General features: G+C 38.5%; 1 protein-coding gene and 1 long non-coding RNA gene across 7 annotated transcripts; one reads left to right on the forward strand and one right to left on the reverse strand.

Moving 5' to 3' along the window:
• Positions 1–16,613: 16,613 nt before the first annotated feature.
• On the reverse strand, positions 16,614–47,605 carry HMGN3 (high mobility group nucleosomal binding domain 3). Of its 5 annotated transcripts, none has more exons than XM_047734607.1 (7): positions 47,335–47,605; positions 28,569–28,619; positions 21,891–21,920; positions 19,150–19,200; positions 17,638–17,751; positions 17,430–17,516; positions 16,614–17,095 (listed from the first exon to the last, which is right to left on the reverse strand). In XM_047734607.1, the coding sequence occupies exons 1-7, from the start codon at positions 47,572–47,574 to the stop codon at positions 17,057–17,059; spliced, it is 612 nt and encodes a 203-aa protein (XP_047590563.1). In that variant the 5' UTR covers positions 47,575–47,605; the 3' UTR covers positions 16,614–17,056. The 5 variants fall into 5 exon arrangements, with proteins under 5 accessions (XP_047590563.1, XP_047590565.1, XP_047590564.1 ...); XM_047734609.1 differs by having other exon boundaries at positions 17,423–17,516; XM_047734608.1 differs by having other exon boundaries at positions 17,417–17,516.
• LOC125102944 (uncharacterized) lies at positions 21,530–40,671 on the forward strand. 2 transcript variants are annotated; one of them, XR_007128237.1, is made up of 3 exons: positions 21,530–21,587; positions 34,711–34,856; positions 39,660–40,671. It is a non-coding gene; the product is annotated as an uncharacterized LOC125102944 (long non-coding RNA). The 2 variants fall into 2 exon arrangements; XR_007128236.1 differs by lacking the exon at positions 21,530–21,587 and adding an exon at positions 34,333–34,576.
• Positions 47,606–72,089: the final 24,484 nt, after the last annotated feature.

A 72,089-nucleotide genomic window follows, 5' to 3' on the forward strand; every position in this document is an offset into this window, starting at 1 on the left:
CCCAGTGCTCCATGCAATACGTGCCCTCCTTAATACCCACCACCTGGCTCCCCCAACCTCCCACCTCCTGCCCCTTCAAAACCCTCAGATTGTTTTTCAGAGTCCATAGTCTCTCATGGTTCACCTCCCCTTCCAAATTCCCTCAACTCCCTTCTCCTCTCCATCTCCCTATGTCCTCCATGTTATTTGTTATGCTCCACAAATAAGTGAAACCATATGATAATTGACTCTCTCTGCTTGACTTATTTCACTCAGCATAATCTCTTCCAGTCCCGTCCATGTTGCTACAAAAGATGGGTATTCATCCTTTCTGATGGAGGCATAATACTCCATAGTGTATATGGACCACATCTTCCTTATCCATTCGTCCATTGAAGGGCATCTTGGTTCTTTCCACAGTTTGGCGACCGTGGCCATTGCTGCTATAAACATTGGGGTACAGATGGCCCTTCTTTTCACTACATCTGTATCTTTGGGGTAAATACTCAATAGTGCAATTGCAGGGTCATGGGGAAGCTCTATTTTTAATTTCTTGAGGAATCTCCACACTGTTCTCCAAAGTGGCTGCACCAACTTGCATTCCCACCAACAGTGTAAGAGGGTTCCCCTTTCTCCACATCCTCTCCAACACATGTTGTTTCCTGTCTTGCTAATTTTGGCCATTCTAACTGGTGTAAGGTGGTATCTCAATGTGGTTTTAATTTGAATTTCCCTAATGGATAGTGATGATGAACATTTTTTCATGTGTCTGTTAGCCATTTGTATGTCTTCATTGGAGAAGTGTCTGTCCATATATTTTGCCCATTTTTTGATATGATTATCTGTTTTGTGTGTGTTGTGTTTGAGAAGTTCTTTATAGATCCTGGATATCAACCTTTTGTCTGTATTGTCATTTGCAAATATCTTCTCCCATTCCATGGGTTGCCTCTTTGTTTTGTTGACTGTTTCCTTTGCTGTGCAGAAGCTTTTGATCTTGATGAAGTCCCAAAAGTTCATTTTCACTTGTTTCCTTTGCCTTTGGAGACATATCTTGAAAGAAGTTGCTGTGGCTGATATCGAAGAGGTTATTGCCTATGTTCTCTTCTAGGATTCTGATGGATTCCTGTCTCACGTTGAGGTCTTTTATCCATTTCGAGTTTATCTTTGTGTATGGTGTAAGAGAATGCTTGAGTTTTTTCTTCTACATATAGCTATCCAATTTTCCCAGCACCATTTATTGAAGAGACTGTCTTTTTTCCACTGTATATTTTTTCTTGCTTTGTCGAAGATTATTTGACCATAGAGCTAAAATATCAATCCTTAGGGAGAGAAAAATACATTATTTAGAATTATGGATGCATATACCAAAGGAAATATCTGAAAGTATATGCCTTTTGGGAAGGGCTTGGTGGAGAAGTGTGTAGCACTAACTGTTAGGTACTACTTGGCTTTTGAAACATTTGATTTAAAAAATAAAGTACACTAAAATTAAAAAGTTGGAATGGAGAAACACAGAGAAAGAAGCTTATTTGTGAACTTGCACCCTCCATGCCCCCAGGCCCCAAACCAGAGCAGAGACCCCACCCCTTAACTCCTAACCTCACACCCAGATTCATTCCCATCCAGACTTTACTGAGAGGTTACTAAGGTTCTAGACTGGTGTTTCTTGATGGAGGCCAACCCATGCCCTCAGAGGGTATTCTGGTCTTTCATGGAGTCATCATTAGTTGTCACAATGACCAGAAGCTGGGAGGTGGGTGAGACGGGTCTAGAGGAATTTACTGGCATTTCCTGGGCAGAGACCCAGGATACTGGACATCCTGCAATATGTGAACAGTCCCATGCAGCGTAGCATCATCCTACATCTCTTACAACCTTCTCATGTCCCCACTGGACATTCATGTCCCCACTGCTCATAAGTGCTCATAAGTTTCTGTGTGTGTGTGTGTGTGTGTGTGTGTGTGTGTGTGTGTGTGTGTGTTTAAGAGAGGGGGGTGGTGGTGGGCAGGGGCAGAGGGAGATCAAGGATCCTAAGCAGGCTCCACACCCAGCACAGAGCCCCATGTGGGGCTCAATCTCACGACCCTAAGATCATGACCTGAGCCTAAATCAAGAGTCGGAGGCTTAACTGATTGAGCCACCCAGACACCCCATGCACTGAATATTCTGAATGCTTTTTGCACAGTTTTAAACATTGTGCTTAGATTGGAGCTTTCACAAGTGTTGTGCACATTTCAGAAAACCACATCACCAACTGCAACGCCACTGGAGTATTTGAGTCTCAGGGCAACTGCAGTTGTTGCTGCCTGGTGATTCTATGCATACTATAAACGTGTTTAAGCCCGGTTGCAAGGTTTCCAGTAAAAGGGAAGTATGTTACTCATTCACTGAATATGTGTTATTTTTCTTATATCTAAACTTATTTTGTGCATCTATCTACTCCAGTATGTCTTCTTATGTCATGATCAAACATTTACATATAGAAATAGTTTATTATAAATTTATTTTAAATTCTTCTGCCCTGTGCAGTGAGAGCAATATATTGAGATTTTTTAAAAAAGATTTTTATTTATTTATATGCCAGAGAGAGCGAGAGAGAATGAACAGGGAGAGCAGCAGGCAGAGGGAGAAGCAGGCTCCCCACTGAGCAAGAAGCCCGAGGTGGGACTCGATCCCAGGACCCTGGGATCATGACCTGAGCTGAAGGCAGACACTTAACCAACTGAGCCACCTAAGCACCCCTGTATATTGAGTTTTTAAAATTATGCCTACAGGTATATTATATTATCTATGAGCATTAGTTCGGTATGATAAAGGGGATGTTAACAAATATTTGTTATACAAAGTAGGTGATCTGATCGGGTCTAGTATAACTGTTCTGAGAAGGCCCGGAAGTTCTTCTTTGCATTTGACATGAGTCCCTTCTGTCACTGCTTAATGACACTTTCCATTGTCAGTCATTTCTCCCTCCCTTTGGGGAGGGAAAAGAGCTACTCAGAACCACCTTAAAACTGTCCTTCTTTTTTTCACGACCAAAGTGGAAATGATGTAATATCTTATGCTCATTGGGTTTGGCATTACAAAACTTTTTCTAGATACAAATTTGCATGGCTCATAGTTCAAAATCCATGTTCCTGTGCAATCAGCCAAAAGATGGCAGCAACTTTTCTTCAGCCTTTTCACGGCAGCCTTTCTTGAGTGGCCCCCACTGGCCATAGGACTGGTCTCACTTCGTGTTCCGCGGGGCCTCCCATGTCTCCACCCCCAGCGCTGGGGCCTGCTGCACTCTGCATTCTGGCCTTCGTACTGCTAATTCACCAAGCTAATTAGGCTAGTTAAGGGTCCATAAAGGCAGAAATCTGTTGGAGTTTAGTCTCATTCATTTCTTTTAGAAAAACTTGCAAGGAAGCTCCTGTCAGCTTTTGGAACGGGAACAGAATCTCAAAGGCTTGGCATGAGAAACAGTTGAAGGTGCCAACCTTCCAGGCCAAAGATTCTAGTCACAAAGAGTCCCAATTCAACTTTTTCCCTTGAGGCAAACTTCAAAGTATGCAGAATCAAAAAACTCATATAATGAAAATAAACCAAGGAATAACACACTTAGCTAAGACTTGCTGGAAACACATTTCTCCCACTGCACCTCAATTCTCTCTGCCACTAGAACAGACTCATGGTACTTAATTACTTATAAGGAGAACAAAGCCAGGTTTCTGATGTTCGCTCACTTTATTCTTCCTGTGCCTGAAAAGTTTCTTTTGCTTTTAAAAAATTGTATTAAACAAAGTTATATAGCTTACTATGTGCCAGGTACTGTCCCAAGCCCTTTAAAAAATATCAATTAGCTTCATCTTCATAATATCCCTACGTTGTAGGCACTTTGATTATTTTCTTTTACGGATCAGTCAATATGTAAACACCATTTCCTCTTTTTACTTTCTTCATTTTGTTTCTCTTTTTCCTACCTAAGGTCTCAGGACCGTGCCTAAGTATGTTTTAGAATAAAATTTTTTTAATGATTGGAAAAATTGGAAAATGATCATAGTAGAGACCAGAGCAAAGCATTATCTCAAGACACATTGTTTGGAGTTGTGGGATTTATGTTTTAGATGAAATATAAGCCACTTAAGAAATGCCATAGAGGGGCCCAAACTAAAACCTCTCAAGAGGTTCGTTTGGCCATTAGGCTCCAGTTAGCAGAATAAAGCAACACCAGAGGCTTAATCTCTCAGATCTCTCTTGTTTTTATGGACTCTTGGCATTGCCTAATTTTCCCCCCACTAGTGAATTGCTTACCTCCAGGCTTTTTGGGGCGTCAAGAGAATAGCATCCTCACAACCTGTGTAAGGGCATTGTTCACACATCAATGCACATATTCAAAGAGCAAATGCCCAACTTTGGTGACTACTATAGAGAGTCATTCACACTTTTTGCTTGCACCTATATAGTACCATTTGTCTGGAAGCTTTTGTAACAATTTGATTAAAATTTAACACATATTCAGCTAGTTGATTTACAAAATTACACAAGTGCTTGCCGAGTCTTGGAATTTGTGGTTTGTTAAAATTAGACCTTTCCTATTGGAGCATTTTGAATTCTGCAAAAGAAGAATATATAGGAGCTTCACTTGTTAGACAGATCTTTCCTCATAAAATTTCTTTAGGGTATTGAAATTTTTGCCATTCCTATTTTTGAGTTCTGAAGCTCATGTCATTTAGATTTGGATTATTGTCAATTATCAATTAGTGGAAAGAGGTGTGGGACTGCTCTCTCTTTTTAAAGCATTTTTTCCATGCCACTGAAATTTTACAGCAGGCTTCCTATTAACTAGAATGGTCAGAGAATGTGGAGGTCTTGCTGATCGGTTAAAGGGAAAGTTTATGAGAGAGCCCATTCTGTTAGAACTCTTGGACTCCTTTATAAAATTAATTAGTCCACTTAATGGTCTTAGAAAACAAAGTGGGTAGTATTACACATCACTGAATCTTTCTTTTGGGGCAGTGTCTTGCTGTGCCTCAGGGTGTTTATTGTGAAGGTCCATTATTATTATTTCACATTTCTGCAGTTAGAGAACGAGGACACAGGACTCAATCTACATTGCTCCCTGGACTTACATACTCTGGAATTCTTTTCACTTGTATTCCTGATGGAGAGTTGTTTCCTTATCAATAAGATGCGGTAGCTCTGGCATGGCCTGCCAGGGTTTAAATTCCAGTTCTGGCATTTCCTCACTGTATGATATTGGGCAAATTAGTTATCTGTTCCTAGGTTTCCTTATCTGTGAAATCAGCCAAATTGTAGGTCCTATTGCCATTCATTCATGCTTAGGTTATGAATATTAAATACTTGCACAAAAGTACTAAGAAGAATGTCTGAGCTTGGTGTTGGCCAAGCTGCAAAGTCTAAGGGTATGATCCCCAAGACTATCCTCACTTCTGAGACCAACTGCAATTTCAAGGAGTTCTCCAAACCACTCCAGGGTTGATAACATGATAAAACTGGACGGATTCAAAGAACTCACTGAAAGTGTGTTACACTCACGGTTATGATTTATTAAGGGAAAGGGTCTAAATTAGAAGAGGCTATAGGAAAAGCCACATAGGGTGGAGGAAAAGGCAAAGCTTCCATTTTCCTCATGATGTGTTACCTTTTCGGTATTGATGTGTAATAATACTCATGGAATACTGCCAAGCTAGAATGTTCACCAGAGCTTTGGTGTCCAGTTTTTATTAGGGCTTTATTACAGAGGGATGATTGATTGATTGATTACCCATCAGTCTCCAGTCTTACACCTCATCTCTCCCACCCCAGTTTGGGCTGATAACCACGGCCCATGGGGCCCATTGGAATATTCACTTGGGATATTCCAAGAGTTTATAGGTTACTTCTCAGGAGCTTTGGGTCTAGCCAAATTTTTTTACCTTACAACGTGTCACAGAGTAAGTACTCTCCTAATGTGTATGAGTATCATTATTTATTATCATTATTAATTGTTCTCTTTCTCCTATAAAAAGATCAAAGAAAAAACACTTCTTTTTCCCACTTTTTCCCACTTCTTTTCTAACTTTTTATTATGAAAATATGCAAGCATACAGAAAAAAATTACAAGGAGTTCCTGTATACCAACCACTAAGTCTGATAGTTAATATTTTGTCATACTTGTATCTATGTAGATGGATATATGTACACATATATGTGTATGCATCTGAATTATTTGAAAATGCCATTATCACAACCCTTTATCCCTAAAACAGTTCAGCATATATTTCCTAAGAATAACTATAGTACCATAATAATTCTGTAAAATTCTGTAACAATAATTCTGTAAAATGCAATATCCAGACTATATTCTAATTCTAACGGGGGTAATTGAGGGACCCAGTTAATTGCCTGACTCCTCTTCCTTAGACACTGTGCTCATCCTGTCTCTTCTCTGTGGAAGAATCCAGAGTGGCTCCATGTTTCTTGCTTAATCAGGTCCAAACACTGATGACTGCCATTAAGTGCTTCCATGACCATGTAGATTTTACATTCCTAGCCTGCACTATCACATTCCCCATACATTTACATCATATTTCCTGAGTTGTTACTATATGCTAGGCACAGTGCTAAGTGATTTATGTTCGTCTCAGTTCTCTCTGCTTCCCACCATCAACCCTCTTCTTCAGTCATCATGTATTCTTGTCTTTTGTGCATGTTGACAGCTGGGAGGAGGAGTCAACCTGTCACCCAGGCCTTCAGAGATCCCCTGGTTCAATAGTCTTCAAATTGTGTTCCAGGGGCTCAGTCAATGAACATTAGGAGCAGCCCCAAGGGATGGGGTGATGGGTCAAGAGGGTGAGTCAGACACCCCCTTCAGTTTCCCCCACCATTATCAAGGGAGAATTATTGGTCTCTTACTGCTTTAAAAGTGGCTTTACAAGCCATTAATCAAATCCAACCCAATCATTTTACAGAGGAAATGGAAGCAGGCAATGGTGAATTAACTTATTCAGGTATCTAAAACATAGTTTTGGGAGATGAACCTCTTCCAGATATATTTGGCGCTAGCCTTCGTAAAGGCTGTTCCCTTGTCTGATGGGTCCTTCTGCTCCTCTCTGACTCATCCAACCCACCTTAAGAAATCAAGGGCCTCTATACTCTCCCCACCATTGAACCTTCCCACAGCCACTCAAAATATTTCCAAACTGTACACATTTAACACTTAATATTGTAGAGTATTTTTCCTCTTTTATGTGCCATAGTTTTGTCTTCCTTTTTGGTCAGTAGCACTTTGAAAGTGGAAAGAACAGTTTGGACTTTTAATTCAGTCCACTGAAACATTTCAGTAAACATTCATTAAGTAATTCCTATGTACCAAACACCAGTTAGGTGCTTTGGAGAATAAGGATGAAAAATTCCCTGCCTCCAGATGCTCAAATTCTACTTGAAGAAACAGACCAGGAAACATCATTTTACAGTACAGACAAATAAAATAAGTACAAAATATAGGTCAGGAAAGGTGCTATGAGAATGCAGAGGAAAAGCAACTCATTGTGACAGAAAAGGTCAGTGAAGTTTCCTTCTGCTGCTATCCACCATGGGGCACATTGTAGACACTCAACAGTTGTTGATTAACGGAGTATTTTATTGAAGGTCAGTTTTGAAGAATCAGCATTCAACTTCTTGTTAAAAAAAAAATCCGGAAATGCATATAGCCAAGGCCTGTTTTATCTCTAAGAGCAAAGCCAAAATTTACATCACTTTTTGAGTTTGTTAGTACTTCTGTAGCAAAGTGGTCAGAACACCGTAGCTGCCTAATAGTCACTAGGTCATTGCAGCTCCTGACACTTTGTACATGCTCAGTAAACCAGTTTTTAAGAGTATGATTCATCGCCGACTTCTTTTAAAAAATTTCTTTAGTTTTTTTAGAGAGGGAGAGACGGGGTATGGGAGAGAATCTTAAGGAGGCTCCATGTTCAGTGCAGAGCTTGACTTGGGGTTCGATCTCATGAACCTGTGATCATGATGTGAGCCGAAATCAAGAGTTGGACACTTAACTGACTGAGCCACCAGGGGACCCACTCATTACCAATTTCTTAAGCTGAATTCTATCACAAAAAGTAAACGTATATTGTTTAAATCCTCTTGTTCTGATTTGGAGCCTACTAGTAAAAGACCTCAAAAACTGTGCAGAAGAAAAAACAAAGCAATCATTTTAGAATTCAAAGGAGACTTGGCTCTAAGAGGAAAGCTACATCAGGTACCCACAAAGGTGAATCCAATTCTGTGATTCCCAACTCTGACACCATTCTCTTTGCATCCTCCATTCTTTCAAAAATCTGTTTCACCTGTCGAGTCCTTCAAAGCCTACCAGTGATTCAAGTGACTAGAGTCTTTTAGTCAAAAAGACATCAGTGGAAGAGCCGTGAGAAGTACTCAGGACCAATTATTTCCTGGAAGAGCAACTAAACATTTATTATACCAAGCCCAAATTGTCATTTCTCACAGGCACTTTATAGCAACCAGGTGAATTAATACTTTAAAAATGCTATTCAGGGGACGCCTGGGTGGCTCAGTTGGTTAAGCAGCTGCCTTCGGCTCAGGTCATGATCCCAGCGTCCTAGGATCGAGTCCCACATCAGGCTCCTTGCTTGGCAGCGAGCCTGCTTCTCCCTCTGCCTCTGCCTGCCACTCTGTCTGCCTGTGCTCACTCTCGCTTCTCTCTCTATGACAAATAAATAAATAAAATCTTTTAAAAAAATAAATAAATAAATAAAAAATAAAAATGCTATTCAGTAAGTTAGCTTAGTTTCTTGTGGGTTCGTTTGTGGCTAACATCTTTCTCAAAATGGAGTCCATTAGAGGGACTACATGAAAGGTTTACCATGAAGAGATTAGAATTCTGTAATGGCTCTTGTAAATACACATTTATTTGTGTTACTAAGTAATTAACATTGGTTTCCTAACTAGAGTCTAAGCTCCTTAAGAGTAGGGACACTGACCTTCTCACCACTGAACCCCTAATGCCTAGCAAAATGCCCATCATTTAGATGTTCAATATATTTTTGATGAATGGATAAATCTGGAAGACAGTACTTGGTGCAGTCCTGAAGTGCTCTTTGCCCTATAAATATACTTATTAGAGATCAGGATGAACTCACTAATCAAGCTTCCAAAAGGGGAGAAAACTGAGGAAATGTATAGGTTGAACCATAAGAAACCACTGTTTTGGAAGGTCTGTAGGAGAAAAGAAGATAGGCATTTCATATAGTTCAACTTCACGTCATCGTTTTGAAATTTTTCTGCTTCTATTTCTCAATCATATGAATTTATGAGACCAATTTAAATGCATTACTTTTTTAAAAAGGTCTATGTCCTATGACCATAATTTAAGAGGGATGTGTGAGAGAGACCAGGTGTTTCTGAGGCAATATAACTGTCATTTTCAGATGTTTGAGGGACTGCTGGGGGAAGAATCAGTTCTTTGAGTGCCCGGGCCCAGTGAAAGTAGATCTTGGCTCAACAATAAGAAGCCTCAGAGCTGTTTGAGGGATAACTCCTTTATGACCAGATATAAGTCTGAGGAACTCTTTGCTTGTCCTGTTATAGAGGGGAATCCAAGCCACATCAGAGGCAACTAGATGACCTCAGGGATTCTTTCCATCTTCAGAGTTGATGATTTAGCTTCAAGGAACTCAACAAGACCCATTAACCTAGGTCCAGGTGTATTTATCTCTAAATAAATATTCCCTGTTTAATTGTTAAGTGCTTTGTGATCTAGAAATAAAGGCATTACATATTGTTGTGTATTTTTCTAGGAAAGTGAAGCTGGGTCTAAAAGTATGTGAGTACACAGCTTAAACAGGTATTGTTATAAGAACACCACAACCAACAGAAAAATGTTCTTAAAGTTATAGCAATAGTGTTTTTAAAGGCTTTAGCTTAAATACCAACTAAATGAAGTAAAGATGGTTTAATTTTTTAAAATTTCATTTAATTTTTTCAGTGTTCCAAGATTCACTGTTTATGCACAACACCCAGGGCTCCATCCAATATGTGCCCTCCTTAATACCAACCACCAGGCTCACCCATCCCCCCACCCCCTCCCCTCCAAAACCCTCAGTTTGTTTCTCAGAGTCCACAGTCTCTCATGCTTCATCTCCCCCTTTGATTTCCCCCAATTCACTTTTCCTTTCCTTCTAATATCCTCCATGTTATTCCTTATGCTCCACATGTAAGTAACCATATGATAACTGACTTTCTCTGCTTATTTCACTCAGCATAATCTCTAGTCTTGTCCACGTTGATACAAAAGTTGGGTATTCATCCTTTCTGATGGAGGCGTAATATTCCTTTGTATATATGGGCCATATCTTCTTTATCCACTCATCTGTTGAAGAGCATCTTGGCTCTTTCCACAGTTTGGTAATTGTGGCCATTGCTGCTATAAACATTGGGGTACAGATGGACCTTCTTTTCACTACATCTGTAACTTTGGGGTAAATCCCCAGTAGTGCAATTGCAAGGTCATAGGGTAGCTCTATTTTTAATTTCTTGAGGAATCTCCACACTGTTTTCCAAAGTGGCTGCACCAACTTGCATTCCCACTAATAGTGTAAGAGGGTTCCCCTTTCTCCACATCCTCTCCAACACTTGCTGTTTACTGTCTTGTTAATTTTGACCATTCTAACTGGTGTAAGGTGGTATCTCAATGTAGTTTTGATTTGAATCTCCCTGATGGCTAATGATGATGAACATTTTCTCATGTGTCTGTTAGCCATTTGTATGTCTTCTTTGGAGAAGTGTCTGTTCATGTCATCCACCCATTTTTTGACGTGATTATGTTTTTTGAGTGTTGAGTTTGAGGAGCTCTTTATAGATCTTGGATATCAGCTCTTTGTCCATAGTGTCATTTGTGAATATCTTCTCCCATTCTGTGGGTTGCCTCTTTGTTTTGTTGACTGTTTCCTTTGCTGTGTAGAAGCTTTTTATCTTGGTGAAGTCCCAAAAGTTCATTCTCACTTTTGTTTCCTTTGTTTTTTGTTTCCTTAATATGGTTTAATTTTTATATTAATTCCAAGGAAGACTGGCCAGAATTGTTTTGCATATTTGAGTTACACCATCCAATTAGCTTAAGTTGGAGATAGATATAGCAATGCTAACAGCCCTGAACTTGGTTCTTCCCTGTCTCTGGAAGACCACATTCATTGGACCTCTACTAGGTGTCACAAAGGAGAATGAGACAATGATTCCTTCCTTCAAGGACTTAACATCTCATCTGCTCCATGTTTTGACCTGGAATATAATACTTCCTGAGCACTTACTTTGTATCATTAACATTTATAACATCCTAGACAGTAGGTACTATTTTTATTTCCATTTATAGATGGGAACTCTAAGATCTACAGAGTATAGAGAGACTATGTAATCTGTCCATGGACACATAGTCAGTAAGTACCAAAGAGGTTTTGAACCCAGCCAGTCTGGTGTCAGAGTTCGTAAGTTTAACCTTTCTACCCTACTGGCTTCTAAGTGGAACACAATTCTTCCTTTTGCACTGTTCAAAAGGGGCTGACTGAAGGCTGACTGCCTAAAATGAACATACATGATATGCACTCATCAAAGCCTACTCAGTTCATGTGTATTCTTCCAATTCCAGTTCAGTTGGCATCTCTGGAAAACCTACTGTATTTTGGGCACTGCACTGAGTGATTTCATAGTGACTATCTCATTTGAGCCTAACAGCTTTGTCAAACAGATATTAATTCTATTTTGAGGATGAGAAATTGAGAGGCAGAAGTTAAATGACCTATTGGGTTTCACACAATTAGCGAGAGATAGTGCTGAGATTTAAAACCAGACCTCCTAATTCTAAGTCCTGTGCTTACAACAGCCTTGCAAACATCATTTTTAAAGTGTACACATCTGTGGTTTTTAGTATATTTATAAGATTGTGCAACCATTACCACTATTCCAGAACAGTCATCCCTCCAAAAAGAGAAACCCTGTACCTAGTAGCAGCCAATCCCCACTCTCCCCTTTCTTCAGTGCCTGGTAACCATGTATCTACTTTCTACCACTACGAATTTGCCCATTTTGGACATTTCATATACATGACATCATATAATCAGTGGTTTTGGGTGACTGCCTTCTTTCACTTGGCGTGGTGTTTACAAGGTTCACCCATGTGGTAGCATATCAGCATTTCAGTCTTTTTCTTCACCAAATAATTTCCCATTGTATGGATATACTTACTATATTTTATTTATGCCCTCATCAGTTAATGGACATCAGGATTGTTTCCAGTTTTGGGCTGTTATAAATAACACTGCTTTACACATTCACATATGAGCTCATTTGTTCTCAGATCTTTAGGGTACATACCTAGGAGTGGAATTGCTGGGTCATACAGTAACTCTCTAACATTTTGAGGAGCTTCCAAACTGTTTTTTGTAGATGTTGCATCATTTTATTTACATTCCCACCAGCAATGAAAAAGGGCTCTAATTTCTTCACTTTCTCTCCAACACTTGCTATTTTTCATTTTTTAAAGTCACACCAATGCATGTAAATTGGTGTCTTGTAATGGTTTGGTTCACATTTTCCTAAGTACTAATTGTTGAGCATTCATTTGCATATTGGCTATTGATGTACGTTTTTGGAAAAACAGCTTTCAAATCCTTTGTCCATCTTTTTTTTTTTTTTAAGATTTTATTTATTTATTTGAGAGAGAGACAGTGAGAGAGAGCATGAGCAAGGAGAAGATGAGAGGGAGAATCAGACTCCCCGTGGAGTTGGGAGCCCGATGCGGGACTCGATCCTGCATGACCTGAGCTAAAGGCAGTCGCTCAACCACTGAGGCACCCAGGTGCCCCTCCTTTGCCCATCTTAACATTATTTTAAAACAGTGTTTAGTTTTGAATCATTAAGAGTTCCTTACATATTCTAGATATGAGATCCTTACCAGATGTAATTTGCAAATATTTTTTCCCATTCTGTTTTTTTTTCTTTCTTGAAATTTTTGTGATGCTTGGTTGCTTGTACTTTTTGGTGTCATACCTAATAAACCATTGCTTCATTCAAAGTCATGAAGTTTATATATAAATATCATTTTAAAACTTGGATTTCAAAGATTTTCTCTTCTCCTATTAAAGGAGAGATAATCACAAAGTTCCCTTTGCAGTTTTAAATAAACCTGAGCTCTATTTGGGATTGGAAAATTGGGTTCATTTTTACTTGTATTATTTTAATACAGAATTCACAAATTTTCTCCCAAATTAATTTATGTAAAGTACTTACCACAGGGCATTAAGTAAATCATAATTATTTATTATCATTAATCATTAATATAATCATTAAAGTTATTCTGGGAGATTTAAATCAATGTTCAGAATAAAATAATAAACAGAAAATAGAAATAAAAACTTGGAACTCATGATTAAATGAAAAGCATTCAGAAGACATGTTAGCCCATGTGATAGCTAAAAGTTGAGATGACTTCCCTATGCCTGCTAGGATTGGCAAAAGGGTAGCACTTGTACCTTGAGCCAAGAGTGAAGTCCTCTAAAATTTGGGGACAGGAAAAAAAGCCTTTGTTTCATAACTTTGTTTCAAATTCCTTAATTATGTAAATGTACATTCAAGATTTTATGGGGCAATTCACCTATTGTTTATTGCCTTTCAGATTATCTTTTCACATAACCTAAAAATGGTAATTTCAGGGCCACTTGTTTCTGAGCTCACTCTTATTCCACCACAATCCATGGGGCCAACTCCAGGGAGAATATTAGGACTAGCACATAACATCGTAGAAGCAGTGCATTGCTTAACTAGAGGGGATGCCAATAACTCAGAGTCACTGTAGATTTCATAGGGTTATGACTTTCCATCAGATTAGCAGACAGTGTTTTGGAAAAGGAGGCCACTATCTAACATGTATAAATTCACTCCTGGGGTAAGCTATGTGGTAGTCATGGGTATCCCCAAAATTTCTATCTGTTTGCCAGCAGTGTATCCATCAGATCAAATTTTGGGGAACCAAACTGGGGCTCTTATGTTATTTTGGTAGTTGTCTGCCCTATAGTATTCCCTCACTTTGTTAATATGGTAACAATAATACCCATAAACTTAATATTTTTTAATAATGCAGGGCTTGAACTCATGACCCTGAGCTCAAGACCTGAGCTAAGAGCTTAACTGATTGAGCCACCAAGGTGCCCCAATACCCATAAGCGTTAATAGACACATACCAATGACCTAAGAATCCCTGATCTTTGCATATTTGAGTAAAAGTAATAGCATCAATGGTCATTGTGAATAATGATATGTTTTCACAATTGATTAAAACTCACTGATCCCTGACAGAAAGACAGAAAAACCTCATAATTCACAAAAGAAATCCAAATGACCATTAAATATATGAAAAGTTCAGTTTTACTAGTAACAAATCTAAAATTAAAGCAGTGAGGCATTATTTTTCATTTACTAGGCTGACAAAAATGAGAGTGCTGGCAAAGGTAAGAAAAGATGGCGTTTATATGCTGTTGATGGAAATGGATGGGTACAATTTTTTGGCAATAGTCAAAATGTCAAATGTACATTCCCTTTGATCCAGACATTCCACTTCCAGGAAATTATTTAGTTGAGTAGAAATATCTAAGTAGGCAAAAGCTTTGTATACAAGAATGTTTACTGTAGTTATCATTGACAGCACTGCAGTATTAGAAATAATCTTTATTTCCAATTCACTGGTTTAATAAGTTGAAAATTGAATGTGCATATGACATGTGCATATGTGTGTGGACAAGTATGTTCATATACATACACACATATATACACAGAGAAAGCAGTATGAGGTGTTACCTCTAGGACACAAGAGTGGGAGAAAGGAAGACTTTGACATCTCTCTTTATGTACTATCATTATGTCTGGTTAAAAAAAAAAAATCACCTGTAGCACTTTTGTCATTGTCTAAAAAGTAGACCTGTGAAGTTTATGCTGCATTTGTGAACTGAAAGCTAGTCAGCAATATAGTTCACCTGCGTATTGACTGCACACTGAAAATATTTTCATAAAGTATTCACAGGATACCAGCTATTTTCCTTTGGGTAAAAGTTGTGTTCACATGTCCAACACAAATTAAGGTACATGTTATAATCAGAAGCCAAAAACAACTATGAACAAGATTATGCTGTATATAATATGGCTGGTAAACGCAGTTGACTCACAACAGACTTGGGGACAGTTACACAAGTTCTGAACCCTCCACTATATGCTAAGGCCCCGAGGAAAAATGGCCTTGTTTCAAGAGTCCTGAGCAGTGCAGGTGCTACTTTCCATCTTAAGAGTCAAGTCTTCATCTAAGAGGAATCCCTAGATGTCAGTGATCCTGGGGTGCTCATGTGGTTTCCAAACTTCTCAGGAATGCAAAGAAATTTTAAAAAATTACATTTACAAATAATTTTTTCTGTTCCTAGCTCTCCTAAATCCCTCCAGAAAGAGGACCCCAGTATGGTTGGAATGTTTGTCTCCCCAAGTTCCTATGTTGAAATCCCACCCCCCAGAGATGATCGTATTAGAAAGTGGGAAAGGTAGAGCCCTAATGAATGGGATTAGTACTCTTAAGAAAGTGGACCCAGAGAGCTCCCTAGCCCCTTCCACTACGGGAGGACATAGCGAGACGTCTACAACCCAGAAGCCAGTCCTCACCTAACCATACCGAGAACTTGAGCTTAGACTCCCAGTGTCCAGAATAGTGAGAAATAAGTTTCTTTTGTTTATAAGACACCCAAAACTGTAGTATTTTATTACAGCAACCTGAACAGACCAAGACAGGCTATGTTTAAAATTCAAAAGACCAGGTCTGAATCCTGGTTTTTCTCATTCCTGAAGGCATATACATCCAAGTCCCTTTTTCTTAGCCTAGAAAGAAGCTCTAATACTACCTATGCCACTTCCTTTCTCCAGCTGATGCAAGGCTAAAATGTGGCCATGATGGGTAAAGAGTTTTCAAAGTGATGAAGTCTTCAACAAATGGGAAAGTATTTTAGTAAAATGTGACTTAGTGTATTTTGAAAGTGACAGATTTTCTTTCTTTTTTTTTTTTAATTTTATTTGAGAGAGAGAGAGAAAGAGAGAGAGAAAGTGCACAAGCAGGGGGAGCTGCACAGGGAGAGGGAGAAGTAGGCTTCCCACTGAGCAGGGAACCTGACGCTGGGCTTGATCCCAGAGCCCTGGGATCATGACCTGAGCCTAAGGCAGATGCTTAACAACTGAGCCACTGGGCACCCCAAAAGTGACAGATCTTCAAGGATCAGCCCTAGTTTGTGGTTTTTCACCAGCTCTGGTTTAAGAGAACTCTATTCTGTTTATAAAGACCTTTTAAAAAGCAGCGTTTTATTAAGCTTATTATATGGTGATCATTGTTGACCACTTCTGGCATCAAGTGTTTTAGATGTAGTCCTTCCAAGCTAGCTCTCATAGATGGTTTTATTAAAATAATAACATTTGTAAAGGCCCAACAATTAAGAAATCATCCTATTTGACTTCTTAGAGATACCATTATGGCACAAACTGTAACTATTCTTCAAGTCTTCTGCAACAGCAAAATGAAACCCTGTCCAAGTTTAGTAAAGACAGTACTAAGAGGCAGGTAATTTGCAGGCAAGAAAACCTTTTATTTTAAACCACAAATAGTCAGCAGGTGGCCACAACTATCCATGTTTCATTAAAATCACATAAAACCTAGGTACAAAAGCACCACTGATTATTGCTCTAGAAAAACTGCATGAAAAATTTAAATACGCACAGTAAAAACACCACAGTTTGCACAGGACTCGATTTTTAAAGCAAACGCATGGAATGCTGAATCAATCTTACACACAGCTTCCAATATCAAACTGATATTTATTTCACTTGAGGATGATGGAAATTTCCAAAAAGCACAACCATGAGAAGATAAAATGTCCGTCCTTATATATTTTTGTATGCCAACTAGCAGAATCCTAAAAAATTAGCATTTACAAAATACTCGGTAAAAATAGCTTTTAAAAGTTGCCCCGAGAGGTACATAAAATCAACCCCAATTTCTCACGACAATTCATTCTCCCTTGTTATCTACAGATTCAGTTTTCTGTGCCTGTGAAAAAGAAAGGGGGAAAAAAAAGAGAGATAGTTACTATTAAAACTACTAGAAGCCAAAGAAAAGTCTACCCAGCCAACACACACGCTTTGAACATCTGTTTTTTAGCAGCTCTATTGCAAAACCTAGTTCAACTCTGGGTGTAAAGCAGACAAGGCAGGAATACAGCACGCAAACACTCTGCCGCATTTATTGCTTTCTGCTTTTCAAACGGCCACAGACGTTTACCTGCAAGCTCCCACTGTCCATGATTAAAAGAAAAACACCACACTACTATCTGCTTCTAGTCACTGCAAACATGCAGAATTTCTACTGTACCCTTAACTCTCACTGTTTCAATCTGCCCCTTTACTGACAGTGTGCTGGGTGGGGTACCTCTGGAGGTTGAGACATTAACAGTTGAGCGAGAGATGTGGATCTGCAATAACATTGCGGGCAATAAAGAAGAGACATTATGAACGTGCTATCACTGGCTGAAGCACTGAGCAATTTCTGTTAAGACACTGAGTCAATCAGCGGGAGGTAGTCATGGCAAGTACCTCTTCAGCTTTAGTTTCACCATTTTCAGATGGTGCAGTACCTTCCTTTCCAGCTTCTTGCTTTTCCTCCTTCTTCCCTTTAGCACCTTTGTTAATCTTTGTTCCCGGTTCTTTCTAACAGAGGATCAGAGCACAGGAAAACAAAGTGTGTTAGACGGGATGTGAGGTCAGGGAAGATCTGTCGGCCTTGCCCAAACACGAGGCAGAGCGCAGCTATGGCCAACATGGTGGCTTGTGGGGGGCAGAGAGGAAGCCAAGTCTGCAGGGCTTCAAGTGAGTCACACTGAGGCCCTGTGAGAATGTTGACGGGCTGCTTGGACGGTCCACTGACTTTCTCTTCTGTGGAAAAGAGGAGGCTTTTCCTTATGCCTTTGTTCAGTGGGCCTCCTCTCTTGCTACAGAGAAGGGGTTCTGCCGGTCAAGAGCAGTGGCTGTGGGAACAGCGGCTGTGGGAAGGATGAGGCAGAAGCTGGGGAAGGAGCCAGCAAGAGAAAAACCCTCATGTGAGGACGAGGGGCTTAAGGGACGAGAAGGCTGAGAAAATGCTTGAAAATGAAGCCCTACATGAAGAAAAGTTCCTCATTTTAAGATGAAGCCACAGAAGTGAGTTCTGCTTCAGAATCACCTACTCAATGCCACAAATACATGTAGTTTCTTTCTTTCTGTTTCTTTTTTTAAAAAGTTTTTATTTATTTATTTGAGAGAGCGCACACGTGAGAGACAGAGCGAGAGAGAGAGAGAGAGAGAGAGAGAGCATGAGAGGGCTGAGGGGCAGAGGGAGAAGGAAGTCCAACGTGGAGCTCCATCCCAAGAAGCGGAAGGCAGAGCTTAACTGACTCAGCCACCCAGGTGCCGCCCCCAAATATGGGTAGTTTCAAACAATTCACAACAGTGCTCTGAAGGGCAGAGCACAGAAAAGCTCTTTGGGATAAGCTTAATAATTCTGGGCTTGTCTCCTCATTTGCAAAACTCGGTGTGTGTACCTACCTCAGTAGGACTGACGTGAAGGCTTCATAAGAAAAGCAATTAGAACAGGGTCTGGCATGGTAGAAGAGCCACATAAATGTTTGCGGATGTTAATTATTTGCTAGCATTAATTATTGTACGATGAGTCATCAGACTAGCCTAAGACCAGTTAGCTAAAGGCAGTCAGGACCCCTCCCCCAGCCCCTGGAGCTGCGGGCACCTGGATGGCCAGGGTCCAGCCTCATGCCTCCCGAGCCACCATGTGAACTGTGTGCTGCTACCACACCCCTCTTGGACATGGGCTTCTCGGAGCAACACGCTCTGACTTCCTTTGCCTTTATTGACCGAATGAGAAACACATTCCTGGTACAGCATAAAACTGTGCTCTATGCCTTTTGAGAAAGACTGTTAACAATGGTGACACTTTTCTAGTTGTACGTTGAGCCTGAATTGGTAAATGTAATCTCTCCTTGGATGATTTTTAGATATGGAATTATAATTTACTCATTGTTTAAAAGGCCAACGTGGGGAGGGAGCACCTCTTACCTTAGCAGGTGTTTTTCTTGGTTTAGGTTCAGGTTTGGGTGGAGCAGGTTTCTGTAAAGATAAGTTAAATCACACAAATACTGAAAAAAGACAACCCTCGGGACCAAAAGGAACGCAGCAAGACTGCAAAAGACAACAGTCCATTTTGACTATGATTCTGTTCACTTAAAAATATTTCGTTCTATTTTCAGCATCAGGTAATAGCATAAAGATCTGTGCATTTCATAACTATTTTCATCCCAGGTTCTCAAGTGAACAGCAGGTGAGATTTAAAAGCCGACTCATTATTCCCCAGTCCAGAGTAGCTCTCCAGGAACAGGTTTAAGCTTCCATCTCTGATGTCTCTGTACTTCCTTTGATCACAGCACATCGGCGAGAGGAATGACTCAGGCCCTCGGCCAAATGACTCAATGAATTCGGTCATACTGGCCTTCCCAACAGTCTAGAAATCACAGCACAATCGCAGGCAAAGCCCATCCGGTAATGAAGACTGCTGCCTGTGAAGCATTTCAAAATCATTTCCACATCCTTCCACTTCTGATGTTGATTTCAAGTTCTGTAGCCAAGCTTCTTCCTATTTTCATCCTCTCCAATGCCAGCTCAAGGTGAGAGAAGAATCTCTCGCCTGCCCAGACACTGGGCTCACTTGCCTCTGGAGCTCTTTATTAAGAACATGATTATAATGATAAAATGTCCTCTGTTAGCATCCAAAGTTTAAGATTTTTCTTAAACGTAGCCGAAGAGTCCACGAAGTGACTATTTTTCTCTTGATTCGGGTGGTTCTCTTCCCCATTGCCATGAGCAGTGCCTGTCCTGTGGCTAAGGTCCCCTCCATAGGGGGCTTCAGCTCTCTCTTGCTTTTCAGGGCTCCTAGACCAGGGTGCATGTGGGGACACTGGGGAAGATAACGGGTTTAAGCCTCTGGTTTTCTATAGCTATTTTAGGGCAAATATTTCTCTCATCAAGCTAGAAAAAAATAAGTGTACTTTAGGAGCACTAAGGAGAAAGGTTTCTAAGCAGAAAACACTGCCCAGGGTCTCCCCCTCTGGAGAAAAATTCCTCCCCAATGTCTCTAGGTGGCTCAGGTTCATTAATTGAATCTGGCCCCGTTCATCAAGGGCATAAAGGAAAATCGTAGACAGTGCAATTCCAGAAGACAGGCTGTTAGACATGAATTTTCAAATTAAAAAAAACCCCAAAACACCAGAAAACTGGGTTTGAGAAGGAAGGGGTGTTTTTGTTACTCTAAATCTATAGTCTGTTCCCCAAATACAGCAACTTGCAGAGTTCTTACATTTTCAGGATTTAAAAAATTGTGTTATTTCAGGTTTTGATTGTTTGAATTAACATGTGTTTTTTTCACAATTTACAGCAAATAATTTTCTTATATATTTTCTGTAAGAGAGACCTCTCCTCAATTCAGCACTCAAGTGCATTCATGGGACAGGAAAGGAGGAGGTTCTACAGTCCATAGTCCCACTGGCCACCGAGGAGGCTCTGGGTCAGCAGCATGGGCAATGATCTCAGTGGAAGGTGCTTATTCTGCGTGTTTATGGTGCTCAGGACAATCCTGGTTTTAAATTTTGGTTTTTATTTGACTTATGAGGTCTTTACTGGGCTACAGGTCCATGGACTACAGTGGCTTGTAGTATAATGTCTAACCCTAACAAAAGTTAAAATAGAACTACTGAACCATGGTGAAAGTTAATATTGGACAGAGCACACCATCTTGAGGGGGCTTCCGTAGAATCCAGTTTCACTGTGTACCCACACATGTCCTGGCTCTTAATCCTTCTGGCGGCTCTGACATCACTTCCTTAGGTTGCTATTCACGTGAAACACTGCCTCACCCAACCCAAACTTGGCCATACTTCTGAACTTGTCAGTGTCCTAATAAACATTTCTGCATTGATTTCCTACTCTGTGCCAGGCACAGGTGTTGGCCAAGGATGAAATCCATGCTTCACTAAAGGCCAAAATAGCTAGCATATCCTGGCAGCCAAGAAGCCAATGCCTTTCTCCCTGTATCTTAGTGTGCAACATGGGCTGCAGCTATTTTAACCAAATTCCTACATCGGAGAGCCAGGCTGACCACCTGTCTCGGCAGAATGAGGATGGGTACATTGGCAGGACAGCAAGGAGGAGCATGAGAGCCAGCAAGGAGCACAGCACAGTGAGAAGGGCTGGAGCACATTCATGGCCAGAGCTTGGTCATACCCAATGATCTTAATTAACCCTTCTCTTTGCCCCAGGCCTCACCCACAGAGGGAGACTCTGAGTGGCAAAGTAGGATCATTACTTTTTCAAAGATTCTCTGGTTCTGAAATGAGGCTCTAGCACATGGATTCCGATAGCTTTCCGCACATTCTGATGGAAGCGTAAGCCATGGAGACTCCAAATTCTTATCCACTTGAGCACATCGTATGTGGAATCAGAAGGTAGGACTTGACCTAACGTGCTTCTTTTGTTGCAGAGATCTAGCAATATCCGACAACTTCCTGGGCTTTATATTCTTGGTAATGGGGCTGGCTGTGTGACTTTTCACTGACCTGTCTGCTCAAGCGAACTGCTTGGCAACACTGGTCATGTTTACTAGAAATTCTGACTAGGTAATTTCCAAAAAGGAAATAAAAAAACTCAAGGGAAATAACACCTTAATCTTCTTTCTGCTGTTTTGTCCTGAATGGAGGGGGAACATGGACTCTTAAGAAGTAACAACAAGGGGGTTCCACAGTACTCACCGCTGACAATCTGGCAGACCGTCTGGTGGGCTACAAAGGAAATGAAAAAAATATGTATTCTTATTATACCCAACCAATTTGGTTTTTAAAAATTCATTCCTGATATCTGACTTTGTTGGAAGAGTGTAATGGTATGACTCCCATTACTGGGCTGCAGTAGAAAAAGCCCAGAAAGATCCATAATGGTATGGCTCCTGGTCAGCACAGTAAGACACATTTTGAGCACCCTGGGTACCATAATACTCAAGAGGAAGTTTTTAAAGATGTGTAGACACACTGTTCAAAGAAATGGCCTCTCCTAATTAAGGGTATTGTGGGTAAGAAGAAGAAAGGAAGATTAATTTAGGTTCCGACTCATAATCTACTTTTGTGATAAAATGAGCAACGGGAGCATTGAGGAGCTATTTAAGAACTAGTTCCAGTCTGACTCTTGTTCCTTACAAACAGAACTAAAACTTATACATTAATACAAAAAAAGACATATACAATTGTGTAGAAACAGAAATAGGAGTTCCCTGACTTGTTACTATGCTTGAAAGGAGAATGAGGATAAATCTTAGGCAGTTAACAAGAAAGACTTTCTTTTACCTGTAACAGGTATTTATATTTATTTATTTGCTAAATGTGTATGTTTAATTAAAGATTTAGACAGAGTAAAAAGCCCACTAATCTTTTTTTAATAAAGATTTTTAAAAATTTATTCATTTGGGGGAGAGAGAGAGAGAGTGAGAGCATGAGCAGAGGGGAGGGTCAGGGGGAGAAGGAGAAGCAGACTCCTGGCTGAGCAGATGTGGGGTTCCATCCCAGGACCCCGAGATCATGACCTGAGCCGAAAGCACATGCTTAACTGACTGAGCCACCCAGATGCCCCCCCAAATTCATTAATCTTTTCTTTTAATTTGGAAGTTTAGAAAATTTAGAAAAACTGGGTTGAGATTGGCATTTTTCAGGAAATCTTTTTCTCTTCAAGGACGGTACAAATTAAGCAAATGAGACTGCAAAGAAAATTTAAAATAGCCAAACTGTTGTAGGCATTTCAGAAAGAAGCACACAGAACTGATATTCTCCTTACCATCAGCAAAAGATGGCTCCCCACGGGATTTCACATGCTGAAAGTACAACTGCCTTTCTTTAAAAGTGTTCCAGAAATAAATACTCCATACTTTTTGTCTGTTGTACTCACTGTTCTGTCTCTGGCAGAACACAGTGTACGTACCACCAAACGTATAGTAGATTCTCAAAAGGCTGTGCTGAAAAAATGAACTTGATCTTTTCCCTAATTCTTGCTGCCTTATGCAGACTTTGCCTCATTACAATAGCTTATGTGCTTCAAATAATTGTTTTAAGGGGGTCAGCAAAAATGGTCAGTAGGAACCCAGGCCGCAATGGCAAGGAATTATGGAATTCTTGAAGCCGTGCTTAGGTCAGTGCAGGTCAGCTGGTCAGGCCAAACTGGAAGAAATATTTCTTGCCATCTTCACGTCTAAGAACTTTCTTCCTGAAAATAGCCGGAGGAGGCTAAACTCATCTTTCTTTAAACTACAGAAGGAAATGAAGGGCCAGAGCCTCCATGAATAATTTTAACCCTGGGGTCTCAAGGGAAAAATCAGAGTTGGACTTAAGAGCAGAAGGTGCAGAGACTAGGAGACGGCACCAGTGAAGGCAGCCATGATATACTCTCTGCATGGGGTAAGGGAATGTACAACTCAACGCTTAGCAGGGGAGGAGCGCCTGTGTCACATGCTCCGGAGGAAACAGCACGATGTCTGCTGGGTTACCACGGGTGCATTCATGACAACGCACCCACGAGTCACAGGGAACCAGGACCCAAATCCCATGATGCCTTTCTCAGGAGGGTTAACTGCAATGAACTGAGTATCACCAAAGGAAAGACAACAGTCGCAGTTAAGCTAGCCAGCAAGTAACTCGTGCTTCTTCAAAATGCTCTCCGAGCATCCACTAATTACCAAACAGAACTCAGCACAGATGCTTCTGCATGACCTCAAGAGCTGGCCCCTCTCTCCCCAGTGACGCACACCTGGCAGAAGAGGGCTCAGAAGGAGACACTCTGAGAGGAAAAAATGGCAGCCTTTATGCTCAAGAGGGATGAAGGGACTTTATCTGACTCCCTCTCTAGCTGTGTCAACGTATGTGTACCTCCTCAGCCTTACCTCACTGTTCGCCTCATCTGTCTCATGTCTGTACCCCTCCTGCATTTCTGTAGCTCCAGTGCTTAGCGGGGGCCCTCAATAATGCTGAGGTGAACAGAATGCATAAGCACCAGAAACATGTAGTAGTGGGAACTTGAGCGGAGCCGGGCTGAGGCCACTGCTCACTTACTGTCCAGGTTGGGATCTGAAAAGAGGCCAAATATACTAACTACTACTTATTATTGCCTTCCTATCCTCCAAGTAGTGGTTCTGAGTAAAATCTCACAGAAGTGAGGCCAAATCATGTGAAAAATTGCCCCACTCTGGTGCTGTAGCTCCTTTCCTCTCCATGTGAACCCCTGAGCATACTGAAGAGGCAGCCGTCAGAGAGCCCTTTGGGATTTCCAGAGATAGTCCAACCCCAAGCAAGCACTATTCTACAGGGCCCAAAAGCTGTTCTGATCCAAAGGACTCCCTATCTTTTTATAATTCAGGCCCAGTATAAGAGTTTCAAAATAAAAAGCCCAGGAAATTAATGCAAAAACAAGATCTGCCTCTCCAGGCTGTCTAAACCACCGTCTCTAAAAAGCACATCTTTAACTGTAAAATCATTTTATGACTTTCTGTCTAAAATTTACCAGCTCTTCTTTCTATGCTATAAAAAAAGGACTTTTCTTGAATTTTCCTTTCCAGTAACCATCATAAGAGATTTTCTTTTTCACAGCAAACAGTGGAGACTGAGACGAACCTTTCACTCAGGCAGCGGCATGGTTATGCATGCAAGTGTGTTCACCTTCCTAGAAAGTTCCACCAGCTTGCACAGCCTCAAAATCTATAAACGAATGGGCTGTATTTATTGGCTATAAAAGGGATGAGACTGCTATTCTTTCCTCCTTAAAGAACTAGAATTTTAAGTATTCATTTGAGACTCGGACCGTTGAGCAGGACAGGAAAAAAAAAAAAAAAGACAGGAATAATTTTTCTCAATTTGTTGACTGTGAATCCTTGGGAAAAGTGGCCAAAGGGTGGTTCTTAGAGGAGGAAAGACTTTCAGAATGACATGTCCCCAAGAATTACAGAAACAAGAAATGAGAGGGTTTGTCACTATGGTGTATAGGTGCTGAGCACAATGAAAGTCTTCAATAAGCATTTGATTAAGTGATCATTCCCTGGGTTGGAGCAAATCCTGGTGAAGGCTACTCCAAAAGAGACAGAGTCTTTTACTTTAGCATCTTGGTTGCAAAAGAACATGGAAGTCTAATTTCACTATGACAAAGTTCACTGCGGTAGCTGGATTCAAGTAGAACCACTGGACTTTGCTGAATACTGCTTGAAACGTATGGGCCATTCCGATGGGACTTGGAAGTCTGTTTTTTTTTTTTTTATATAAGATTTCTTAATGCTCCTTAGCTTGACCATGTACAGATTCTTCAACTTCCAATGGAGTTATATCCTCATAAACCCATCATAAGTTGAAAATATCATAAGCTGAGAATGCATTTTTTATACCCAACCTACCAAACATCATAGCTTAGCCTAGCTTCCCTTAAATGTGCCCAGAACATGTATACTACCCCACAGTTGGGCAAAGTTATCTAACACAAAGCCTGTTTTATAATAAAGTGTTGAATACCCCAAGTAATTTATTGAATACTACACTGAAAGTGAAAACCAGAATGGTTGTCTGGGTATAGAAGGGTTGTACATGATCATGGGGCTGACTGGGAGGTCATGGCCACTGCCCAGCATCACAGGGGAGTATCATATCACACATAGCTAGCTTGGGAAAAAGCGTAGTTTCTACCGACTGAGTATTGCTTTTGCACCACAGTAAAGCCAAAAAATTATAAGTCAAACCATCACAAGTCAGGGACCATGTGTACTCGAAGACAAAAGCCAGAAGTCAAGTTGCTTTGAATTTCCAAAGAAAAATGAGCAGCCAAGTAGAAATGAGGTTTTTGCAAAACTGGGAAGCAGAGAAAGATGGCTATCGGAGCCTTGACTGGGGAATGAAGAAGACAGAAAAATGGCACTGGATAACCAGATTTATGATTACCACAAAAGTGGCATTAGGACAAGGGATTCTGAATCAGGAGACTCAAATATCTTTCCTGTTTCTGCAATACACAAGTTGTGACCTCTGTGGAAAATAATGTATTTCTCTCAGGACCTTGTTTCCTCCGGTAAAGCTGGAAATAATAATATATGCCTATTCTCCAACACAGCATTTCTCTGATATTCATTATTCCTCTTCCTGGCTTTATTTTTCTCTTAGCAAATATCCAGTGACATTATTTCTTTCCACTAAAATGGAAGCTCCATGAAGGAAGAGATTTTGGCCTCTTCTGTTCACTGTGAAATCTCCAAAGCCTAGAACAGTGCTTGGCACATGATAGGTGCATGATACATTTCTGTTGAGGAATGAATGTGCTCTGCCCTCATTTCAGGGTTATTGTAATTGATCAGATAAAATAATGAACATGAAAGGGCTTTGTGAACTGCCAAGTGTAATGCTTTTAACAAATTGTTGTGGTCGCTTATTGTCCAAAAACTATACTCTGCTCCACGCCTTTGAAATATCATGGCAGTGGAAGAGGATTTTCAAAAGAGGATCCCTCTTTATAACTGATATCTATAGTCTGATTCCCTATAGTCAAGCCTTTGCATATTCAATGACATAACTAGAAAATTCAGTCAATTAATTCACTGGGGGGGAAAAAAACCAATCAATATACTGTCTGAAAGTTCTTACCCTAACCTATCAGCTAACTGACTGACCTTTTCACTTTTCAAACAATTGTGTTGATGTCCTGAAGACAATTCCTGAGTTTTAAGCTGGTTTCAGCTTAAATGACAGGGAAGAGTTTTTTTCTAGGAACAATTTTTGCTAGCAGTAACAATACATATAATAATACAAAGTAAAATATTAAAAATAATAATATAAAATATATAAATAACACAAATAATTACAATACTGAGGCTAAAATAATATGTATAAGACAGCTACCTGGATAAGCAAAAATCTCTTACATATATTCTAACCAGCTTGATTGCTGTGTAGAAGGATCGGAAAGACTGTTTACACTATCCAAGATCTATTGTGTGTAATGGTTTCTAGGTTTTCTGACTGACAGATCAATTTAAATAGCAGTTCCTCAGGAAAAATCCAAATGCATTTTGTGTCCAAATCTAAAAATTACATTAAGATTTGTTACACTTAGCCAACTGTCCTACAAATTACATTTTGCCATTTTCAAGGAAATCCATGCGTTTATCATTTTTCGGTTGATTCTAGTGTTTGTTCAGTAACTCGACATGGGACCACAAACTTCACCTCCCAAACTATTAGACACTGAATGCTGGGTAAATGGATGGTGGGGCCTTGGCCACAGGCAGATTTGTTTGTTTTGTTTCAATTTTTTTAAAAAGATTTTATTGATTTATTTGACAGAGAGAGACAGCAAGAGGGGGAACACAAGCAGAGGGAGTGGGAGAGGGAGAAGCAGGCTTCCTGCCCAGTAGGGAGCCTGATGTGGGGCTTGATCCCAGGACCCTGGGATCATGACCTGAGCCAAAAGCAGATGCTTAAGGACTGAGCCATCCAAGTGCCCCATTTTGCTTTTAAATTAATTATAGATTCTGTTCAAGATTTTCCATTTGGCAGAACACATTTCCTTGAACAAATTTTGTGGAGGGGTTCGGCTATCATGACAAACTCCTCTGAATTATTAAACCACAGTATGAATCACCCAATCAAAGAATCTAACCAGATATGGTTTGTCTCTCACATGACTCCTTTTAGTTTATAAGCTCAAGGGTAAGAGCTGCAGTTTTTCTACACTCTGTGCAAAAGTGAATGGCTGTCATCAGAGTCAGCATCTAATCTGCCACTTTTTCATCCGTCTCCTTTTAGAAGTTCATGATAATATCATGGATGCAACCATCTCTCTCCATTTCTTAGCTTTAGGAGGTTTCTGTACTTTAATACAGAGCTTCTTTGAATTGTTACCTAATTAATTATCCTTAGCTCTAAGAATTTTCTTGATTAAAAAAGAACTTTAATATTTTGACATTTTGTGCGTCCTTCACAGTTTTTTACTTTAGAGATAATTCCTTTTAGGCCAATATTCAGAAACAAAAAAAGAAATTTATAGTTCACTCACTGGAGAAGACAATTTATTAAATCAACAGTCTCATTTCCTTGGTGTGAAAGGCAGACTTTGTTCTCCTTGATGAATTTACCTATTATCTCGCTCTTTGCCCAGAAGGAATTCTCAGTATCCACTCTAACAGATAGCACGACCAACAGGTAGAAACATAAACAACACAGTAAGTGGAAAAATGCCTCATCAGTGTATTCAACTGAAATTTACCTAGGCCAAGAGACACTCCACAGTGACCCTTTTATCTCTGGCTTATGTAGTCTCAACAACCTTACTCAGAATTGTATGCATTCAGATATAGACAATCCTAACAATATTAAAAAATTCCAGTTAAAATAAATACAGGATGCCAAGGATACACTTACCTCCTGTTTAGTTACTTTGGATCCATCCTTGCCCTCTGTATTCTCTGGAGACTAGAAAGAAAATATTTCAGTCAATTGTATTTAAAAGGGAAAGCACACATTTGAGGCAGATTTGGAAAAAAAAAAAAATAGCTATTTCAATTCACAGGACCACATAAGTCAACAGATATTTTGTGGAGAAAAAGTAAGTTTGTAAGAGGAGACATTTTATACACACACACACACACACACACACACAGCATTTATCTGCATAACTGCTCTAATTTTAACCCCGGAGTGGCACAAGAACTGATAGGAACCCCTGTTTTTAATGTGCACTCACCCTAAGCCATTTGCATTGATTTTTGATGATTCCATCACTAAAGAATAGGGACCCAGCGGCCAGAGGCGGTGGTGCCAGGAATCCACCACACGTTCCAGTCGCTTTGTTTCTCTAAGATGAGGCTGCTAAGAAAGCTCGGCCTGAGCACAAAAGCATATTTTTGTTCCATATTCGCCTCGCTTTGATTTCTAGCCCACTTCTTGAAAGGACTTGACACAGGTGTCTTGATTATTATTCTTCCATCATCAACTCCAGCATCTCTACCGAACTCCCAGCCTTGGCAGGACAGCCCAACGCCCTGCCACCCCAGCTGACTTGTTTCCTGATTTTGAGCCCCTGGGGCAGCACCTGCCCACACTGGTGACAGCTCACACCTGACTCCTTTATGTGCGTACAACTGTGGATACAACTGTGGGGAAAATATTCTTGGATTTAAGCGACATGCTGCAGATCCCAATATATTTTTATTGGCTAAAGGCAGTAGGTAAGATGAAAATGATGAAACTAATTAGAAAATTGAACTATTTCACATACTTTAAAACATACAAAGGTGGAAGGTGAATATTCAATCTCTATGACACAGGTGGGCAGAAAATATGAATAGAGTTTCCAAGAGAAAACATACAAAGAGCAAACTGACATTTAGCATAATGTTTGGCTTGAGCAAAATGAAACAGCTATGCGGTAATGCCTCATCTATTAAAATGAGGAAAAAATTTTAAAGATCATAAAACCCACTGTCTGGTGGGCCGTGGTGACACTGTAAATTAATATGATATTTTCAAAGAACAAACTGGCAATCTGAGAAAGACACACAGGACTAATCTTACATAATGATCCAGTAATCCCAGTTTTGGAACCAGGACTCAAAGAAAGGCTGTAAAATTACAGTCTTAGTTATGCTGTTTCTAATATGGAGTAACTGGAAACAACTCACATGATCAGTAAATAAAGAGAAATATTTAAGTAAGCTATGTAATTATTAATTCAATGGGATTAAAAATAGTTAGGCTGTGTGAATACATACAAAGTCCACATAAAATAATGCTAAATTAAAAAAACTGAGATTATAAAATAACATGTAAAACATAGATCAGAAGTAGATAAAGTCGTTTAGAAAGTCAAAAGCTTTTTTTCAAGGCAGACAACCTAGTAAACCTTTAATTTTCCCTGAGGGCTGCCTGGTACCCACAGTCGTCAGTTCACCTCTCTCTGGAACCTCGCATGCATGTGCATAGAGTGAGCTCTTTCTTCCTTGGAGTCCTCCCTCCCTCCTAGGAGTCTTCCCTCCCTCCTGCCTTGCCTCCCTCCCTCCCTTCCTTCCTTTCTTTTTCTCTCTCTCTCTTTCTTTCAAGATTTATTTGAGAGACAGAGAGAGAGCTATGGAGCATAAGCGGGGGAACGGACAGAGGGAGAGGGAGAAGCAGACCCCCCACTGAGTGGGAAGCCCGTTGCCTTTGCCAGACTCAATCTCAGGACCCCAAGATCATGACCTGAGCCAAAACCAAGAGTCAGACGCTTAACCGACTGCAACACCCAGGCGCTTCTCATGGAGTTTTTATTTCCCAAATGAACCAACATTTTCCCCTCTTCCCTGAAACCTTCTTTATCATGAAGGGAAACAGAGCTTCTCTTTTCTGTTCCCCACTCTCTTGCACAGGAATTTCTAATTCACAGATCTTGCTATATCAGCTGGCCAAGTTGGAGACAGTAAAATCTTACAAAGTGCGAGCATATGAAGACAGTCTGTACGTGGACCATTTATTTGGCTTTGCTCTATTCCATGCTACAAACTCGACCCTTCTGGCCACAAATGAGACCCTCTGTTGATTGGAGGGGGAGATGAACCACGAGAGACTGTGGACTCTGAAAAACAATCTGAAGGTTCTGAAGGGGCAAAGGGGTGGGAGGTTGGGTGAGCCTGGTGGTGGGTATTATGGAAGGCACGTATTGCATGAAGCACTGGGTGTGTTGCATAAACACTGTATTCTGGAACACTGAAAAGAAATTTAAAAAATAAATAAAAATAAAAAAAAAATAAAAAGACGTGGTGGGCTCGCTTTCACACCTGTTAGGCCACCTGTAACTGGTAGGCATTTAAAGAAGTAGCACACAGTTATTCTGATGTTAACTGATGTTAAAAAAGTTAAAAATGGATGTTAATGACATAATTTTCAGTATTTTTCTCTGAAGTGCATTAGTGAGAGCAATATGACTGGGAGATTACTTTCTAAACACTGACCTAAGTCAGATGCAAATAACTGGGAAAAAAAAGAGAGAGAAACCTGGAAAGACACCACACACACACAAAAAACCAGGTTTAAGTGAAAATGTTAATGGCTTCTGATCAATGAATATAAGACTGGAAATGTGAAGAACTACAACTCAAGGCAAAGCTGGTTTCTTTGGCAATCTCTCCTCAGGGGCCTTCTGTTAACAAGCACATAACAATTTAGTCAGAAACAAGCCAGATGATCTTTACCCTGGGATCAGTGTGGTACTTTAGCATGAATGCCCGTCAGGACATGGGCTTGAATGCTGGCTCTCTACCTAGGAGTTGTGATCTGGGCCAGTGACTTACCAGTGGTTCAGTTTCTTTGTCCGTGAATGACAGATGATAATGAATTAAACTCCCAAGCATTATCCTAGAGACTAAGAGATGGTAGAGCATTTCGTAGATGCTGAATTGTTATACAGATGTTATGCAATGAAATAAGTATCTTAGTGAGTCCTTAAACTATCAAATGTCAAATTATATTCAACAGAACCTTAAAGGTCAACACATCCAGATTCCCTGTAACCTTGTCATCTGTTTTTGTTGAACAGGGTTACACAGAGTAATTTCAGATGGAATTACCATTTCAGACTGTCTTATCACACACCCTGTCTACCTTTAACACTTAGCCATGAATCTGGGGACAGGAAGGAGTGTATGGTATGAAGGGATTAAAACAGAAGCCCAAAGGTTTTGTTCCAAGAGACTGTAAGGAATAAAGACAAAGGGGGAAATGGGGATTGCGGGATGTATAGTGATGATCTCAGATGTACTTCAACTTTCTAGTGGGCTAATGGGAAAGATGAGGTGAGTCTGAGGAATTCCAAGGCAGAAAGGTTCTCATCTCACTTCCCAGGATAGAGCAGGTTTGTGGTAATCTGGTTCGAATCCAGAATGGTCAAGAGGGTAGAGAACCACAGCCAAACAAAAAGGTCTCATTCACCTATCTGAGGCTACTTCAGCACCTGAGTACAAAGTAGTGAATTGAGAGCCAGGAAGGGAATGGCCACCATACATGGTGGTCAGATGGGATTCTAGAAGTTTAGAAGACCATTGAGAGCTGATCTGAGGACAAGTCATCAGGAAGGTGGATCACTGAACACCTGGTGACCAGATGGGTACAAAGAATTAGCCAAGAAGGCCTGAACTTTGGCAAAAATCAACAGGTAGCTGAATTTTTTTGAATCACAAATTCTGAAAGTAAAAGTAGGCTCACTGAAATAAAAAAGAAAAAAAAAACTCTCAAAACATAAGCTCTAGACCAGGGACAGAAGAAATAATAAATTGTCATAGACTGAGGAGGAATTAGCTCAGAGCGCAACAGAGAGCAACAAAGGCATGAACACTAGAGAGGTTAGCGGACACGGTGGTTAACTGAGAAACTCCACATACACCTAACAGACATTTCAGAAGCCAGGAACAGACGTACTAGTAGGAAGGCAAAGACACGGTGGCTGAGAATTTTCCCAAATTGAAGTCATGAGTCTCCAGATCAAAAGCTTATGCCAAGGAACAAACTGGAAACAAGACAAATAAATACAGTGAAACATGATGTAGTAAAACTATAGTAAAGTGAGAAAAAAATCTTAGAAATTATCAATTAAAAGATGGATTATCTACAAAGAATTACTTCTCACCAGCAACTACAAATGCAAGAAATATGGAGTAATGTTCAAGTAGTTGAGGATAACTGTCAACCTAGAACCAGCTATCATTTAAGAATGAAGGAAAAATACAGATATTTCAGAATACAAATACTTAAGAGAGTTAACTATCAACAGAACCTTCCTTTTACTAAGGACCTGTTACTAATGGATCAAATTTAGCAATTACAAAAATGAATTCAGATGGAAGCAAAGTATATATGAAGTAATGTATGAAATACTGGTAAATCTAGTTAACTATTACATGTAGATAATAACACCTATTTTTTTGTGTTTAAGAGTTTCAACAGAAATCCTAGACCAGTGCTGTCCTATAGAAATACAGCATGTAATTCCAGCTTTTCTAATAGCCACATTAAAAAAGAAGAAATAGATGGAATTAATTTTAATATTTTATTTAACTGAATCTATCTAAAATTGTATCATTTCAATGTGTTATCAATTTACACATTATTAATGAAATATTATTTTACAAAGCTTTCTGATACTAAATCTTCAAAATACAGCATGTGCTTTACACTTTACATAAGCACATCTCCACTCAAATGCTAGGTTTTCACCAGACTACCTGATCTATATTTAAGAGTTCATAAAATTTATAGTAGTTTCACAAAACCAGGTTGTTCCAAACATATTTAAATTTTTTCAATAACTTAATCTAATATAGGTTTTTTAATTTAAATCAATTAAAATTGAAATTTAAAAAATTCAGCTCATTCTCTTTTTTAAAAAGTACTTAACTGCCTCATGTAGCTAGTGGCTAGCATACTGGACAGCATAATTCTAGACCATAATAACCACAAAAAATGAGAGCAGAATGAATAGTTGAGAAGTTACAGCATGCTAGAATCCTGGTTTTGTTCTGGAGGATGATACAGACACAGAATCATTTTAGACTTTGTTAAAATAAATTTTAAAGATAGCCCTTAAATTTTTTAACATAAGGAACAAGATCTATAAACTTCCAAATCAGGAGGAGTGGAATAAAGCAAAATTTAACAAAAAAAAAGTAAGGAAAGAAAAGAACAAATAATAAATAAAAACCACAAAATAAGTCCTTAGAAAAAAGTCCAAAAAAAAAAAAAAAAAAAGTCCAAATACGTTAACAATCACAATATACCTAAACAAATTACACTCATCCATTATAATGTCAAGTGACAGAAAGAGAAAAATGGAATAATGTTTGTATATGATTCCACTTTTACAAATTTTAAAACATGTACAAATCAATATTAAGGATTTATATATGACACATATATCAAAAAAGTATAAAATCATGGACTGGAAGGATACACAACAAATTCATGATAATGGTTACCTCTAAGGAGGATGATAAAGGAAGGGAACCAAGGGGATATTTCTAAGGAAAGATAAACTTTATCTGTAACATTTTACTTTATTTCAAAAATATCTGAAGCAAAATGATAACATTAAAATTTGTGAATTTTGAGAGGCAGGTAAATGAACATATTATTTTCTGGATTTTTCTGTATTTATTTTTTTTTCCAAATAAAAATATTAGCAATATTGAGGGAAAAAAAGACTAGAAGAAAATTTGTTCCATTCAATCTGGTTTAACAGTGCCCTAACACAAATTCCATGACTAGGCTTATCCACAGCATTTTCTGCACTTCTTAAATGACTTATAAATCTGGTTTATATACTACTTCTTTCTTTTCTGTTCAAGACATGTATTCATAATTGCTTCAAGCTGGGTCCATAGGAAGACACTGGAGCGAGCAAGATGGTAAGCCAAGAGCACAACCCCATGGATGCAGAATGCTCCTTGGGCTAGCGTAGGAGGAGAGCTGATGGGGAGGATGGATTCCTTCAGCAGCGGACCAACGGTCCCGGTCCCATCCCCATTCTTTCCCTACACAGACATGCCTGAGCCCTGCACTTGAGGATGCGAAAATGCCCTAAGGGGACACAACCGCATTCTCCTGAAGATTAAACAAAACCAGCAGTCCTTAGCAGGAAGAAACTTGAAATTTTTGTTCCACAGATGATCCAGAAGGAATCAACAGGTAAAATTTTACCCCATTGCCGAGCTGCTTTCTCTTCGAAAACAGCAGTTACCACGGGATAGTGGTAACTCCCTCCAAACTCAAGAAGATACCAGAGAAGACAGGAAAATCCTTATACCCCTCAGCAGTTACCTGGGGACAGTTCAAATGGCATGCGCCTGTGGGTTTAACTGAGCAGACAGATACTGATGGTGTGGCCTACGGCTGGGACGTGTAAGGCTAGTACCAGGCTTGTGCCATCATTCTGAGCCATACAAGACAAGAAAGGGGGAAGGCTCAGGATTCTCAGCAACCCGTGCAGGGCCTTATATTAAAGTTCCAAAAATTCTTTGTTGGTAAGTGTAGGCCCTTAGAGATTTTCTTCTAAGATTGACAGTGACAAGGGATATTGCTTTATAAATTAAGTGAATTACTTAAGAGCCTAGAGTCTGTATGAAATTCAAGTAACCATTTTCTAGCAGCCATAGAACAAAACCAGTCTCAACTCCTGGGCTGTCCATGCTAATGTGGGAAAGCTGGGAGCAGATAAATCAATGCAATTAAACCAATAATTACTTCTTTTAACCTACTTTGAGGTGATTCTTCCCTAACTTGCTGGCCAACTTTTTTTTTAAGCCTCTTTATTATTATCTAGAATTTTGTTAAAAATTAATTTACATTTTCTGTTACAAACCCAAGACTGGAGAAAAGCAGTCTAAGAGTGAGCTGGTTAGCAGAGGAAATTCTGGGAGGAAAGATCCAAATAACCCACACAGAGAAATGTGCATATAACGAACTCTGTTGCTCTACTGCTAAAATGAATATATAACTCAACTATTTGATTAAAATAATGTTAATTTCCCCCTCAAACGGGGGCACTGCCAATGAAATTCTAGAGGTTTTCCAAATAATAGGTAGTACTCTTAAATTCAAATATTCCTATGATACATGAAACAGACATTAAAATTTTTATTTAAGCCAAAAGAATCGTTATTTAACATTGGCATGGTTGTTTTTCATTCATTCTGTAGATCTATGTTTGCGATCCTCCAATACTGCATAACTTTTACAATAATCTTTAAAAACCCAATACTTATAATGAGAGATCACATTAAGAGAGTTATTACTCAAACTAATGTTAAATGTCTCAGCTACCTCCTTCCTTGCTTATGTCTATTAATTTCATCACCTTTTATAAACCCAAATTCATTTATTGAGGTCACATCAGACTAGTATGTCTTCCCCAAATATTATTTTGTTGTTAGAAATAAAAGCAGTTGAGTTAAAAACTTGTCTGTAAAAGACTGGATGACCCAAAATAAATAGCAACCACCTCTTTTCTGAGAAACACTTTCAGGGGATTCAGGTATAAAAGATAACAAAGAAAAAAAAAAGCCGTGTTCTAGGATGTTGGGTTATATTTTATTAGCATAGGTATATATAATGCATAACGGAAGTACATCTTTAATATGAAATAAACAACCTTAAACATTTCACACATCTCTTTGGTCTAAATCACCTCTTCCACCTGACTTACGTTTTTCATGTGAGAGATTTTGTACAGATGGGAAAGCACCTGGCTGAAATCAAAAGCCTGAATTCCAGTCTGGCTCATATCTCACTTCCCTCTGCCCGAGTTTCTTCATGAGTACAAATGAAGGATGATGGGCCTGACTTACTTAGCTGTTCATGTCCTTATTAATCACACTGCATAAGTGTCCCTGTGTATATTACAGGGACGGCTCTAGGTATTGAGGTCTGGGAAAAGGATAAAACAAAGGACACTGAAGAAGAAGAAGAAATAATGTGTCTTGCACTTATGTGATGGGCAATGATCTAAATGTTTCAATCTTCACCACAATCTTGTGAAGTTTTATAAATGAGGAATTGAGACTAGAGAGGTTAAGTAACTTGCTCAAGATTACCTAGCTGGTATTCTTGGGTAAATTAAGACCTGGAATTCAGACTCAGGTAGGCTGGCTCAGAGTTCATTCTCCTTAGCACTACACCTCTCAGAGTGGTTTGTGTCAGTTTTCTGAATTTCAAAATTGGGTGCAGATCTAGAATGCTACAAGAGCAAAAGATTTCCAGATTGGGAAATATTTTAATCTGTAGATCTTATCGAAAAGCACATAACATGTAGTGGAATGTTTCCTATGCCCTTCATTGCTGAGTCACTAAACAATTACCCATGAACAATAATAAACAATTTCTCATTAAAAATACTGTATGTTGAGATGCACACAAATGTACCATTTCGGATTTCTGAATGGTCACATACACAGACAAAAGTATCTTTATCTCACTATTTAGACTACAGACGAAACACCAAATCTTTTCTATTAGTTTTTATAGCCCTTGACATTTTCCAGAGACTTATACATTGTGTTGTACTTGGTCCTCTCGATAACATGGGAATATACATGGGTGACCCTAACATTCCCATTTTACAGACAAAGAATAGAAGTTCAAAGAGGTCAGGTGACTTTGCCCTGGTAAAGAGTGGTGGAGTCCACACTGGATCCAAGTTTTCCAACATTTACACCTGGGGATCTTTCCAGACGGTTACTTTGTTTTCCTATTTGCCCAGATATAAATTAATTTCTAGCAAATGGTGAATACAGTTATGATGTTCCTTATATTTTTGCAAAACTGATAATCAGCTAGGTCTGATGTGATTGCATGTGACTACCAAAAGGGGTATAATAAAATTAAAAATTGTAATGAAGAGGAGAGGTAAAGGAAAGCAATGAGAAGTAGAAAGAATATAGTTTTAAAAAATGTATTATATGGAACACATGTAGAACTTCAGAAGGAGCCTTCAGGGCTTCACATTTTGATCACCTCAAATCTTTGGTATTTTTATCTTCCACATACACCATGCTTAATACTCATGACTTCCCACAAAGTAGAATTTAACTAATTCTGTTCAGTATTGTAAAAAAAAAAATACAGCTTATACTCAAAAAGAAAAGAGAAAGAGAGAAAATAAAAATATATAAGAAACTCAACACCTAGTGCTTCATGCAATATGTGCCCTCCTTAATACCTACCACCAGGCTCACCCAATCCCCTAGCCCCCTCCCCTCCAAAACCCTCAGTTTGTTTTTCAAAGTCCACAGTCTCTCATGGTTCATCTTCCCCTCCAATTTCCCCCAACACCCTTCTCCTCTCCATGCATAAACAATGAATCTCAGAACACTGAAAAAATAAAGTAAAAAAAAAAAACCCCAAAAGCAAAACTCAACACCTCTCAGGGTAGACTTGGTATTTATCTTTGCATGGGGTCACAATAATCAAAATACAATTTTAAAATAATATCACCTAACAGCATACCTCTTAAAAATAACTTTTGTAATTACACATTAATCTTGATAATCCAGAACCTGAAATAAAAATCCATTCAGTCGTAGGTCCAAAAGATTTTCTAAATTATAAAGCTTTTATTCTTATTTGAAGAGTTCCAAAAACAAAAGCACCTGCTCATTTTTAAAATCCAATGCCTAAGTAGAAAAAAACATAATATTTACATTACAATCTCTCAATATATTGTATACTATGCCAGGTACTTACATGTTTCTGTTCACAAGAGTGTATCCCTATTATTCTATATAGAACAAATTAGTGAAGACAATATATCTTGGAAATAGTAAATCCAGCACTTTATGGTAATTAGAGGAAACACTGAGTCTGGATACTCAAAGATATCAATACTTAGGTGAGGACACTGTTCACATACCTATCTTGTATATGGCCCTAAGGTCCATTAGTTAACTGAAATATCCAGAAGCCTTCATGGCAACGTGGCTCTCCCAGAAGCACAGGCCTAGACCCTGAGACCAACCTGAGGGCACGATCACAGATAACGATGACTTGTTGGGTAACTTGGACAGGAACCTAGAAAAAATGGCATCAGCCTATGTCTTAATAAAGACAACATTTACTTAAATGAACACTCGCATATCTATATAACTCTTGATTCTTCCTTGTTTCATTTACCGGGCATCTTAGTTTAAGTAAAAATACACAAGGTTCTCAGAAATAAACATTTATGGAAGTATTGTTGGTGTGATGGTTAAGAGCAAAATTCTTGGGTAAAAGAGGCTGGCTTAGAATTCCTGGGTCTATTACCTCCTAGCTGCGTGACCTGGGGGGAATTCCTTCATCTTACTAAATCCTCATATTCTCTTGTGTATGAGAGGCCGTAGGGCTTGGCAGTTAAAAACACAGGCTCTGGAGCCAGACTGCCAGGACTGGAGTCCCAGCTGGGCCATTTCTTATCACTGGGGCCTTCCGTAAGATGGCAGTTTGAAGAGTACGTATACCTTAGTGGGTCGTTGGGAGGATTCCATTCATTAATGCAAAGTGCTCAGAACAGTGCCTGAGTTGTAGGAAGCCATCTAAATGTTATTTATCGTGGCTGTCATTATCGTATCTGTGAGATGAGAATAGCCTCATATAACTTGTGAGAATAACATGAAATAATATGAAATTACACGATAATGCTTCCTATATATGTTTGTCTCTAACAGCTTCACATACTTTGGTTTAAAATAAGATGCCTAATGAATATAAAGCATATAACAGCTAAGGTCTGGTACAGCCAGGCATTCAATAAATGGCAGCTATTTCAATTTTAATAGTAATAAATATATTTATATGTTGTTATTGTTAAAGTATTAAATTTTGCAACCAATTTTGAAATTTAAAAACGTTTTTCCTATTTCCCTCTTCTGAATATGTGTATCATTTACTTTATGTGTGATCAAATATGCATTTGCCTTCAGCATGTCTAAATGGCCCCATTTCTGGATATGTCCACAGATATAATACTGGACTTGATAAATACCTTGACCAGGAACCAATATCACCAACTGAACCGATTGAACCAAATCACACCAAATGATGTGACTGAACTCTTCTGAGAACACAGTGAAATGGGCAAAAAAATATGCAGCCAGTGAAAAAGGAATGCAACATTTTGATTTGGTTTGTTATCTTCAACACTGATTTTTAAATTACTCAGGAGACTAACATCATATTTCAACATACTAGGTACTGTGAAAGCAGACAGCTAAAATGCTGTTTATTTCAGTCACCGTTTCCAAATTGTACCCTGCAGGAAAGTGGAATATATTTAACTTTGGTGTAAACATAAGCAGTGTTTTAGGTAGAAAATACAGGAAAAGAGGATTACTCGATAACTGATTTGCCAAGGGAATTTTAATGTTCTGTGGAAATATTTTTAAACATATTTTTTCTTTGAGAAAAGCTAACCATGTAAAAATGCACCAGATTAAAGCTATGTTCCTTCAGAAACACTGCATTTGTTATCTGGTTGTTGAACATCTCCTTCTAGAACTGCAGTTAATTAAACATGCAGGGTGAGTTCTACCGGCTCCCTATACACCGTGTGTGCTGTTTGTCCTCCTACAAAATGGAAGCATGGTACTTATCAGAAGCCTGCTATTTCACTGTAGTTCTCTGAATAACTGAAAATATCATCGTTGCAATAATGAACACCCCTTGACTGTTTTACACACGCCAGGTGCTATGCTAAGTACTTTGCATTCACCATCTCATTTAACTTCCCCAGCAACCCAATGAGATAGAATATATCTGCTTCCCTCTTTTACAGACAAGAAAACAGAGTCTGAGAGAATTAGGAACCTCCAAGTTTAGGAAGAAATTAAGCAATGCCCCCTAAATCATACAGCTAGTAAACTGTACGTGTCCGAACTATACCAGGCTATCTTCTTACCAAGTATATGAAATAATTAAACTTACTACTTTCTTTCCTTGAAAATCAAATATCTCACAGCCAAGTCAAATTAGGAAGATTACGAAGTTAATTCTGTATTAGGTAATCAAATAATGTGTGCTAATTTAGAAACATGGTGCTTGTCAGACAACCACCTTTATAATACTAGACAATGGTTACAAGAAAGGCATAAAGGCCCTGAAGTCACTTACTAATGAGGGAGGGCAGTTACTGCACACAATGTAATCTCAACTGCTAACAGGCCTTGAATTTAACTTCCTTATACTTCAAAGAAAGCAAGACTTCACAGAAAAGACCCATGACAGATCACCTTTAATAACAAACTAGCACCAATCCTCCTGAGATTTAAAAAAAAAAAAAAAAAAAAAAAAGGCTATAACCTCCAACCCTCTTAACCAACAACTTCTTGTCAGTGTTTCTTCTGTGCACATGTGGTCTGGCCAAACCTTTAAATTCTCAGCCTTTTTTGTGGCTCATTATTAATTCTTGCCATGAATTATAATTACTTACATATGTATATTACCTTCCCTATCAGACTAAAAGATCCTTCAAATGAGGGCAGTTACTTCATTCAAAAAGGGTTGGAAAAAAACCCAATTCACTTATTTTCCCAACATGATGGTACTTTGCATAAAGGTGATGCTCCATAAATGTTTATTTAACATGAAATAAGTGAATCAATGAATAAAATGTAAAAGCCGTCATTCTGGAGCCTTTACTCAACATAGGTACCATATCAATATTAACTCAATTAAACTCAGCAAGCATTTATGGGATGGCATGCCAAATGTGCTTAGGCCCTTTCATATTCATACTGGAAACCTCAATATGCTTAAGAAGGCTATTCATCCTAAATTGATTTATAGATTTAATTCAATCCCTTTTAAAATCATGGCAGGTGTTTTTGCAGGTATTTTGTCTATTACACTGCAAAGAATGTAACAGACAAAACAATTCTGAAAAAGAACAACAAACTAAAGGACTGATACTAGCAGAATTCAGATCTTACTATAAAACCATAATAATCATGATAATGTGGTATGATAGAAGGGCAGACTTACAGACAATGGAAAATAACTGAGAACCCAGAAAGAAATCTTTATATTTATGATGAATTGGTTTTCCACAAAGGTATATATGCAATTTAGTGGGAAAGGGATGATCTTTTCAACAACTGGCGTTGGGAAAACTGGCTATCAACATGAAAAAAACAAAAACAAAAACAAAAAACAAAAAACACCAACCAAAAAACCCAAACCCAAACCCAAACCAAACCAAAACAAAGGAGAGAGAGCTAATTTAAACCTTTATCTCACACTAGATACAATATTAACTCCAAGTGGACCACAGAACTAAATATGAGTGAAAACTATAAAACTTCTAGGAGAAAATATTTGTACTGTGGTTTAGGCAAAGATTTATTAGACATGATGCTAAGTAGATTTTATCAAAATCAAAAGGCATCATTAAGACAAATTGTTTTTAAAAGTCACAGACTGGAAGAAAGAATCTACAAACCATACAGCTAATAAAGGACTTGTATTTAGAATATTTAAAGAACTCTAACAACTCAGTAAGACAAACAACCCAATTAAAGAGTGGGCAAGGTGCGTCTGCGTGGCTCAGTCATTAAGAGTCTGCCTTCGGCTCAGGTCATGATCCCAAGGTCTTGGGATCAAGTCCCACGTCAGGCTCCCTGCTCTGCAGGAACCCTGCTTCTCCTCCCACTCCCCCTGCTTGTGTTCCCTCTCTCGCTGTGTCTCTCTGTCAAATAAATAAATAAAATCTTTAAAAAAAAAAAAAAGAGTGGGCAAAATATCTGAATAGACATTTTACCTAAGAGATAACATCATGCTAGTAAGCGCATGAAAAGATGCTCATTGTCATTAGTTATTATGGAAATGTAAATTAAATTAATCAGAATGGCTATAGGCATAAAAAGTGACAATATCAGGATATAGAGACACTGGAACCCTCATCCACTGACAGTATGTACAATCACTTTGGAAAATAATTTGAAAGTTTCTTAAAATGTAAAAAATAGACTTTCTTACCACCCACCAGTTCTACAGTTAGGAAACTTCCCAGGATAAATGAAAATATGTCCATCAAAGATTTACACATCAACATTCACGGCATCATTATTCATAATAACTGAAAACTGGAACAATCCAAATGTCCTTCCATTTGTGAAAGAATAAAAAATGGAATATCTTTAGGCAACAGAAAAGAAGTACTGATTCATGCTATAAAATGTATGGACCTCAGCAACGTTACACTGAAAGAAACCAGACACAAAAGGCTGCATGTTGTTTGATTCCTTTTATATAAAATTTCTAGAAAAGGTAAATCTATAGAATCAGTAGGTTAGTGGTTGCCTGGAACTGGGGTGGGAGCAGAAACTAGATGCAAACAAGTCGAGAAACCTTTTCAGAGTGATGGAAATGGTTCAAAACTGAATTATGGTAATGTTATACAACTTTATAAATTTAATTAAAATTACTGATTAGCATACTTTGAATAGATGAATGGACATTATGATAAGTAGATCATACCTTAAATAAGGCCTTTTTTTTTTTTTTAAGGGAAATTATACTCCCGTCCACACTGCTTGGTTGTTGCTAGAGTGTATCATTTACCACTTGGCAGTGACACTTCCAATCTTTTTTTTACCAGATTGGCTTTAAAAAAATCACATCTCCTTATTCTTAATAATATACATCTCTTTGTTGTCTAGCAAAACTGAACATTTCATCTATTTGAGTCTGCTGTTTTCTTATAAGGATATACACCTTTTCCATAAGGACATGTGACACTTTTATCTTTTTAAAAATAGCAAATTTGTTCAGTGATATGTGGTACAAATACTTTTTCCCAGTTTTTCCTAAGTTTTTAGATTTTGTTAACAATGGGTTTTTGTCATACTGAAATATTCATTTTCATGCAGTCACATCCATCTGTATTTTAATTTACAGAGTCTGTCTCTGGTATTATGACATGTGATACTTTTTTAAAACATTAATCAGAAACCTTGAATATTGTTAGTTAAGCATCTCTTGTGCCAAGCCCAGCACTACTCGGACTCTCCACTTTAAGAAAAGAGATAAAACCTCATTTCAAATTTCAAAGCTAGAGACAGACTTTTCTTTCTTAGGCCTTTGAGTGTGAAGAGACACTAATGTTTACATCCCAAATTTATGGAAAATTGCCTCATTAGAATATTTCTGATGTGATACACAAGACATTTCCAATAATTTCAGTGATGAGGTACTGGAAAAATAAAAAATAGGATGTGAAAATGTGTTTGCTGTTGCTAATCATACCAGGACCATGACTCTAGGCCTCACTGGCTGATTCCTCTTTGTAGAACATCATATCATCACATAATAACGTGATTACAGCAGGCATTCATGGCTTTCTGACCAGAACAGTCTAGAACTCAGTCACTCATGATCTCACCACCACATGCATTCATGCATATTATCATTTCCCCTGCTATTCCACTCACTACTAAAAAGTGGTGGGTGACCCATCACCCATTAGGTAATAAATACTGGAAGCTGAACTTTTTTCAAATTTAGCAAACTCAGAGATCTAATGCTACCTAGAGAATTCTCTACTGTTGGGTGCATATTGCTTCCAAAAATATTTACCACAGTTATAAAAAAACCATTTGGTTTAATATAACTGTAACTATCATAATAAAGATACAGACAAAATAAAGATATGATTAAAAAAATAAAAGAACATTTTACATTAATGTGGATATTATGGACTTTAAGTTGTATAACCAAGCCCTGCATATATTAAGATACAATCAGAAGAGGCATTCAAATGCCTGATTACAGAAAATGACTCTGTTTTTCTCTGTATATATTTGACGCCTACCTACACTTGCAAGATCAGCCCAAATTCGACCTTCTTTCCCTATCAATCCTACAGTGTTTACAATCTACACCTGAACAGCATATTCTGGAATGAATACACACACACACACACACACACACACATACACTGTGTGTGTGTGTGTATACACACACACACACGCACACACACAGTCTTAATGTTACTCAAGTGCTTTGTGCCTGTTACTCTTAGCACCTTCAATGAATTATGTAAATATAAGTTCCACGAGAGTGAACTATGTATCCCCATGACATTAAAGCAGTGCTAGGATTCCAGATTTTACTCTGCAGAACAGCCTAAACAGGGGTTCATCAAACAACTTTTCTTGATTTCTGGAAAAAGTTGAGAAAAAGGGGCCAAGGTGGCAAAAAAGTATTGAGGGGGCACTTTTAAAAATTTATTTTAATGTAGAACAGGCAGTCCTTTAGTCAAGAAAAAGAATGTGGAGCAATATGTAAATGCTTTAGAAGGTGCCCCAGCTTTACAGCTCTTGAAGTGCTAGGCACAGATTGTCTTCAGTTCTTTTTCTTCGTATCTAGCTAGGCTTTACCTAATGATAGTGGTTTCCAGTGTAAGCTCCAGTGACCTCCAGGATTCCATACGGCAGCTCTAAGGTGTGACTGATAGATGGCATGGCCATGGTAACTATGTTAAATTTGTGGCTGCTTCTGTCCAGGTATCAACTTTGGGCTCCAGGTATAAACGAAAAGCCTTCCTATTAATCAAGGACAGGTTTTCCATCTCCAAAGAACATGCTGATGTCCGTCGGGATGACATTCAGGCCCTTGTCCACAAATTTGCCCCAATCCCAGGACGCCTGGCTAGATTCTTCACAGGGACTCCAGGGCCTTCCAGAAAAATAAAACAACCAAAAGCCAGTACTGTTCTTTTCTTCCCTTCTGTTTCCTTAAGAGAGGTGAACAATGAGATCAAGTAAGAGTAATGGTTTCACCAACTCTGGCCCTTAAACAACAAGGACTCCAGCGCATCAGGGTCTATTGTGATAATGGGTTTGTGCACATCTACCTTACTGTTCATTTAAACTTGTTAATAATTCTCAGGAAAAGGGATGGCACGAATTCACTCCATAACTCATCTCCTGATGATTGGTTCTTTTAACTCTGCTAGAATTCCCACCCTAGTCATTAAACCTCAGTTCAATTTTGAAAATGGTGGTATCATTTTAAATACTCTAGTTCTAGTAAAACAGGCCTGGAAAGCAACATCTTCATAAACAAATTTAAATAGTGAACCTCAAGTATTAGTACTCTTAATATGCCACCCAACTTCTCAGGTTCCTAATCTCTTTGCATTTCCTAAATTCATCTTGACCCACCAACCACTAAATCTTTGGTACTAGCTATTGGTCAGTGAAACGTTGGGAAACAGGTCTTTAACCCCTAGTTTAATGGCGTTAACACCTCTCAAGGTGTTCTGAGCAGTAAAAGAAAGAATACAAGTCAAACTCTTCCCACAGTATGAAGCACATAGTATGTGCACAATAAATTTTAAGACCAAAAAGCAAACAAACTTTTGTTGTATTTTTTTTAAAAGCAGAGGAGACAAGTTCCCATCAAATTCTTGGTAATGGCAGATAAGGAAGCAAAAGCTTCTGTATTTTTAATACTCCGATATTTTAAAATAATGCATTCACTGACACAAATCAGGCCACAGTCTTTAACTGATAAATCAGGATAATATTTGTAAATTTTGCCTCAAATTTAAGACACTGGCTGGTTTACCCTGATGGCAGGCAATGGAAGGGTGCAAAACATTTTCTTAGGTTACAGCTGCCACACACCGGATTTCTCAGGGTGGAGGAAAGCCGTCCCTTCCCTCCCCGGGACAATGACCAGTCAGTCGAGGCCAGACTCCGAGCGAAACGTGCATGGCGGTGCGAAATACTTCGTGTCCCGAGCCCGCGCGGAAGGGGACGTAATAGACCTCAAGGAGCTGCAGCTGAGACGAAATGATCCCCAGTTCCCTGTGAGTACCGAGGGGCGCCGGGGAACGCGCACCCCGCCTTTCCCGGCTGAGAGTGGGATTGGGTCACCGGAGGGGAGCGGGTGGCCCCGGCCCCTGGCAGCCCCGGTCCCTGGCAGTCCCGGTGGGCGCCCCCGGCGCTGTCCCGTCCTGCGGGTGGCTAACTCCTCCGCTCCCGCCGAGAACTGTCGGCAGGTCCCGGCCGCCCGGCCCCGCCTGCGCAGTCCCCAGCCCTGATTGACACGGGAGTTGGTACATACGGGTCTGCAGCAGAGGCGAGCAGGGGGGGTGAGTGCTATTTTAAACATGGCTTTCCCTTCCCTTGGCCTCAGAGCCAACGCGGCGCGCCCAGCCGTGGGCTAGGCCCACCTGGGAACAACCCCAACATCTGCCCGACTTATTTATTTTTTTTCCCGATCTCCTTATGCATGGACTTGTTTCCCTCCCCTCCCCCCCATCACGGCTTTCCCTCCACACTAATCACAACCCGGCAGTTTCAAAGAGGAAACTCCCCTCCTGGAAGGGGTAATGGAAAGCTTTTTGCTTCTCGTTGTTCGAGGTGGAAACCATTCCAGCTAGCACGAGTTCAAAAAGAAGGGAAGCCGCGTCCCTGGAGAGAAAGTAACAGTCAGAAATCGATGAGGGCGGAGGGAGGGAGAGAGGGAAGGAGGAATGTCCGCAACAGGCATCTGACAACAAGCGTGGAGAAGCGAAGAGATTCGCTAACCCGAGTTACTACCGAGCGCATTCCGCGCAATCCACCGCAATGACAAGATCTGCTGGAAGCACAATTTGAAGGCCTTTGAAATCTTTCTCCGTAAGACTTACCTTTCTCTTCGGCATGACTACGTTCGTGCAGCTAAAAAGTAAAGCAACGGGCTGGAACTGCAGACACCGCCGCTGGATGCCGCCGCTGCAGCTGCTCAAGCGCAGGGCACGGCGTAGCCCGGCCTCTCCGACCTGCACCTCCGCGGCTCCCTCCGGGGGCCCTCTACTCGCTCGCCTCCCCGCTCCTCCAATGAGAAGCCCCAACAGCCGGCCGCGAGGCCCCATTGGCTGCGGGAACATTCTAAATTCCACGAGGGCACGCCCACCTCAGTGCACACGGTAAGCGCTGTTGTAGTTTCCACTTCGCCGAAAAAAAATCTGCCTGGTGACTGAGCATGCCCAGTTCAAGTAGTAACCCCCAAGCCCCACGATCCTGGAGTTTCATTGTTTTGCTGCTCCCTATTTGGATCCTGTCAGTAGGAACAGTGTGTGCCTTTACAGTCAGGAAAAAGAGTAAGTTTGGACACATCAAGGCACTTGATAAGTTTTCTACCCCGTAAAGGCTTGTAATGAATGTTAGGTGATGGAGACCTGTAAGAATGAGAAGATAACCTGTTCTGGGAGAGTGTGGCAATTTCAGAGTCTCGGCTTCCCTTCCTAGATATCTAGTGACAATAATCTCTAAAGTTACATAGTTTTAGTTTCCTAAAATCTGTGATTACAAATCACTCGCTAAATCAGCCAACTTTAAACTAGGCTTGAAGATGAATAGGATATGTTTGTTATGGAAATTAGAAAAAGAATGAACAAGGTCAGAACAGATTATTTTATATTTGAAACATATATTTCATATATTTAAATATATTTAAAATATACATAATTTAATGTTTCTCAAAGTTCTTCAGGGCATTAAACTGACATTGCAGAGACACTTCTGAATTTATGAGATCAGTTTTACCTTGATGACAAACCAGTATAAGATCTCAAAAGAAAAGAGAGCCATGGACCAATATCCCTTATAAACATAGACACAAAAATCTTGAACAAAATTTTAGTAAATCAAACCCAACAACATTTAAAAGGATAAGACATCATGACCAGTGAGGTTTATCCTAGGAATTCAGAGTTGGTTTAACATCTGAAAACCAACCAATGTAATTCACTATATTAATAAAATAAAGTAAAAAACCAAAATGATCATTTCATCACGTATAGGAAAAGCACTAGTGAATGGGTAAGTAAACTGTGGTAACCATGTGCAATAGAATAATACTCAGAAATAAAACAGAACAAAATATCCCTGCGTGAACAAATGCCAAAAACAAGATGCCACATGAAGGAAGTCAAATACAAAAGACCGTACTGAATTATTTCATTCTTAAGAAATTATAGGAAAAGCAAAATTGGGCAAGCTTAATTTCATAATCCTATTAAAGGCAAAAGTTCACACCACAAACATGGCTAAGTCCACTTTGGCCATGCAGAAGCTGCAAATATGTATTAAATAATGTCATCAAGTAGTTAATTTTAACGCTTGGCTTTTTTCTTTATTCATTTCCAAAATAATGAATTGACATCCTAGCAAACTCGAGAGGTGGTCAATTGACTTTCTTTTTGTAATATCTTTAGGAACTCATAGATTTTTATATATGTGATATGCTTCAACCTATTGCCATTATTACTATTTTTTATGCTCATATTGCCCCAATCTGAGATGTTTTTCAAGTTGGTCCTTTTGACAGATTTGTCTTGATAGGTTTCTTGCTCTCAGGCATTCAGTAGATCACAATATATTCAAAATAACTCAGATAAAAACCAGTTCTTTTCTTGAGAAGTGGATAAAAACTTTGAGGTTAATAATTTTACCATAAAAATAATATTTATAATGGAGTTGTCTCAGAAAAAAGTTTATTTGCAAAATGCTTGGTGGTTAAAAAAAAAAAAAACCAGTGAAGACATTTTTAATAAGATTATGTGGGAAGGATGCTGGGTAGCACTTGCAATTGGGGTTGAAAATTTTTTTTCTGAGATCAAAATGTTTCACAACAAAGGAAATCTAGGGTGAATTTTTCAATAAATGGTTCACAATTTGGCTTCTTTAGTTCATATTTTTCAAGACTAAGCAGTCAACAACAAACAAAATTGTGAATGTTTTTACTGCTACATAATAAAATAGTTTCAATGAAAATGAAATTTGCTAGTTGGGTAAAGAAAGTTGGTTGTGGGAACCTTGGGTCATCTGAGCCTCTTAGTTCATTCACAAGTGATGAAAATAACAGATTAGTTTTGAAATGAATAACAACATCAATTCTCTTTCCTTTGAAGTGGATTGCACCTGCCTGAGCAGAACATTCCAGGATGGAGGGTTCTCCCTGTACCTTCAGTAGCTTTAAGGTCTGAGAAAATAAGCGCAGACCTGTGGAGTAAAGAGGAGTAGGCAAAGAGAATGATTTAGTGGGTAGCTAGAATTACCAATTTAGGAGATAGAGACACCTGAGCAGAAATGAGCATGCCTCATACCAGACAATGAGGAGGCAAGGTAAACCTGGTAAGAAGACTCATTTGTTTATCAGTATATTCTGCTGAATGTTTCACTTGTTTCAAAATATCAACCTGTAAGCCAGTAAAGTCTTCCCTGCAAGATGTGGAGACTATCTTAGTCAAGACAGACAATGGGCAAATGAAGGGAGTTACTGCCTGAGAAGGAAAGTAAAATTAGGGAAGAGACTTCTTTCCAATTCTGATTCCTCTTCTCTTCTTTCCTACTCGAAACAGTTGGAATCTTATACCTACCACAGCATTTTTCAAAACAGCAGGGCAAACCCATTGGTGGTATCATGGCTATTATTAAGGAAGAGGAAGAAGGAGAAGGGAGGAAAAAAAAAAGGGGGGCAGAGAATGAAAGATGTCAGGGTGCATTTCACATGGTAAAGGGAAGTAGTGTTTTCTAAAATGTTTCCATTTTTCATACATTCCCACATAAATACACACCACACACGTACATATACAGTTGTGTGCACATGCATACATGTGTGTGTAGGTGTGTGTGAGTGTTCTAGGTTGTGACTTGAAATGTATTTTTAGGATAGGTACTGGTGAAAAAACTTTAAAGCTCCTTCACAGCCCCAGTGAATCTTGTGGATCTTTGGGGTTCCAGCAATGTCTTCCTCTGAAGAAGGGCACTTAATCTTCAGATCTTGAAAGGAACTTTTGAAGGGAAATGATAATCTCCCTCTTGATCTGTCCCTTCTTTCCTCTTTTAGGCAGGCACAGGCAGGGTTTTGCTTTAATTAATGGCAAATTTCTGGAGAATTAATATCTAGAATCTATCTATTGTTGCTTCTGGTAGCTCTGTAATTCTGGAACAAATTGTTCTTCAGAAAATTGGCCAAAGAATTCCAGAGGTGAATGATTTTGGGAGTATAACAAAACATCAAAAACCACTGACAAGAGGTGGCAAAGGAATACTGTATTTTGTTCGTATTTTTATTAGTCAAATCTCTAGTTTGCTGAACACTAACTTTTGGAGAGACCATGTCTAGTTTTTACAAAGTAACCAGGTCTAAGAACCACCAACCCCAAATCACAGGAGCTGTCTGTTGCAGGTTCCTAGACCCCAAGCCCAACTTGAATCAGAATTTGTAATGACTGGACCTGGGAGTCTGAACATCAGACAAGTTTCTCCTATGATCTTCTTATGTATGTATGAGACAGAATGAGAGAGAGTGTGCACAAAAGCGGGAGGGGCTGGGGAGAGGGAGAGAGACTCTCAAGCAGATGCTGTGCTGAGTTCAGAGCCTGGTATGGGGTTTCCCTTCCCACCCTGAGATCATGACCTGAGCTGAAACCAAGAGTAGGACAGTTAACTGACTGTGCCACCCAGGTGCCCTTCTCTGGCGATTCCTATATTAGAACTCGAGAATTTTAGGCTAGGCCTAGTTCTCAACAACTATCTGCTGAATGCCAGCAGTGAGATTCAAATGATATAAAAGTGTGCTTCCTACTTACCACACTTCCAGAGAAGGAGCCTAATTTTGTGGGTGAAACTTCCCCATCGTGGACCTCCCCCTGTGCTTGTGCTCCATCTCTCCTCGGTTCCAGCTTTGCTTGGCACTGCATGCTTTCTTTGCATTCTTCTCCCCCCTGTACTTGCAAGGAGCCTGCAGGGTCATTAGAAACTGTACACTTTGAGATCCCTAGAATAGTACCTCCTCCCTTCTTCCCTGGAAGTGCTCTAGGCAGCTTTTTGAGCCCCCAACAAGATTAAATTTCCTGGCCCCGCATCCTCAAAGGGAACCTAACCTGCCCAAAGCTCCACAAACCACACCCTTGCAATGTTTTATTATCTCAGCGATTGTACAAGCATACCTTGTAATTGTATTAACAGCAAGGGGCCAGGACTTTCTGTGATCTTCTAACAGGAACCAACTTGTTGTTTTTCCCAGCTTTCAATCAAATTTAATCTGTGTGCACATTCTTTACCCTAGGTATGTTCTACACAGGTTTCCCACCCCCAGTCCTTTTCAGGTTCAATCTCTGTGTTATTTACCTCTCCTTCTTCTTGCTGCTGCTTAAACTCGTCGGAGTGTAATTAATTTGCTCTTTGTGGCTCCCCAATGACTATTTGGGGATGAATTAGCCATGCTCAGTAGCTAGAACCAGGGATTGGGCTCCATTTGTTCAGCCATCCCTTTCTGCCAGATTGGGAGTGTGTCTGGTGCCAAGAGCCAGCTGTGTTCAAGGAGGTCAAAGTTAAGGGCAGGAATGCCTGAGGCTTTGTGGTGAGGACACAGCAAGGTAAGGACACCAGTCATACCTTTAGGGGAAAAGCTTATAGCTGCAAAGTGCCAGAAACTAGTCAGGGGTTGTTGTAGATCTCTCAGACCCAGTTATACATTCTTGTAGTTTAAGGCCGATGCCTGTACACTCTCAGGACCACACCCTGCCTACTAAGATGGCAATCTTGGCTACCCATTTCTAATGTCTTCCGTATTTCTTCAAACCTCAGAATCCTTGGGATCTTGCAAGAAACATCCAATAGCCCCATTCTTGTCACTATGCCCAGTGGTCCTGCCTTCCAGGGCAGATTGAACCATTTTCTTTCCTCAGTGAAAACAAAGAAACAAAATCCAGGCTTAGGGAAATGAGAGTCAAATGAATCATTCTGGAAAACACCGAAAAGCAACTGGAGAAGATTTTTCAGGTTAGCTTGGTTAAAAACTGTCATAATTCTCAAGGCAGTACATTTTGACTTAGCAGTGGAACACTAGCCTGAAAAGTGCCATAATCTTTAAGGTTGCTTTTACACAGAGTTGTTCTCATTGCTTTTTTTGAAGCATGGAATTGCATTATACCCACAGAATATCTCATCCTCTCCCCATCTCTCATTCCTATTCCCACTTCTGGCCTTTGGAACTTTTAAAAGATTTTTTAAAAATTTTCTTTCCAAATGATCCAGTTTACCTCTTTAAATATAGGATATGTTGCAACTTTTCTGAAGTTTTGACTATTTTTTAAATAAATGGTCACCAAAAATACCTGAATTTGGAGCCATACGGCTTGAACTCAAATCTCAAGTCATTGAACTGCGATCCCATTACTTAACCTCTTTGAAATCTGCTTTTTTTGTTGCTGTAAAATGACAATAATGATGTTGATCCAAGACAGACACTGCTAGTTACCAACCCAATAGTCACACTAGTCTTCGGACTTACTGACAGAATTCTGGTTTTTCGCAATAAACCTGGCCAAAGCAAAACAAAAGCTTTAGTTCTCCACTTCCCCAGCAGGGAGAGGTTGTTATGTGAAACTGTTTTGGTGAATGAGTTGTGTGCAGCCATCTCAAGTCCATCCTGTCAACACCACCTAAAACAGATCCGGGGCAGACCCAGCTCCACAGCTGCCTTCTGCTTTTGTTCTTCCCCTTCCTCCATTCCAGAAGTTGGTAATGATGTCTAGAGTAGAATATTTATCTATGTCCAAGAGGACGAGAGACACAAGTCGAGGATGAAAGAGAAAGACGGGGATGCAAGTTTCTGTACTGGCCCTGGATTGTAACACTCCAGTACTTTTTATGCATGGAAAATAAGTACCTGCTTGATCAGGCCATCATAGGTGGGTGCCTATGACATACAGCTGAATATAATCCCTCATAGATTTGGTGTGAAAATAGGAGACAGTAAACTATAGGAATGCACGTATGCCTGCTGCATAGTACTTTGCATATTTTTTTTGAAGAAAGTATATTAGTGTTGTAATGAGTACTGGGTATTATATAAGACTGATGAATCACAGACTTCTACCCTTGAAACAAATAATACATTTTATGTTAATTAATTGAATTTAAATTTAAAAAATAAACTAAATAAAAATAAATTAATAAAATGTTTAATACAGAAAAATGTATATTATATTCCGTTCTAGATTATAAAATAGAACACAGAAAAATCTAACTTTTTCTGAATCTCTAAAGACCTGATTATGAATGTTTGTCTTAAAATTACTTTGCAACAGGCAGAGATAAACATTATAAACAAGTTTTATTGTTGTTGTAGAATGTGCTACCCTAAACTATGGCCTACTGCCATGTGTTAAGGGACGGATATGTTGGCTTGTTGCTCAACTCCATCTTTGCTGTCATATGCCTCCCTGTACTGTTGATGCTAGAATCTAAAAACCACAGCCCAGAGCCCATGCAGCTCGGGTTCTGGGTGTGATTTTGATTTGGCCAATTAGATGCATTAGCATGAGATTTGGAAAGTGATTAGAAGGAGGCCACACTAGGCTATGTCTGCTGTGTCTGCTGCTTTCTGTTTTCCTGCAACAACATCAGCAGAGATCCCAGGCACTGGCTTTGTGGGTTTTGCTAGGCAGGACTCCCTGCATCTACTCTGCAGACATAGACTGTGGCCGGTGTGACGTGGTCTGGAACTGGAGCAATGGTGGCTTCCTGATTGAGAAAGTACTTTTATTCTCATGGATTCTTGATGCTCGTGGAGTCCTGACTTCTGAGGAAGCAATGCTCCTTTAATGACCTGGCTCTGGGGTGCGACTTCGGGAGTTTTCTGAAAGTTAAAGGTGGAGTCTGTTTCATTAGTCCTCCCAGCTTTCCATAAGCCATTGACTCCTTTTATGTATCTCTTCCCCCTTAAGTTAGATATAATTGGTTCTGTTCCCTGCACTTGAACTCAGAGCTGTAGAGCTTCTATTAGTGTTGTTTACAAGATATTTCCAGCTTTAAGGGGCACCCTCTTTTCCATCTGAACCTATGATTATGGGCACAGATGTTGGAGATGTAGACTGTGCGTGTCCCTGAGCGACCACTGTGAACAGAGCCCTTTGAAATCCCCTCCAATGGAAATGGGATACAAGTGAAAATAACCTTTTATTTAAGTTGTTGATATTTGGGGGAAATTTATTATCATGAGATTATCTGTCTTATTCCGGAATGACATAGAACTTAGAACCTAAGAGCTTCGGCTACTGTTTTAATAATAAACCCTAAAATATGTGGCATTGGCTTAACAACCGGTCAGAGAGAATCAAAGACACAATTGCTGAAGACTGGAGAAATGGATTTTCTGATGGCGAAACATTTGGAAAAGGTGTTGTCTACAGTACATTGGAAGGTAAAAGGCACACCTAACTTTAGGGAAGAGATTGAAAACATTAATATTACCATTTAATTTGCTGCTATCAACTGCATTTGGCACAATATTATAAGAAAGAGATATGTTTGAAGAAGAATTGGTCAGTTTGCAACAATAAAAAGAAAAGACTAGAGAGTCTACAAATTCAGGGATTCAAATGCAACTGGTTCTCAACCTAAACAGTAAAGGATAAAATTGATACTTTGAGCCACAAGGAACTATTAAAACTCAGCTTTGTAGCAAGCAAATCACTGAACATGGATTAGGGTGTGGTGGCCTGAAATTCCTTTCAGTTGGACCTGAAATTCCTTTCAAAATAAAATAAAATGGTTTGGGGGAAAGGTGTTCTCACTGCTAGGGTCAAGGAACCTACAATTAGGAAGGGAAGGAAGAAGGGAGGAAAGGAAGCAGAAAAAGAGAGGGGTAGAGATAGAGATGGAGACAGAGAGACAGAGATGGAGAGATGGAGGGAGTCGGGCCTTGGTGCAAGAAAGCACAGAAATATGACAAATTCATATGTCTAGAAAGGAAACACGGGAGTAGATAAGAAGTCAACCAAGTTTGAGTTTGGAAGACAGTTTCACCCAAAAGAGGCACCAACCTGGATTAAATGCCACTGTGACTGAGACTTAAGATGACCCTTGGCCCCTTGGATGAGAAGTATGCTGAGAAAACTGCCCAATCTCTAAGGCAAATATATTCTCCACTGCCTACTTCAGACAAGGTCAAGACGAATCATAGAAAAAGAGGAGCCTCCCAAAGGGGAAACCCAAGGACCATGGAGATGAATACACAGGGGAGCCCCTCCTAGGAAACGTACATGAAGCCTGTTCAGGACAATTCCTCACCTTTGGGGTAGGAGGACTAAAACTTCTGCTCAGTCTAATATCAGAATTATAAAAGGCCAGTGACTGCTGTGTGTTTCCCATTCTTCCTATTGCTACTAAAGGATTATTTTATTAAAGCATTTACTAAAGTCATCCTGATCCTACTCCCAGGCAGATCTCTGGATCAAGAGGAGATGTACATGGACCTGGTGGAGAGGATAGTATTCTCTGATATGAAGACTGCCACACATCATCCAGAGGTCCTGGGTTTTGATCTTGATATCATCACTGGGACTTTTGAGTTCTCTTTGCTCAGAAGGGATCAAGTAAATGCATTTTGTTTGCAGGAAGGAGGATGAAAGAAATATTTCATGCCCAGAAGAGAAGACTATGGTAATAATCAGTGCTGTTCATCAGCTTTACTTCTAATGCAATTATCCTTCTCCTCCTCCCATTTTTAAAGTTAGGCCTGGCTATGGGTCTTACTTTGGCTAATTAAATATGAAGATAAGTGATGCTTGTCTTTCCTGAGTACCATTTTTTTACTGTGGTAAAAACCACATGACATAAAATTTACCATCGTAACCACTTTTACGTGTACTATTTTGTAGTTTTAAGCATATTCCCATGAATGTACTTATGAAACCCAGAACATTTTCGTTTTGCAAAACTGAAACTCTGTACGCATTAAATAACAGCTTCCCTTTTTACCTTCCGTCCCCTCTACCCCATGACCATCATTGTACTTTCTGTATAAAATTTACTATTGTAGGTACCTCATATAAATGGAATGAATCACGCATTATTGTCATTGTGGACTATTTTATTAACATAATGCCCTCAAGGATCATCCATGTTATAGCATATGACAGGATTTTCTTCCTCTTTAAGGCTGAATACTATTCCATTGTATGAGTAGTCTACATTTTGTTTGTTCATTCAGCTGCCTATGGACATTTGTGTTGCTTTTACCTCCTGGTTACTGTGAATAGTGTGCTATGCTGAGCCCCATTTTTAAAAAGTCAGTGTCTGATTCACCATACTCGCTCTTTTTCCTGCTGTTGTGAACAAAGAGGCATACAGTAAGATGAATTCTCTCAGTCTGGATCCCTGAATTATTGAAATGAGCAGTGTTCCCTGCTGACGTGCAGTGAACAGATAGAGTGAATGAGAAATAAACCTTTGTTTTATTTATTTATTTATTTATTTTTAAAGATTTTATTTATTTTATTTGACAGACGGAGATCACAAGTAGGCAGAGAGGCAGGCAGAGAGAGACGGAGAAGCAGGCTCCCTGTTGAGCAGAGAGCCCGATGCGGGACTCGATCCCAGGACCCTAGGATCATGACCAGAGCCGAAGGCAGAGGCTTTAACCCACTGAGCCACCCAGGCACCCAAACCTTTGTTATTTTAAACCACTGCGATTTTAGGATCCTATTCCCCCTTTTAACTTTTAAAATTAAAATTTGACTCTTTCAAAGTTCCCAGGGAAAACAATGAAAGAGGCTTTTACAGTGAAAAGGCTGCTATGTTTGAACCTTACACCTCCATTGGATCACTTTGGTTATACCTTCTTTGTGAGTTTTGTTTGTTTGATTGTTTGGTTGTTTGTTTTTGTTCTTGTTTTGTTTTCTATAGCCATATCCATGACTTCTCTTTCTTTAGTTGGCCAAAGCCTGGAGAAATCCCAGGTCCCAATTTCTCATTCCTTATCTGTTTATCATCTTGTTTTCTGTACTTTGGATGGTCAATGTCATTGCACCTTATATATTTGATAGGAATACATTTGAGCATCAAAACCCTCTAATAACAGAAGTTGGGAAGATGGTAGTTAATTTTCTCCTTCTCATTAAAATCACAGGATTGAGGGGTGCCTGAGTGGCTCAGTCAGTTGAGCATCAGTTTTGGCTCAGGTCATGGTCTCAGGGTGGTAGGATTAAAACGCCAAATCAGGCTCTATTCCCTGGCTTGGAGTCTGCTTGGGATTTTCTCTCTCTCTCTCTCTGTCTTCACCTCCCCCTGCTCTCTCTCTCTCAAATAAGTAAATCTTAAAAAAAAAAAATTAAAAATCATAGGGTTTATATGGTAGCTCCATGACCAACTGGGATGCTGTCTCCTATCTCATCTTTCTGTCATCCTCATTTTACAGCTTGTCATCTGCTAATATGACTGATCCAACTTTATTCCTCATGTGTACCTTTTGGCCAGCAGGAAGGATAAAAGAAAAAGAAAGAAATGCTCTCTTTCTTTAAGGCAACTTCCAGAAGCTGCATATAGCCTTCCACTTATATCTCATGGTAGAATTTAGTCACATCAAACGTATTAAAGGAAGCAGGGAAACATGGTCTTCTTTCTGATCAATGATGTTCCCTGCTTCCAGTAAATAACATGGAGGTTCTACTTTTGAAGAAGAAAATAGATTTGGAGGTTTAACAGGCAGAATAACAGTCCCTCAAGGATATCCACATCCTAATTCCCAGGATATTTCTGTGAATGTGTAAAAATGGAAAAATGACTTTGCAGTAAGGACCCTGAGATGGGGAGATTATTTTTGACTCTCCAGGTGGGCCCAGTATAATCACATGGATTCCTAAAAGCAGAAAACTTTTCCTGGTTATGGTCAGAAGGCAGATGTGACCACAGGAGTGTCGGAGAGGTTCCATGTGAAGAGAACTCAACCCACCACTTCTGAGTTTGGAGAAGAAAGCAGACCATGAGCCAAGGAATGCAGATGGCCTTTATAAAGCTGGAAAAGGCAGGAGAACAGATTCTCCCCTCAAGCCTCCAGAAAAAAAACACAGCCCAGCCAACACCTTAATCTTAACCCAGGGAGACATGTTGGACTTCTTCTGGCCTATAGAACTGTAAGACAATAAATGCCTGTAGTCTTAAGCTACATTAACAGTCTGTTACAGCAGCAATAGAACACCAGTACACTACCATCCCAGCCACAGTGCCTCTCTTTAGCCACCCAGATATCTGTGCACACTTTTTTCTTCACACACAGAATAGACTCACTTTCTGTCCAAAGGAGAAACCCCTTAAATCCCATCCATCTCTTCCATTTACTAGAACCCCTCTCTAGATCTTTAATTTAGTCTGGTGTTTTACAGTATTTTGACTAATATCTCTTGCTAGACAAGGAGAAAAGAACTCCAATGAGGCTTCATGTTTGCTTTTGACCTTATAAGGAAGCCATGAGAAAATTTAGTTACAAGGTGAGGATCAACTGACTCTATTTAGGAAGGCTTTGAAGAGCTCTTGTCCCACAATCTAAGAAAATCTAAGAATTAGCATTGTCCCCAGCATTGTACTCCTTTTCTAAGAATTTCGTTTTGGCTACTCCCCTGTATTGAGACCCCTTTTAGGATACATAACCTAGTGTGTTAGTGTCTTTAGACTGGAGAAGTAATCTCCATTTCATATGCTGACTTGCTCCTCCTTTTTTAAAGGCTTAAATCAAATATATAAAATCCCTGTATACTATTGATTTTTCCCTTTATCAAAATGGAAAAATTAAATGACATTCTGTTCTAGTTAGGATATAGAAAGTGTGACAGTCATCTCCATCCTCATATGGAAAAACAATTACATAAACTTAGGAACTCATATATTAAAAGAGAGAGTTGTTAAATGCAAAAAAAAAAAAAAAAAAAAAGCCAAAAGCAACTAAATTCCAGAGAAGGGTCAAATCTTAGCAATACATATAAATGCATAATAATGATAGCAATGTAGCTGATTTTTTTTTCAGAAATCACTCAAAAGTGTTATTTGCCAGGAAAAGTAAAACTGGTGAAAAATTTAAAATAATTTAATTGTTTTTAGTAAACTAAACTTTAAGCTTTTGCTTGATGTGAAAATGTGACTTTTAATTTAGTTGCTAATTTATCATGCAGATATTGTTGAAAGTTTTTCTTTTAGTACTTGACATAACTGATTATATATCAAATAATTTTTATCAAGTTAAGCAATAAAATACGAACTATTTTTATTTAATTTTCAAACTCCACCTCACCCCTGAAAGCATGGGAACAACATCACCAGGCCACATAGCCCATACCTATGTTCAGGCTACCTCTTGAAATGTGACTTTGAGATCAAACAATTGAGCAAGAGAAAGTCCTCGATTCATAGCCTTCTATTAGCCATAGTTTTGTGGAACTGACCTGGCATACATTTGTACCTTCCTTGAATCCAATGCCAGTGCTGCTCATGTGATACCCCTAAAAACTCAAAACTCAACAAAAGGAATAAAATACGAAGTAATAATATTTTATTAGGTAGAGTTGCACTTTGGAGAGCTGCATTCTATTGTAATATTGAGTTTTTTTCTTAACACTCCCCAAGGAACAGTTTTTGTCCTGTTTGGTTCAACAGTGCCCCACTGAGAATGCATAATCTAAATGAATTTAAAGCATTGAGAGAAAATATTTATAAAGTGCATATTTGCAAGAAAAATATATTTTCCCTGGAACTATTTAATTTAATTTGTCTTCTTACATATAATGTTATATGTATAAGGGGTTACTGCCCCCCCTAAAAAAATTCCCTAACTTGATTACAGAATTAGTGATCCCAAAGTTCATTTAATAAAAATTCATTCTGGAGTGCACTTTTTCTAGGGACTTCAGTCACTGTACAGTGTACAGTGTATCCAGTCTGAAATCTTTGAATAATTACAAAGGTAATAATAAGATGTCATGCGCTATTTTCAATATTTCAAAATGCTTTGACACAATCATACTTTTTCTGGGCTTTCTCCACCTAATGTGTGCAGTTTTATAGGTCTTTGTTCTTTAAAAACAAGACATCAAATTGTTGCTTAATTACGTGATGAAATTGACATCTCTTTCTGGCCCAATCACCTACGCTGCCCTCTGCCTCCCACAGCTTCCTCCATCTGTGTGGCCACCCATTCCTACTCCTTCTTAGAGAATTGTCAGAATTTTTAACAAAAATCACTCACTAAGTAACTTTTTCTAGACATAATATTTTGAAACACAATGTCCCCAATTGAAAATTGTTAGCAGGTGAGTTAATAGTGACAATGTTTCAGCCTCTCATCTGGTTTAACTTCTACAAAGGTCTAATGAGGTCAAATGCATTTTCCAAGGTCGTGCTACTGGTTAATGATAGGTCTAAGTCCCAAATTTCTGACTAAAACCCATTATACTATTCACTACATTAATGCTGTCCTCAGCATTGACAGCATTAAATGCTTGTGACATAAGTGCCATGAAGGCCCTTTTCTGTGGATGGAGATTAGTCGCTGCCTTCACACCCTAAGGCTTGTAAGAGCTACTTCTCCGTGCCTGTTTGTATGCCAGGGTATTGTCGTCAGCCCAGACACGGCAGAAGGCTGGGAGGCAGAAGACTCATGCAGCATTTTTGACAGATCGCTGAAAGCAAGCTCCTGTTGTCTGTGACTGCTGAGTTGTGCTGTGATAATTGTGGTTTGCAACAATGTCCCCAAGGCACTGCAGGTTCTCAGGATGTGATCTGAAGTATCAAAGGGTTATTGTATTTGGAACAGTCTTAGCATTTACTATATTTGATAGCATTCCTAGGTGACAATATGGCAGTTCTCAGTCAAACACAATTTGTTTAATTGGACTTTAAGATTTCTGGAATATAATTTAATAGAAGTCTCAAGGTCTAGAGTAACATTGCTTATTTTTATAGTTTATACTTGTTATTATAGTTTCACTTTTGCCTCATTAAGCCTTTGCTGAGAATTATGGTATGGGTCTCAATGATTTTTTTTTTTTTTACTTGTTCAAACTACTTAACCGTTGAAATCCTTAAAACACAATTAATTCATCAATTATGTATTTGTTCAATAAACTATTGGGCACTTATTATGTGCCAGATTTATGCTAGATATTGGGGAGATACTGGTGAAAAAAAGATATAAAACTTAGGGACTATAGAACTTACAGAACAAATAAAATTACAACGGCGATGAGTGTCATATGGTGGAGTTACAGTTTCTTAAAGGCAGATTTGATAAAATTGTAAATAAGAGAAAATGATGCCTTGAGGAAGGAATGATTAAGCAAAAGTCTGAAGAAATAGCCTTTAACTAAGCAAAGAAGGCAGAGATCTTTAGGCAGAACAGCATGTGCAACGTCTCTGTGGCAAGAAAGTATTCAGTGAAATCAAGAGCAGTGTTGCTGATGTGGAGAGAGGTGATGAGATGATGAGATGATGAGAACTAGGACGAGATCATGCATAATTTGTAGGCATTGTTAGGTCTTTTTGCTTTATTTGGAAAGTTGCTGAAAGCATGAAAAGAGGTAGGGTGATTAAATTTTGTTCAGGAAAATCATTCTGACAACATTGTAAAGAATAGATCAGAGAGGTAAGAAGGTGGTATTGAGAGCTATTAGGAGATGATTTTAGGAATACAAGTGATATATATTGATTGTTTAGGCTATTAACCCCCCTTCCTTTTTTTTAAGGTTTATTTATTTATTTTAGAGAAAGAGAAATGCATACCTGTGAGTGGGAGTAGGGACAGAGGGAGAAGGAGAGCATACCAAGCCGACTCCTCACTAGGTATGGCAGCCTGACGCAGGGCTTGATACCACAACCCTGAGATCACGACCCATACCAAAAGCAAGAGTCGGATGCTCAACCAACCAAGCCACCCAGACTCCCCAACCATGATCTCTTGATGGGGGTGATATCACCCCAAACAGGGCAAATGTTTGTTCATTTGGGGGCAAAAAATATCTTAACTATTATTATTATAGTTTGTAACCCTCCAATTAGGATTGATAAAATCTTATTCCTCAGTATTTAATGTCTCTCATTGGGTTTTAGTGTTGTTTCGAGATATTACATGAGCAACACTGGCATGGAATTTTGGATGATACACAAAGTGTATGCAAAGTCAGTGCCACATAACAACAGGGAATGGATGGCTATAATTGGGGATTTCTTTTGCAGGATTATTTGATCTTCAATTTATATTACAAGATATAGTCTGGGCATGGGTGTGGGCTGCTTTTGGCTACCTTACATGTTGTATATATCTGATCGTAATGCTTTTGTATGTGAATTGGGCTTTGAGAATTAAATAAAAGCAGTTTATATTATGTTATTTAATTTGACAGAAGTTAATCAACTCATCATTCATCTTATCAAATGATGAAAAGAAAATGTCAACAATATTTGAATTGGTATTTAGCAGCTAATTAAATTAAATTTTATACTCCAATATCAGGCAAAAGTCAGTCAAAATTAAAATAACTAAGAAATTAATTTAAAAATTAATTCAGTTTTTAATTATACTTTTGCTGGAAAATACAACTTTATTTATTTATTTATTTATTTGAGAGAGAGAGGGAGGGAGAGAGATAAGATGAGTAGGGGTAGGGGCAGAGGGAGAGGCAGTCTCCCTGCTTAGCAGGGAGTGGGACTCTGGGCTCAATCCCAGGACCTCTGGATCATGACCTTATCTGAAGGCAGACACTTAAGCATCTGAGCCACCCTGGCAAATACAATTTAATGATTTTTTTAAGAAAACTTGATTACACATCTATTATTAGTATATATTTATATAAATTGCTCATTTGCATTTATGCATATATTTGATACATTGCAATTTACATAAGCATATAAATTACATTAAAACTTACCTAGTGTAAATTGTGGAAGGGAAGAGAGATAAAAGTAGAAGATTGCTTTTTTCCATAGTAAGCTTTATTTAACATTTAAAACAATGTATATGCACAAGTTTGATAAAAATTAAAACTTGTAGAAAAAATGTTAAATGACATATTGTGTTTCAAAATTGTCAATCAGACTACCTGGTTTGTAATAAATAGTTAATAAATTTTTTTATTTACTAAAAAGGAGTTACTCAGCAAATACAGTTTTAAAGTTAAGTTAAATGTTGATAGCTTTCTGATTTACCTTTTAACTTCAAAACTTAGCCATTCTTAATCAGATAGTGAATAAAAAAACTCCTGTATTTAATATACTGACTGTTTTTAATATATAAATCATAGCTATACATTATATTTGTGGTGCTTACATTTGTGGATGGGGCAATTAGGAAAAAAAAGTCTAAAAGGGCTTCTTAGGGCATAATAATGAGGAAGAGATTAGTAAAAATTGTTTAGATTAGGATGATAGAAGTAGAAATGCAGAAACACAGAAAATTTGGGGAGAGATAAGTCAACTAGGATTTGATAATGAACAGAGTGAGAGAAAGGAAGTTGTGAAAGATAATACTTATGTCTAGTTTACACAATAACAAATGATTCAGCCAGGCACTGAGATATGGAATCACTGGGAGAATACCAGGAGTTTGTCATTGCTTGTTTATTTTGTGGAATGTGTGTGTGTGTGTGTGTGTGTGTGTGTGTGTATGTGTGAGATTGTATATTTGTGGGCAACATTTAATGAAAAAGTTTGCAAATACTGACTTTTAGGTGCCTATAGTAGGCAGAATAATGGTTTCCTCAAAATTTCCACATCCTCATTTCTGAAAACTGTGAATAAATTATGTTACATGGCAAAGAGGAATTAAGGTTACATATGGAATTAAGGTTGTTGATTAGCTGACCTTAAGATATTAATGGTAATCCCCAAGGAAACCAACAAGAAAATAACTGAGGTGTATAGTAAAAGATAAATTCTATAAGGTAATTATAATAGAACACTAGAAAGTATCTATTTAACACAAAGGAAGGCAGTAATTGAGGAACTGAAGAATGCAAAAGACACAAAACACATATAAAAAACAACAAAATAGAAGAATTAGAAATAGAAATAGAATAGAATAGAATTAGAAACAGAAATAGATAAAATTTATCTATAGACCTAATAGATGCCTATAGATAGTAAATCCTATTTATCAACAATTACATTAAATGGATTAAATTTTCGAGTTAAAAGACAGAGTGGCAGATAGATTTTTAAAACAGAGTGGCAGATAGATTTTAAAACAAACAAACAAAAGGGCAAAAAAAAAAAAAAAAAAAAACCAATGATCCAACAGTATGTGCCTAAAAGACTCACTTTAGATCTAAAGACAAAAATATGTTAAAAGTTAAAGAATAGAAATGAGATAGTTGTAACCAAAAGAGAGTTGTAGTGGCTATACTAATACTAGACAAAATGGACTTAAAAATAAAAATTTGTTTTATAATTTATAATACTAGAGAGAAAGGTGGACATTTTATAGTGATATAAGGTCAATATGCTAGGAAGATTCAATAAATATAAACATTTATGTACCTAACAGAGACTCAATATGTATGAAGCAAAAGCTGATAAAATTGGGCGCCTGGGTGGCTCAGTGGGTTAAAGCCTCTGCCTTCAGCTCAGGTCATGATCTCAGGGTCCTGGGATCGAGCCCCGCATTGGGCTCTCTGCTCTGCAGGGAGCCTGCTTCCTCCTCTCTCTCTGCCTGCCTCTCTGCCTACTTGTGATCTCTGTCTGTCAAATAAATAAATAAAAATTAGAAAAAAAAGCTGACAAAATTGAACAGAGAAACAGTCAATGTGACAATAATACTTGAAGACTTTGATATGTCACTGGCCATAATGAATAGTGAAATAGAAGATCAACAAGGAAGTAAATTTGACAACAATATAGATCAACTAGATATGACATCTATAGGAAAAAAAAAAAAAAAAACAACACCAGCAGAATATATATTCTTTTCAAGTGTGCATGGAATGTTTACCAGGATAGACCACTATGTTAGGCCATTATGTTAAACACATTTCAATAAATTTCAAACGATTGGAATCATACAAAATATATTCTTTCAACTATAGTGGGAGGAAATTGGAAATAAAAGACAAAAGGAAATTTTGAAAATTCACACATATATGGGAATTAAACAACACACATCTGAAGAACTGATGATTCCAAGAAGAAACCACAAGGGAATTTAGAAAGTATTTGGAGATGAATGAAAGTGAAAACACAACATACCAAAACTATGGGACACAGAAACAAAACAAAACAAAACAAAACAAAACAAAACAAAACAGTAATCAGAGGAAAATTTATAGCTGTAAGCTAGGAGAAAAAGAAGGAATATTTCAGATCAACAATCTAAACTATGTTAAGATTTAAGATATAAGAAAAAGAAGAGCAAATCAAACCTGAAGAAAGCAGAAGGATAGAAGTGATAAAGACTAGAGCTGAAATAAAGAAAATAGAGAATAGAAACATTATACAGGAAGTCAAAGAAACAAAAAGTTAGTTCTTTGAGGAGATCAATAAAACTGACAGATATTTAACCAGACTGATCATGATAAAGAGAGAAGATTTAATTACTAAAATTAGGAATGAAATAGGGGACATTGTTACCAACCTTATAGAAATAAAAAAGCTTAAAATGAAATGCCATAAATAATTACATGTAAACAAATTAGATTACCTGGAGAAAATGGATAAATTCTTTTTTAATGGACAAATTCTTATGAAGATACAAATTACCAACACTGACTCAAGAAGAAATAGAAAATATATATTGATCTATAATAAGCAAGGAGGTTAAATCAGTAATCAAAAACCTTATATCAAAGAATAGGCCAGGACCATTTGGCTCCTCTGGTGAATTCTACCAAGTATTTATTAGAAAAATTAGCACCAATCATTCACAGACTCTTCCAAAAAATAGGAGAGAAAGGAACACGTCCTAACTCATTCTATGATACAAAAGCCAGATAAGGACATAACATGAAAAGAAAACTACAGACCAATATCACTTGTGAATTTTCAACAGAATACTACTAAGGCAAAACTAGCAACATATAAAAAGAATTATACAACATGATCAAGTGGGATTTAATCCAGGAATCCGAAGCTGTTTCAACATAAAAAAATGAATCAATGAAATATACCATATTATAGAGTAAAGGGAAAAAAACCCTCAACATCATCATTTCAATAGAAGCAGAAAAAGCATTTTCTGATAAAAATATTCAACAAAGTAGGAACAGAAGGGAATATGCTCGAAGTAATAAATATCTATGAAAATCCCATAGCAGATATCATACTTAGTGGCAAAAGTCTGAAAGCTTTCTCCTCAAATCAGGAACAAGCAAAGAATGTCTCTATTCAATGGGAGGGGGTAGGGGAGAATCCAATTGGAGTGAAAGAATTAAAGCTGCCTCTATTTGAAGAAAAGCTATTATAGTTAATAAATTCAGCAAGTTTGCAGGACACAAGATCACTATACAAAAGTGAGTTGTGTTTTATATGTTAGAAAAAATATACAAAAATGAAATTAAGAATATTATTTCACTTTTAAAGTATAAACAAGAACAAAATACTTTGGAAATAAGCCAAAGAGAACCAAGATTTGTACACTGAAAGCTGAATTTGCTGAAAGAAATTAAAGAATGTCTAAATAAATGGAAAGATACCCAGTGCTCTTGGATTGGAAGACTTAATATTGTTAAGATGACAATACAACCCAAATTAACCTACAGGTACAATACAATTCCAATCAAAACATCAACTGTCTTTTCTTTTTCTTTCTTTCTTTCCTTTTTTTTTTTTTTTTACAGAAATGGATAAGCTGATCCTAAAATTCATATGGAATTGCAAGGAACCCCAAATAGTCAAAAGAATCTTAAAAAAGAAGAACAAAGTTAGAGGACTCACACTTCTGATTTCAAACCTTACTTCAAAAAAAAACAAAAACAAAAACAAAAACAAATCAAAGCAATGTGTTACTAGCATAAGCATAAATCTATAGATCATGGCATAGAATCAGAGTCCAGAAATTAATTCAGTCATCTGTGGTCAATTGATTTTGGACAAGGGTGCCAAAATCATTCAAATGGAGCAAGAAATAGTCTTTTCAACAAATAGTGCGGGGACAGCACTATTGTTTGACAGCACTATTGATATCCACATGCAGAAGAATGAGTCTGGACCACTTTCTCACACAATATGCAAAAATTAATTCAAAATGAATCAAATGTATATGTAGTATCTGAAACTATAAAACTCTTAGAAGAAAACATAGGTGTAAATCTTTATGACCTTTGACTAGGCAATGGCTTCTTAGACAACACCAAAAACACAAGCAACCAAAGATTAAATAGCTATATTGGACTTCATCAAAATTAAAAACTTTTTGGGGTGCCTGGATGGCTCAGCCTGGATGCAGCTCTTTTTTTTTTAATGTTCAGTTAGCCACTGTACAGTACATCATTAGTTTTTGATGCAGTGTTCAGTGACTCATTAGTTGCATATAACATCCAGTGTTCATCACAACACATGCACTCCCATCACCCAGTTACCCAATCCCCCACCCCCCTCACCTCTGAAACCCTCAGATTGTTTCCCAGGGTTCATAGTCTGTCATGTTTCTTTCTTCCTCTCTGGTTTCTCCCCCTTCAGATTTCCCTCTCTTTGCCTATGGTCCTCCATGCTATTACTTATGTTCCGCATATGAGTGAAACCATATAATAATTGTCTTTCTCTGGTTGACTTCACTTAGCATAATCCCCTCCAGTTCCATCCATGTAGATGCAAATGGTGGGTATTCTTCCTTTCTGATGGCTGAATGGTATTCCACTGTGTATATGTACCCCATCTTCTTTATCCATTCATCTGTTGAAGAACCTCTCGGCTCCTTCCACATTTTGGCTACTGTGGACATTGCTGCTATGAACACTGGGGTGCAGGTGCCCCTTCTTTTCACTGTATCTATATCTTTGGCGTAAATACCAAATAGTGCAATTGCTGGGTTGTAAGGTAACTCTGTTTTTAACATCTTGAGGAATCTCCATACTGTTTTCCAGAGTGGTTCTACCACCTTGTATTCCCACCAACAGTGTAAGAGGGTTCCCCCTTCTCCAACTCCTTGCCAACATTGGTTGTTTTCCGTCTTGTTAATTTTTGCCATTTAACTGGTATAAGGTGGTATCTCATTGTAGTTTTGATTTGTATTTTCCTGATGGCTAGTGATATCAATGTTGTGAGTTTGAGCCCCACACTGGGTGGAGAGATTACTTAAATATAAGATCTTTTAAAAAAATTAGAAAGTTTTTTTTGCATCAAAGCAACTATCAAAAAAGTGAAAATACACCCACAGTATGGGAGAAAATATTTTCTTATCATTAATCTGACAAGGATCTAGTATCCAGAATATATATAAAAATTTTTTTAACTTAGCAATAATTAGAAAGAGGCAAAAGATTTGAGTGGACATTTCTCCAAAGTAGAAATATGAATGGCCAAAAAGCATATGAAAAGATACTCATCATCATTAGTCCTTAGGAAAATACAAATCAAAATCACAATGACATACTTCTTCACAGCCATTAGGATGGCTATAGAAATAAAAAAAGAAAAGAACAAGTGTTAGTGAGTATTTGAAGAAACTGGAAATCTCTTACACTGCTGGTGGGAGGATAAAATGGCTCAGCCACTTTGGATACTGTTTGCAGTTCCCCAAAAGGTTAAATATAGTGTTACAATGTGATTTACCCTGGAACTATACCCAAGAGAACTAAAAACTCATGTTCATAGAAAAAGTTGTACATGAGTATTTATTTCACCAAAAGGTGAAAGCATCCCAAATATCCATCAACAGTTATCGATGGATAAACAATGTGTGGTATATCCATACAATGGAGTATTTTTCAGCCATAAAGAGGATGAAGTACTGATACATGCCACCATAGGGAAGAACCTTGAAGTGGTGATACCACATGGATGAACTTGAGTGAAAGAAACCAGACACAAAAGGCTACCTATTGCATGTTTCCATTTATATTTCCATAATAGACAAATCCATAGAGACACAAAGTAAATTAGTGGTTCCCAGGAGCTGAAGGAAAGAAGGATGAAGAATCACTGCTGAGGGGTGTAAGATGTTTTTTGGGGGGTGATGGAAAAGTTCTGGAATTAGCAGTGATACTTATACAACTTCATAAATATACTAACAACCACTGAATTTTATGCTTTAAAATAATGAATTTTATAGTATGGGAATTACATCTAAATTTAAACAGAAGTGAAGAGGGAGGCAGAAGAGAGTCAAAGAAAGAGATGCCATGCTGCTAGCCTTGAAAAGTGAGAAGGGACCATGAGAGCAGGGAAGGTGGGAAGGAGTGAAGGTGGAGAGTAGTGAAGTTAGGAGTGGCAGGAGTGGTGGCCACAGCACTGAATCTGAATTTTTTGAGGAGAATGAAGAAATCTTGAATACTCGTGTTGGTGAATGGGAGAATAAATTGACTCGTGGGATATAGTACTATTTTTGCCCATTTCAGGAGCCTACTTAAGGATTTATCTGGTTTACTACTATTGTTTTAAGTTGTTCACAAATTATTACATCTGTCTTAGACTTTTCACCCCCAAATGTATTTTAAAATTCTTCTGATTTTCTCTTGATGTCTAGAACAGGGTTGAGAAAGCATTTAGAAATATTTTTGGATGGATTCACTACAGTATTCAGTTAATCAGAATATCATAGTTCCCAACATTTCTAGATAAAGAAGGTTTACCATAACATAATCTATATATAGCATAATACTATAAGCAATAATTCTTAATAATAATATATACAATAATTATATATAATAATATAATATATATTATATTAGTATTATATTATATATTATATTATTTATTATATATTTTATTATTGTATTATATTATATATAATTATTATTATATGATAATATATAATAATAGCAATAATTGCTATACTATAAGCAAATAATTTGGATGTCTCTCCCCAGTTCTGATTTCAGTAGAAGGTTTCCATTAAAAACAGGTAGACAAACAAAAGTTCAGTTATAGAATATCTGTTTTAAAGTTCAAAAGAAAAACAACAAAAAGACTTTATCCCACAAAAGTTAGAAAAATCTTTATTTTGAAGTTAACAAACCTCTTACTTAAGTTTATAGATTCATTACTATTGGAATATACATTCACACTGGAGGGTTAAACAGTGAGAAAGAAAAATCCTTTCTGAGGAAGCAGATGGTAAATATGACATGATGGGTGACTCCGGACAGAGGTAAGGAGACTCCTTCTGAACTCCTTCTCTACTGGGTAGAGCCCACAAATACATGTGTTGTTGCATTTGAGCCTCTCTGAGACCCTGTTCCATTCAAGAGGCTGATAAAAAATGTGACCATTTAGCTGCAAGTGGAAATCTCAGAGTGTGTGAAGCATAGCAACCAGGAGAGAGTTCCAACAAAATCACCCAGCAACAATCAGAAAGTTGAAAACAAAGCAAGCCAGTAACCAAAACATAACCCAGACCTGCCAAGGTGTCAAGAAAAGAAAAAAACACTCCTTGCAGAATGGAGATGCTCTGTGTCAGATTAAAGGCATCAGAGTAACAAGACTTGTACTTGATTACTCATATTTAGTATATATTCCTACTATGTGCCCGTGCTTTGAGGCAGGAATTCTAATTTGAACAAGAAACAGTACCGTCTTCAATAAAATAATAATGTATTCTTTAAACCCCAGAAGTATAGTGTGATAAATGCAAAGGTAAGTCATCAGCAGAATGCCATGGGAACACAGTGGGTTGGGAGTTAAGAGCCATGTTTAATTTGAGTGTCTTTAGGACACTCTAGTGGATCTACTCATTTGGCAGTTGGATTTACAGGCCAGAGTCTGGAGCATACAACCTGAATGGTGGTACTGGTGATAGGAATGTATATAGGTAGAAGTGGAAGTCCTGAGTTTGGAGAAAGCTGTGGAGAAACTCATGAAAATGAACTAAGAGTTCTGGGAGCATTGGCATTTAAAAGGGAAGCCAGAAAAAAGGAAGATGGAAGGAGGAAGAAATCAACCAGGAAAGAGAAGCAGCAGAAGAGCGAGGGAAGAGAGGACACCAAGAAGAAGCCAGTGTTACACAGCACTCCAAAATTTACATTGAATTTGAAACCGAGGAGGTCATTGGTGACATTCATCAGACTAGTTTAGATCAGTGCTGGGTAGAAGCCAAGTTACTGTTGTTGAGAATTTATGTTGGTTGAGGAAGGAGGGGAGCAAACAAACTTTCATGGTATCCTAAAGAAGAGTGTTACAGGGGTGCCTGGTGGCTCAGTGGGTTAAGCTGCTGCCTTCAGCTCAGGTCATGATCCCAGGGTTCTAGGATCGAGTCCTGCATGGGCGGGGGAGGGTCTCTGCTCAGCGGGGAGCCTGCTTTTCCCCTTCTCTCTCTCTGCCTGTCTCTGCCTACTTGTGATCTCTGTCAAATAAATAAATCAAATCTTAAAAAAAAAAAAAAAGAAGAAGAAGAAGAGTGTTACAGTCTTTACATTTGAATGGTACCATTTGACACAGACCTGCTAGTGGCTATTCAAGTGATCATTCTAGGCTGTACTTT

Source organism: Lutra lutra, chromosome 6, assembly GCF_902655055.1.
Source record: "Lutra lutra chromosome 6, mLutLut1.2, whole genome shotgun sequence".
NCBI classification, from domain to species: domain Eukaryota; kingdom Metazoa; phylum Chordata; class Mammalia; order Carnivora; family Mustelidae; genus Lutra; species Lutra lutra.

Bases quoted from the DNA above. Each gene is read 5' to 3' on its own strand.
- HMGN3 (XM_047734607.1), bottom strand. From the start codon at position 47,574: ATGTTCCCGCAGCCAATGGGGCCTCGCGGCCGGCTGTTGGGGCTTCTC. The intron at 28,620-47,334 runs GTAAGTCTTACG...TTTTCTTTCTAG, and splicing joins TAGTCATGCCGAAGAGAAAG to TCTCCAGAGAATACAGAGGG. The intron at 17,096-17,429 runs GTGAGAGTTAAG...TCTTTTTCACAG, and splicing joins TAAAGGGGCAGATTGAAACA to GCACAGAAAACTGAATCTGT.